The sequence below is a fragment of the Lynx rufus genome, unplaced genomic scaffold, assembly GCF_022079265.1.
Source record: "Lynx rufus isolate CCGP_SWC_20201006 ecotype Redwood Valley unplaced genomic scaffold, mLynRuf1.p SCAF_25, whole genome shotgun sequence".
NCBI classification, from domain to species: domain Eukaryota; kingdom Metazoa; phylum Chordata; class Mammalia; order Carnivora; family Felidae; genus Lynx; species Lynx rufus.
The window spans coordinates 8,364,806-8,436,894 of record NW_025814840.1 but is presented as its reverse complement, the minus strand read 5'-3'; the positions used below and the strand labels follow the sequence as shown (position 1 = coordinate 8,436,894).

General features: G+C 45.1%; 1 protein-coding gene across 1 annotated transcript; it reads right to left on the bottom strand.

Moving 5' to 3' along the window:
* Positions 1-42,039: 42,039 nt before the first annotated feature.
* On the bottom strand, positions 42,040-70,196 carry FAS (Fas cell surface death receptor). The gene is made up of 9 exons (XM_047088704.1): positions 70,088-70,196; positions 56,044-56,209; positions 51,312-51,449; positions 50,181-50,289; positions 47,462-47,520; positions 47,239-47,307; positions 45,743-45,804; positions 44,406-44,430; positions 42,040-43,696 (listed from the first exon to the last, which is right to left on the bottom strand). Exons 1-9 carry the CDS (start codon positions 70,115-70,117, stop codon positions 43,410-43,412), a joined length of 945 nt encoding a protein of 314 aa, XP_046944660.1. The 5' UTR covers positions 70,118-70,196; the 3' UTR covers positions 42,040-43,409.
* Between the last annotated feature and the right edge of the window lie 1,893 nt (positions 70,197-72,089).

The following is a 72,089-nucleotide window of genomic DNA, read 5'->3' as shown; positions in this document are numbered from 1 at the left end:
CCGGACCCCTCTTGGTAGCAAACGGAGAGGGAAACGTGGATGCCGCTAGGTGGCTCATCTCTTAGTGTTGCCTCTTTCTATGCGATTTTGTCTTCGTAGGTTGTGGCTGCTTGACGGCTATCAGGTGCCTTCAAGCAAACGGTTTCTACTGCTTCATCTCTTTTCTATCTGTCCTCAGTGAGAGTGTTGGTCAGCTGTAAGATCTTCTTTCATCCCTCATTTGCCTTTCTTTTGTAGCCATCCCCATTTTATTGACATACATTGAACTCTTTAGACCATCTGGAATTTCTTTTGTTGCAGGGGTAAGAGATAACATTCCCCTCCCCTCCAAGTATCTGAATTCCCCAGCACTCTTTCCTCTCTCTGTGCAACAGCTATAGTTACAACCCATAGGCGCTGTCATATATTCATTAGCTTTGTATTCTAGATATCCTGTGTCAGAAAGTAGAGGATTTCTTTTTCTATTTTGGGGTGATATGCTTTTTTCCCCCTAGCTTTGTTATTATGTTTTAGTTTTATTTTATTATGAGCATAGCATGCTTTCTGTCCTATTTCTACCTTCTGGAATTCATTGATGTCATTTATAGCTTAACGTATGGTCTATTATTGTCACGGTTCTATAAGCAATTGGAAAGAATGTGATTTATAGAGCGTATGTGAATGTGTGTGAGCGCATAATCTCTCTTATCAAATTATTCTGTTCTTCTCTTTGTCACATTTTGTGAACTTGACCGGTCTTACGCAGGGAAATTTTTAACATGCTTATACACACTTGCTCTGTGAGCTCTGATGTTACTATCTATCTACATGGTGGGTTGGGTACTTTTACCATTATATGTAGCACTTCTTTGTCTCTTTTTTTAAAGTGTTTATTTTTCAAAGAGAGAGAGAGACAGAGAGGCGTTGTGGAGAGAGAATCTCAAGCCGACTCTGAGCCAAGAGCCTTATGTGGGGCTTGAACTGACAGACCCTGAGATCGTGACCCAAACTGAAGTCGAACGCTGAACGAGCTGACCACCCAGGTGCCCCTCTTTGTCTCTTTGGATGCCCCTTTCTCCCCAGAAATCAACTGTTCTGACATGGAGACAATATTCCTCGCGATAGGTAAGTTTAGCTCACGTGTGTGGATTTCATACCATGGATATGCGAGGTCTTACTTTCATCCTAGTATTTTCTGATTTCTCCTTCTTGTTCTCCTTTTTAATCTTTGTCTATATGTGTCTGGGCTTTATTTGTCAAGGAAGGGAACAAAAAGCCAAACACAAACCAGTGAAATTATTACAAGGAACACACATACGATAGGGACTATTAAAAGGAGATTTTTGTAGCTGATGCTTCTTCTCCCCAAAACAGGGCCAGGAGGAGCTTTGGGGTTCCTCAGAAGTCAGTCTCTCCTCCTTGCCCCTCTGATGAACTGCTTCCTGCAAATATCCTGGGTCTGTGTGTTTCCTCTTCTAGTTATCTCTTCTCTGCTCTTCCGTGGGGCCAAAGAAGGCCAAGGAAGCCCCAGCTCTGGCCCTCGTGCCCACTTGCAAAGGATGTTGACCACACCTCCTAAGGGGGCCACCTCCTGGGAGTCCCTGCTCCGCCAGCTTCGGGTGTCCTTTCTCTGAGACATCCCAAAGCTTGGCTTATTCCCTACCTTTGGCAGAATTTCCACTTGGGTTTGGGTCAGAGAATTTTACAGTTTCCTTAAAGACCAAGTTTGTGATTCTGCATCCTACTGTCCTTGAGATATTTGCATCATATCACAGAGAAAAGAACTGATACATCTTCGATCTGACATAGTGAAGGCAGGAAAATAATAGCTAACATTTAAATAGGACTGAATGTGTAGGACAGCATAAAGCACTGTTTTAAGCATTTGAAAATAGATCAACTCAACATTTTTACTTTATAGATGAGGAAACAGAGGCACAGGGAAATTAAGTGGCTTGCACTAGGTCACAGTGTTAGAGGAGCCAAGGTTTGAATCGAGGCGTTTGGGTTCCAGAGGCCGTGGGACGTTTTGCTACAGAGTCTCTCACCCTGTCCACATCATACTCTGCTTTCCAGAAGCAGTGAGACAGATCCTGATTTTCTCCCATTTCAGCGATCCAGTAAAAGTCGGACAACTTTCCACTTGCTGGCCATCAATTTTTTGTTCTGGGTTGAGTGATGGAGCAATAATTTGAACTGTACAGTGGGGAAAAAAAAAACCAGACTTGAATTTGGTAACTCTGGTATCCCGTCCCAGCTCTGTTTCTCCCTAGATCTAAGCCCTGGACATGTTATTAAACTTTCTGATTCTTGGCTTCTTCATATAAGTGAAATCCAAATGCCACCGAGCTTCCCCATCCAAAGTCTGGTCTCTAGACAGAGAAACATGATAGGTTGTCTATAGTAAATTGACGACTCCCTCAAAGCAGTGCAAAGGACGACGTGGTTTGTAACCTGGACCAACACTTCTTAAAAACCCTTTCGTTGGGGGGCACCTGGGTGGCTCAGTAGGTTAAGTGTCTGACTCTTGGTTTCGGCTCAGGTTATGATCTCACAGTTCATGAGTTCGAGCCCCACGTCGGGCTCTGTGCTGACAGCACGGAGCCTGCTTGGGATTCTCTCCCTCTCTCTCTGACCCTTCCCTAGTCCCTCTCTCTCTTTCTTAAAATAAATAAATAAACTTAAAAAAATTTTGTAATCCCTTTTTTTTTTTTACATTCTTTTCCCTAAAAGTTTTCTGAATCGCTAAATTGCTCTGAAATCCCTATTCTTTCTCTCACTGTAAACTCTGGGCCCCAGATGTTCCCTCTAAACCTTTCCCTGCATTGCTTCTGCCTTCCCTCAATTCCTCTGTATCCTATTTAAATCTCTTCTTTTTGATGTTTCTCTTTCTGGAAGAATTCTCTTCCCTCCTCCTTTCAAATGCAAAAATACTTAACCCATTCTTTGACTGCTAGAATGCTTGGAAGTCGCTTAAAAATGCCTTGAAGTGTTTTCCTAAATGTTTTCTGAAGACCAGGTTATTTTGGAGTTGTAGCCAAAAAGTGTCTCTTTTTTTTGGTCACAGAATTCATCTAGCATTGGTAATTTTTTTTTCTCATTCAACAGATTGGAAAAACAAAAGGCATGCACTGACCTTCTGGTTGGACTTCAGGTGAGATGTGCTTAAGGCTAGAGCTCTTCCTCAGTATTTGATATTTCCAATATTTGTGTTTTAAAAATATACAGATAGGTGTTTATATTTGTTGGTTTAAATTCCGTCTTATTTCACTTTGGAAATACAAATCAAAACCATGATGAGATATCACTTCATACCTGTCAGAATGGCTAAAATCAACAACACAAGAAACAACTGATGTTGGTGAGGATGCGAGAAAGGGGAACCCTCGTGCACTGCTGGTGGGAATGCAAACTGGTGCAGCCACCGTGGAGAACAGTGTGGAGGTTCCTCAAAAAACTAAAAATAGAACTACTTGCCTAGTAGGTATTTACCCAAAGGATACAAAAATCCAGATTCAAAGGGGTACACCCACCCCAATGTTTATAGCAGCGTTATCTACAATAGCCAAAGAATAGAGAGAGCCCACATGTCCATTGACTGATGAATGGATAAAGATGTGGTATACACACGCACACACACACACACACACACACACACACACAATGGAATACTACTCAGTCATCAAAAAGAATGAAACCTAGCCTTTTAACATGGCAAATCAGATTTTACTTTCAATTAAGCATTGGTAATGGAGTATCTGGTAATCGCTGGAAATAATTCTGTGATTGAGTTTTGTACCCCTGCATATGGATCATTTCTTCTCCATAATGTGTCCTCAAATGCAGCTTTGTTTTCCAGATACCTTGACGCAGAATACAGTTTTTTCATCATCAGGTGAAAAAAAAGAACTTCCGACCTAGTACCCCATAGTCCTCTTAGAAAGCCAGGAGGAAGGGTGTGGTCTTAGCATGTCTCTTAGGAAGCAAAAGAAGGAGAAATATTAATGACCAGATACTGAGCTCTTCAGAGGAGGCAGACGGAAGGATGGGATGTCGTCTATAACTGAGTGTATTTTATCCCTGCCAAACAGAAAAATAGGATAATAATATTTATTTTACAGTGTTTTTTAAATGTTTATTTATTTCTGAGAGACACAGAGTGTGAGCAGGGGAGGGGCAGAGAGAGAGGGAGACACAGAATCCCAAGCAGCTCCAGGCTCTGAGCTGTCAGCCCACAGCCCCACTTGGAGTTTGAACTCACAAACCAAGATCATGACCTGAGCTGCAATCAGATGTTTAACCGGCCGAGCCACCCGGGCGTCCCTTTATCTTACACTATTGTTAAGATTCTCATGTGAGAACATTCATGACAGGCACCCGAAATACATCAGTGCATGATAGGGACTCATGGTGTCTCGGTTCCCGTTCTATAGGAGGAAGCCAGCTATACATTAAAAGCAGAACCAGAAACAGTGTTCAATGCCTCAAATGCTACTCGGTGTTTACTGAAGAAGTGTTAGATCTCGCTTCCATTTCAGTTTTTAAGGCCCCGATAATTAATATTAGAATTTTCCTTGAACATTGCATGAGACGCATGCGATGTTCATACTTCCATGCGTACTTTCTGAAGTATCTCCCAATCAGACTTGCCGGCTTTTTTTCACCAACTGCACCAGCAAATTAAAGCAGGCAGGTCTATAACAGACTTTTAGAATCATTTGTCAGAGGAATTGGCCTGTAATTTTTTATGCCAACAAGCACAGTTGACCAAATACGGATTTGAAGAAGGGGTAGGGCGCCAGAATTATTGAACGGTTTTCTTCTGTAACAGTAGCAATTGTTAATGAGCTTATGGGATGAGTCATCGAAATTTTCAGCAATTTTCAGTTGAATAGCAATGTCTGATGAGAATCAGATCAGTCTTTGTCAGCGTAAAGTTGAACAGCGCAAAGTTGTGGACTGGTGCTAAAGCTGCATTCTGTGACCACTGGAAAGAGTATTTCTTTGTGCAAATTATTTGTCTCTTCTGAGGCTTGGAATCGAAGTAGACGGTGGCACCTTATTCCTATGCACTGTCAACACAGAACCGATCCACCCAGACCATTGATTTTTCCTTCCTTACAAAACTGAGAAAAGGTGCTCTCTTATTTGTTTGTAATAGTCAAGCTTACTCCTCACAGCCCAGTGGAACAGGTATGATGGCCATATTTTTCTAGGGAACCTAGTTCCCTAGAAAATAATCAGACTAGAGCTAACCCAAAGAAATGCCACAATGCTCTTAAGACTCTGATTCATCTAGTCCCAAACATAGAGCAGATACTGAGAACAAGGAATACCCCCAGACTTCCCGATTTTTCCGAGGGTAATTATGTTTATGCTTTTAAACCTATTTATTTATTGTCATTCATTCTTCCTCATTTTATTTTACTCTGTTTTTAGTCTTTTATCCCTTGACTGTAGCCGATTCCTTCTGTATATTACCTGCTGTGACAAGCTGTCTTTTATTTGAGCCAGATGAGTAATAAATATTACACCACGTAAGAGGTGTCTAACTCTCCCCTCTGACAAGGGCTTGAGTGACTGTCCTAACTATATGGTTAGTTTTAACTGAATCGTCCTTATTCTTTCGTCCTTTTCGATGCACAGCTTCGGCCAGGACTAGTTCTGTGAAGTTCTGAGAAGTGTCCACACCGCCCTGGTTTAATATTGGAGGATTTCTTTCATGAAATAGATTCTTTCACATTATCCATTCCCGTTGTGACCTTTGTAAGCGAAGGTCATATCACTTTCAGGCTTTATCTTTGCGAAATAAAACCTTACTGTTGTTGCTGGCGTATTAGGCTACTGTTTTATTAATTAATTCCAGGCTTATTTCCTTATCTGTAAAATAGAAACACAAGTAATGCTTACCTTACATGTAATTGTGGCCACTACATTTCATTAAGTGGCTTCTGTAAGGCATTTACACGGTGGCCAACTTATAATCAGTACTTAACAATATCACCTAGTATTATGATGTCCCTTCATCGAATATATATAAGGGTTACTCCACGTGTCAGATGTGGTGCCGAGCCCTGTGTGTACAGAGATGAAGAAAAGAGTACAAACACCCTTGTGGAACTGATAGTCTAGACGTGCTGTCCCGTAGAATTTCTGCATCGAAGGAAATAGCGTATATCCGAACTGGCCAATACACTTTTGAATATGTGAACTGTGGCCAGCACGACTGAAGGAAGGAAGTTTTAACTTGATTTAATTTTACTTAATTTAACTTAAATAGCCTCGTGTGGCTCGCGGTTGGACCGTGCAAATCTACACCCGGGAGCCGGCTATGTAAACAATCTCAGTAGAGTAAGCTGAGTGCTGTATTAGAGGCAACTGCTATAAAATACAGAGGCAGAAGTGACTGCTTCTCCTTGGGAAAAACCAGGAAAAGTTTCACATAAGTGATGATATTTAAGTTGGAGGTTAAAGGACATATGGAGTTTTTTGTTTTGTTTTTTTTTTTTTTAGAAGAAAAGTGGAGGGAAGGGTGTTCTGGACCCAGGGGACTCCATGTATAAAGGCACAGAGCCTAGAAAGAGTCTGGCATACCCAGGACAACTTGAGTTAGGTTTATTGAGTCCCAAAGTACTTTCCTGCTCTGAAACAAGTGTGCAATTTTTCTGCCCACCCATCAGTGTAGCAGTCTGGCTGCATACGGTTCATTCCCAAACTCCGCATTTGCTATAATAATAAGTGAATAGTCAACAACCCTCCAACCTGCAACCTTGCTTGTCTCCTCCAAATCATTTATGGGTTAAATAAAGGTGACCTCAGGCATGATCTTTATGGGACTGCAGTTCTTTTTTTTAATTTTTAATTTTTAAATTTATTTTTGAGAGGGAGACAGAGAGAGAGAGAGAGAGAGAGAGAGAGAACATGAGCAGTGGAGGGGCAGAGACAGAGGGAGACACAGAATCCAAAGCAGGCTCCAGGGTCTGAGCTGTCAGCACAGAGCCCGACGCGGGCCTCGAAATTGTGAACCATGAGATCATGACCTGAGCTGACGACGGACACCTAACCAACTGAGCCACCCAGGCGCCCCTGTGGGACTCCAATTCTTATCCTTCTCTTTGCTTTTTGCCTCTAAGACATTTCCTTGCCTTTTTATAATGCGATTCCATCCTACCTTCTTTTGCTCAATTCTCCACATCCAAATTAATGCTATGACCCCTTCTGATGATGTGGCATCATTTTTGTCTCCTCCCCCCCGCCCCGCCCTGTATTCACTCCACACTTCTCCAATCATCGCAGCATGGAGGCTTCGGTGTGCGTCACCCAATGGCAATTTCCAGAGTATATGCTGGTTGTAGGAGACCCTCAGGTGTCATCCCTTCTCTTCAGCTCTGGCCTCAGTCAGTCTTTCAGGTCCCACGGTGGCATTGCCTAGGACTTTGGATTAATGACTGTGGGAAGAGACGCTCTCTGGCTTTGGATGTGAGCAAGGAAACACGTAGCCACGATTCTGTGGTAGTTCACTTGAGGAACAGAGGGGGGCACTGCTGAAACAATTTCAGGGAAATGGGATTGGGGCATTGATCAAAATGTGCCTAAAACCTGATGATCCACACACACTGAATTTCCCTTTGTCATAGGACAATTTTGAGTTGGATTTTCTTTTCTTTTTTTTTTTTCAACAATAGATCCTAACAGATATGACTGCTTAACTAGACTAACCTTTATTTCTTAATTGACTTCTGGATAAGTTCCCTGAGGATAGTCTTCTCTAACTGGTCAAGTGGTCTACTTCATCCTTGAAATGGGCAAGAAGTTCCCTGATTAAAAAGTTAGCGAGCCCATGGGGCGCCTGGGTGGCGCAGTCGGTTAAGCGTCCGACTTCAGCCAGGTCACGATCTCGCGGTCCGTGAGTTCGAGCCCCGTGTCAGGCTCTGGGCTGATGGCTCAGAGCCTGGAGCCTGTTTCCGATTCTGTGTCTCCCTCTCTCTCTGCCCCTCCCCCGTTCATGCTCTGTCTCTCTCTGTCCCAAAAATAAATAAACGTTGAAAAAAAAAATTAAAAAAAAAAAAAAAGGTTAGCGAGCCCAGATATTAAGCCACATCTCTTATTCCAATACCTATTTCTTGGTCCCATCTCAGAGTTAAGAGAATCTCAAAGAGATTCACCCAGATTCTCTGGGTGCAGAGATCCCAGAAGTCATGCTGATCAGCATGGCTGACTTGGTCCTTCATGACTCCTGAGTTGGTCTTGATCTAAGTCTGATAACTTCTCTTCCTTTGCCCACAGACTTCTCTAGAAGAAGAATCTGTCTACATATGATGCAGGAACTGAAGGACTACTGGAGAGTTACTTTAGGTAATAGAGCATACTCTCATGCCATACTAGGAAACAGTGGCAAATATTCATCTAATACACACCATGCACTGGTCACTGTTGTAAGCACTTGATGTAACTCATTTAGCTCACGTGTAATCTCCAAAACAATCCTCTCAGAAGGTACTGTGATTATCCACACCTTACCTACGAGGGCAGGGAAACACAGAGAGGCTAAATAACCCGGGCAAGGTCACACAGCTGGTAAGGAGTAGACCCGGGAGTCAGAGACTGTCAGCCTGGTTCCAGACTCTTGCCTTAAGAGGTACCTTAGTATAGTAAAAAGAATTCTTAAGGCAAGTGTTCAGTGATGAATTTTATGGAGCTACCGTTGGAAAAGTCCATACATTTGAGTTTTCTGATCCTCCTCGTGGCTGTGTGGCGATCCGTCCGTTCCATAGGCCTTGAACAACTTCTATTTACAAGGTTACTAGCACACATTAGATGTGTCAGGTGTGTAGAGGAAGGGTGTTACTTTGTGGATAGCTAACCAGCTCATTTATGGCTTCAATGCATCTGAGCCTTGGCCTCAAAAACTCTGCCGCTCACAGCTTTGCGGTGATCAAATGTGTTTGAACTTTGTGAAGAACATATAAGCAGCTCCTCCCTAGATGGGAGTTTGAGTCTTGACCCTAAAGTTTATTTCTCAGATTATATTTCTTCACGGCCAGGATCATCTATCATCTTTTATTACAAATAAATTTGTCTCAAAATGCATGTGTGATTTCCATATAATAACAGTGCATGCTCAGAAGAATGGCTCATATGGAAGAGATCGACACTACCAAGTGTCGAGGAGGATGTGGACCAAATAGAATTCTCATACACTGTAAGGGGGGTGGGGTGTAAATTTTTGGCACATCCCCTTTGGATAGCTTTCGGGTATCATCTACTAATGCTAAAGATATGCTTATTTTTTATAGTAAATATAATTTATTGTCACATTGATTTTCATACAACACCCAGTGCTCATCCCAACAGGTGCCCTCCTCGATGCCCATCACCCACTTTCCCTTCTCCCCCAACCCCCATCAACCCTGTTTGTTCTCAGTATTTAAGATATGTTCATTTTTAAATGTTTAAATATCACTCCTAGGTATATAACCAAGAGAGAAGCATACACATGCTCACCCAAAAACAAGCACTAGGATGCCCACTGATTGCAGCTTTATCTGTTAAAGCCAAAAACCAGAAGGAAGCCCCCCCCCCAGCCCATATACAAATAGCCATCAACACAGTAGGTAAATAGTGATATATCCACAAAATAAAATTCTACATTGATCTGCAGATATTTGTAAAAAATACGGATCAGTCTCAAAAACATAATGTTGAGCAAATGAAGCCAGACCATAAAAGAGTACCCACTCTATGAGTCATTTTACGTAACATGTAAAATTAACCAGCGCATTTCTCCGCTATCAGGTTACTCTTGGGAAGGCAGTGCTGGAGGTTTCTGAGATGCTGGTGTCATTCTGTTCAAACTTGGGTGCTGGTTGCATGGGTGTGATCAGTTTGTAAAATGCATTTGAGCTGTGCACTTGTGCGGTACGCACTTTTTGTAGGCGTACGTCAATCAAAGAGGTTTTAAAAATAAAGTACACAGAAGGCAGTTTTCCCTCTCAGTGAATAGTACAGGCTGTTGGGCTGTCAACCCAGTGAGTGGGTTTCATCTTCCTCCGAGAATTGACCCTTGATTCTAAGAAAAATTCCTGGCCAGATCCCATAGCCCTTTAACCAAGTGGAACCAAGCAGACCAACGCGACTATTTAAAATGTAATCAACGTATTTTTTCAGATTTCTAAAATGTTTGGATTAAAATAAATAAACAGGATTTTCAACCAGAAAGATGTCCTGTTTTGACCTTTGTATTAATTTTCTGAATAACCGGATTTGGAATTTCAAAAACTTTTATGGGTTCCTTTGGCGGAGGGGAAATGCATTTGAGTTCTCCTATGATGGTGTTTTTAGCAGCACAATTTGGAACCTGCATCTTTTCTGAAATAAATAATGTGTGCTTAGTTTAGTAAAATCCTAAAACACTCAGGCCTTTTTCAAACCAAGAGAAGAGTCGTATGTTGATAATTCAGACTGCCTGTTCTCTTGGAATTTTGTGAATAGCACAGAACTCTGTGATCAATGTTCAAGATGCCATTTCTCTTACAAATTCAAATTCAACCATCATCTATTGGAAGCTTCCTTTGCCCAAGGCGCCATTCTGGGTATTTCCCATTCCTCATTTCCTTAAACTTGTATTGCAACTAGGTGTGTGGATATCTGTCTCCATGATAGAGATGAAGAAGCTGAAGTTATTGACATTGACTCCAAATCTAGGACTTCTCCACCACACCGGTGACCCTCAGAGGTTGTCTTCTTCTGGTGACTGTCACTGAGGAAAAATCTAGGAGACACGGAGCCTTATGCTGTGCTCACGAAGACACTGTCCTATGCTCATGAATCAGTAGACGTTAGCTTGGAAGAAATGGACACGGTGAAAAGCTATGAGCTTGAGAAGGTTATGGGCAGGTGGGGAACATTTGCTAAGCATTTCCATTCTTTTCTAATGATGATGAAGCCTAGGCCAACAAAATCCAGTCGGTGTTGGTTTTTGCTTTTGTTTTTTTTTGAATCAGGCACGATTTTGACTACCTTAATACGGGGAAATTTAACAATCCTTTTTCATCCACACAAAATGTTGATAAGAAGGAATAAACTATGGGGACCTTTTGTTCTATGATCTTGACCTTGGAACCGCTAAAGAATGTGTTCATATTTCTTTGTCACAAACGCTGCTAGAACTAAAGAGAGAAGAAGCTGATGTCTGTAAACAAAGTTCAGAAAGACGCAGTTTGGTTCCAGGAAAGGATTCCTGTTGGCTTTGCACTCAATCTGGGTTGAACTGGCAACTTCAACATCTCTGGGAAGCCCCTCTGTAGCTTGGACGACCGATGTTGCATAAAAGGGTAATTGCTGTCACTTGAAAGAATTAATGTCTGGGTTCTTTGGGTAATATTGTGAGAGGAAAAGAATTTATTAAAGATTGGCCTGTACATGTAAGGAAAAAACTGGACCCCAGAGACAGCATCACCAAAAAGAGTAGAGACCTTGACCCTCGTCCCATTAGGGAAAGTAGGAAAAAAAACAAAAGGGCTATTGGGATGATACACATTTTATTCTTTGTGCCCGTCCCTTTAAAATAAAAAGGGGAAGAGTGAGACCCCCTGGGTATGTATTAAATCCTCCTCTGGGATCTCTCTTTAGCTCTTAGAACAGTCCCAGTGCTGTTCCCACTTCCAAATGCATGGATTCACTCTTATTTAACTGTTTGTGTCTAGTGAGCTTTTTCTCCGTCTTCTGTTTCTCTATCTTGAGTTTGAATTGAGCAAAGACAAGACTTTGGTTTGAAAGTTCAGCCTTCATGGGGGCGCCCAGATGGCTCAGTTAAGAGTCCGACTTCGGCTCAGGCCATGATGTCACAGTTTGAGGGTTTGAGCCCCGCGTCAGGCTCTGTGCTGACAACTCAGAGCCAGGAGCCTGCTTCATATTCTTTGTCTCCCTCTTTCTGTCCCTCCCCCTGTTCGTGCTCTGTCTCTCTCTCAAAAATAAATAAACATTAAAAAAAAAAAAAGAAGAGTCCCATTTTGGATCAGGTCATGATCTCATGGTTCGTGAGTTCGAGCCCTGCATCAGGCTGCCTGTTGTCAGTGGCAGACCCCACTTTGGATCCTCTGTCCCCCTCTCTTTCTGCCTCTCTCTCTCTCCCTCTCTCTTTCTCCCTCTCTCTCTCTCTCTCTCTCAAAAATACATAAACTTAAAACAAAAACAAAAAGAAAGTTCAGCCTTCAGAGGCCTCTACTTTCCTTCTAGACTCTATGACTAACCCCTGAATAAACACCATAAAAGCTGATGCCAAAAGTTTTCCCAGAGAGGGTTTATGGTTCTTGAGTGTTCAGTCTAGGCCTATCATTCAACCAAAAGCTTTCTTGGTTTATGGATTTGCTTACATTTGGAAATTAACTGAATAAGTTTGTATATTAATTAACTGAAATAAATTTGAAATTAACTGAATAAATCCAATCAAACCAAGTTAAACCAAATTCCATGTGGGGAGCCGCTGTCCAGTGAGTGCTCATCGGGTGAATGAATGAATTGGGCTTACCCTCCTAAACCTGCTTCTGTCTCTGAATCCAAGAAAAAGTACTTGACCTTGACTCTTCCTAGCTTGGCCCAAAGCTTGCAAGCATCCCCAGATCTGTAGTTATTTCCATCGTCAGTATCCTAGAATTTCCTTAGAGATAAATTTGATGAATATGCAAATAGATCATGGGGGGGGGGTTACAAACTAACGTTTCCTGGGCCAAATCCAGCCCCCAAACACTTTCGATTTGACTTTCATGGTCTTGTAAATTTTTTTTTTACACGAGAATTTATGCGTCAGGAGATTTTACCTAAACATATAGGTTCTATCTCTTCTAGTGCCAGGTTTATACTTCGCCACAGCATCACACGGGTGGAACAGAGTATCAGCTATCCATTGTAGTTAAGACACGAGCCCTATGCTTACTAGAGTAGACGTCTGCCCTAAGAGGTGCCGCCATTAAGGATTTTATTTGCACAGTTATCCTTCATATGTAGAGTAAATGCATCTCTCTCTGTTCCACGAATTTAGACTGACGGTTGCATAATTTTAGAAAAAAAATGAAAGCGAGCGTATGTTTTTCTTTTCATGGGAAACACATTTTTATAAACAGTTCATCATGTTTCATCCGCCTGGCCTCTCTGGACATTTCAATTTTCAACTCGTGCCCTGCTGTCTTTTTTTTTTTTTTTTTTTCCTGTGATGGACATTCTATGCTTTTAATTTCTGGGAGCTTTACAAAAGCCAGATGGAGAGAGAGGAAAGTAATGTCTGCAGAATAAATCTTCTTAATGGTTTTAGTTTTCCTTCCAGGGCTTATCTACATAGGGATTTCATCACCTCAGATGGTAAGTCATCAGAGTCCGATGGTGTGAAGGCAAAATCTGAAGAGATTAAGCCATAGAATAGACACGAAGCCCGTCCAGGGGATGGGGACCTGGGCTCGCGCAGGAGACTGAGTCCAGTGGCAGTGAGACAGGAAGCCGGGGACTGAAGCACCAAGGTAAGACCGCTACCATAAGGGGCTGAGTCAAGAAGTTACTGGAAGAGCCAGATCAGAGCTCAGGAAACTTCAAGAGGAAAAAGTATTTGCAATCTGTGTCCTGCCTATGTATCAAGACTTCGACACACACAGAAGCTTGAGGCCAAGTTGGGTTTTTGGCAACTAGGTTTACCTTTCATCTTTAAAAAAATATATGTATTTTAACTCACCCTTCCACCAAATGATATACAAATGGATCCTTCAGCCACTTCTCTTAAAATGTATATTTTACTAAAGTGTAACGCACGTACAAGTGTTTAGCTTATTGATTTATTTTTAGCAAGTGAACATACCATGTAACCAGCACCCAAATAGAAAACTAAAACATTACCCATATCTTCATGCCCTTTAACAGGCATTACCTTTGCGGGGATATATCTATAACAGATAGATTACTTTCTTGTTTTTTTTTAAAAAACTTCATAGATGTGGAATAATGGTTATACACTGGCCTCTTTTGTTCAGTATTACGTTTTTGAAAATCACCTACATCGTTGCACATAGCATTGTCTTCCTCATGTTGTATGAAAACACTGCCATGTATATATCCATTCTACTGTTGATGTATATTTGAGTTGGTTTCGGTGTGGGGCCATCGCAGATAATTCTGTCATGCACATTTTTGTACCTATTTTATGGTATGCATTTCTTCTGGGTGTGTTCTCACAAAAGAAATCTCTGGGTCATAGACAATGCTCCTGTTCAGTTTTACTAGATATTGCCAAACAGTATGCCCAAGTACTTACCCAACACCACGAGTGCAGGAGACTTCCGGTCGAGCCGCCATATCACCAACACATGAAGTGCTTGTCTTTTTCATTTTGTCATTCATGTAATTGGGAAACGGCATTCGAATTGTTTTTGATGAGCATTTCCCTAACAACTTACAAAGTTGAGCACCTTTTCTTGGGATGATTGGTCATCTGAATACCTCCTTTCGTAAAATGTCTTGTCTTTTCTTTTTTTTAAAAAAATAGGCTTACCTCCCAGTGCAGAGCCCAATGCAGGACTTGAACTCACGACCCTGAGATCAAGACCTGAGCCTAGATTAACAGTCAGATGCCTCATCGACTGAGCCACCCAGATGCCCCAAGAATGGATATTCTTCATGATAATGCAGTCTAATGTCTCTTTTCTACGATTAGTGCTTTTTAGTGGATTTCATTTAGCAAATCTTTGCCTACTTCGAAGTCGTAAAGACATTCTTCCATATTTTAACCTACAAGCTTTATTATGTTGCCATGCCATCTGTCCACCTAGAATCACTTTGGCAGTGAGAAGTAGGAGTGAAAATTCATCTTTGTTCATATGGACCTCCACTTGACCCAGCAGGTTTGTGAAGACGATCCTTTCCTTTTCCCCACGACACTGCAGTAATCAAGAGACCGTCTATGAACTGGTCTGTGTCTGGAAACTCCTTTCTGTTCCTTTGGTCTGTTTGTCTCTTCTTGTCCCAGTACCACACTGACACCGCTTAACTGCTCTATAGCAAATCTTTGTATCTAGTAATGTGAGACCTTTAGGTTTGTTTTTCTTTTACAGTATTATCTCAGCTATTCTCAGATCTTTGTATTTCACAAATGATAGAGGCATCTTATTAATTTCTACATGTACACATGCACACACACATAGCAGGCATATAGGCATGCTTGAAATGTATTTGGATTTGCATTAATTTATAGATCAATTTGAGGAGAAATGACTTTTTTTTGTGTTTATTGTTGAGAAAGAGAGACAGAGCATGAGCAGGAGAGGGGCAGAGAGAGAGGGAGACACAGAATACAAAGCAGGCTCCAGGCTCTGGGCTGTCAGCACAGAGCCCAACGCGGGGCTCGAACTCATGCACTGTGAGATCACGACCTGAGCTGAATGAAGTCAGACGTTTAACCTACTGAGCCACCCAGACGCCCCCAGGAGAAGTGAAATTTTTATAATTTACGATATTGAGTCTTTTTTTCCCCACTAACATGATTTTAGTACCTGTTTTATTAGGCTTTCAGCTTTCTCTCAAACTTGCTTTCATTTCTCAAAAAGGCCACATCCTTCCCAGGAGATTTAAAAAAAATTATCACTATTTTATTCACATACACTTTTTCTGATTGCATAAATAATAAGTATTTAATGTAGAAAAATCTTGTAGTTATAAAAAAGAGAAGAGAAAAATCAATCATTTGCTGATGGTCTTAACCATTTAAATATCATCCATATGTGCCATAAAAGATATTATATACATTCCTTTGTATCTTTCTTTGTCTCTTAACAATATTTCAAAGTTATTTTCTCATTTGAATAAATTTACACTTAAGTGTGATTTTTAAAGTAACTAAGCAGTATTATTTGAATGTATTGAAATGAAATAAACTATTTAACAAAGCCCCTGCTATTGATAATTCAGGATTTTTTCAGATTTTTAAAAATTCTCAGTCATATTGGAGCAAACATTCTTTTTTTTTAAATTCTTGTAAATGTTTTATTATCCATATTTGAGAGAGAGGGAGACAGAGCTTGAGCAGGGGAGGGGCAGAGAGAGAAGGAGACACAGAATCTGAAGCAGGCTCCAGGCTCTGAGCTGTCAGCACAGAGCCTGACTCGAGGCTTGAACCCACGAACCGCGAGATCATGACCTGAGCCAAAGTCTGACACTTAACCAACTGAGCCACCCAGGCACCCCTAGTGTAGTCTGTATTTTTAACAAACTCCTTCTGTGACTCTTATGCACTCAAATATTCCTATATGCTCAAATATTAGAAAACCCCTGCTTAAGAAGTTTCTTTAGAAATGTGTCCTCTGTCCTGCCGGAGTTCATAGACCTCTCCAAGAGGCCAGTGCATTTCCCAGTTCCCGGGAGGAGTCCCCGCACCCACTTCCTGCCAGTGTCCCCTCATCGCCTCTCAGGGGAGAGGATAAGTCATTCTCCTTATCTCACGATTGCAAGTGCAGTGGAGGCAGAGATCCCGTCCTTTTGTCCCAGAGGGTGACTCACGCAAGCCACCCGGGAGCTGCAGCCCACTTAGCAAACGGTGTGGTGTGATAATCCTCAGAAAAAGGTGCAAATGAGTTGTCGAGCTCAGTGCCGGAGGGGTGGTTGTGGGGGCGAGGGGGGGTCTATGGGAGACCCTACAGGTGAACAATACTATCCAGAAGTGTTGGGCACATGAAAAAACATGCACGAGGGAAATAGACGGGGTGCTGTGAAAGAAGAAATAAAAAATGAATTAGGTGTATTTTCCTTCAAAGGCAAAGAGAAAGATATCTTGGGGATCCACGCAGAGAAAATCCACTAGATCTGTGGGAAACTAAAAGGCAGGCCCGTGCCAGCGATGGGTCCTGAAATACACATTTTCTATTACATATGACTACACTTGACACATTATGTCAGAAAAGGCTTCTTTCAAAAGTGTGGCCTTAGTAAGATGGGCTTTGAAATATTAATAGAAGTGAATGAGGGTCTCAAGAATAGAGGGCATTTGCTCTGAATTAATACAGGAAGTTTAAAGTACAAACCAACCACTGATTATACATTAAAAATATCAATTCACTCAATCACACAATGTGTATTTATTGAAGATTTACAATATACACAACTTCTCAAATCACTGGGTGCTCTGTCTCCAAAATCATGACACACAAGCCCAGTTGGGTTTAAAAGATATGAAATTATAAACTGATTAGTGATAAGACCTAACCGCACTGTGGAGTTATGAAATAGACCGCTCAACTGTCTAAATCAAGAAATACGATAACAAACGATAAGGTAGTGGTTGCTTAGACAGTAAGAGCCAAAGAAATTAGAAGCAAAGTAAATTTGACCTCTCGGTGATTTAGAAAGTTCCAGAAAGAATAAACACCGGGGCAAATCAGTGTGTGTGTGTGTGTGTGTGCGCGCACGCACATTTTTACACACAATTGTATTTTTCCAGGAAAGACAGACCCAAGGCTATGTTTTAGTTTTTCTGTATTCTTTTCTAGTAAATTACTTCCTGAAACTTTAAGAGGAAACTTGCATGATATTTTCTCCCTCCTTTTAACAGTACAGATTTCTATTAATTTTTTTTTTTCTTGGAGCTTTGTATTGTAACTTTCTTTTTTCCTGAGGATGTACATCTTAACTTCCTACTTGATCCAAGATACAGTGCAAAATTCTTAGAGTGGAATTTTTTGTCTGTGGTTTTTATGGTGTTTTTTCCCCAGTCAAATATTTTAAATTTTTTTTTATTAAGATATCTGAAACACATATGGCAAGCTGCTGATATTTGTTACACTTGCGTAGTGAGTACATTAATGCTTTATTATTGTATTGTGTAGTGTTATGGTTTTGTTATATTCACCATATATATGATAATATATACATACACATATATAATATTACAGTGTTATATTTTATTTACATTTTTCAAAATAGAAACAAACTTTTTGCCCAGTTACAGTATTCCTAAATTCTTCGCATCAGCAACACTGCTCAACAGCTAGAGCCCAACATCCAGCATCAACAAATGAGGCGAATCCCAGAATAATTTAAATCCAATGCAACAAGAAGGAAGGTGAAACGATTGGCCTGGGTTGCCAGTTACCAAAAGGTCTTCATATAAAGGGAAAAGCAAAGCTCTAACTTCAGTTTAACAAAAACCAACTGGGGTGCAGGGAAAATGCACCACCTAGTAAACAAGAAGAAATAGTATAATTCCATATTTTCCCCCCTCTCTCTTCCCTACCTTCCTCGAAGTCTTCCAAAACACAAGGCTTAGCTCCTCAAAAAGGCTTTTATATCTCAAGTTCAGGAAAGCCTTTGGGAACTCAAGAAATGGGCCAAGTTGCTCTCTGCATACTAAGTTGGGAGCACGGCCTCTGTGGGCATCCGTCTCAAATCATAGCACGTAGATTCTCCTCCTCGTTGAGCCTCTGGACCTGTACTTCCAGTGGAAGTTTCCATTTTCAGAAGTTTTGTGTTAGGAAGACAGGGAAACATTTTTGTTTAATAACCTTTGTTTTTTTAGAGCAGATTTACAGAAAAATTGAGAAGATAATACAGTAAGTTCCCACCTACCTAGCACCCAGGTTCTCCTGTCATTAACATATACGTTAATCTATGTTACATATACGTAACATTTGTTACAATTAATGAAGCAATATTCACACATAATTATTAACTAAAGTCCATGTTTTATTCATACTTGTTTCATTTTCACCTACTGCCTTTGTCCTGCTCCAAGATCACGCTCGGAATACCACATCACATTTAGTCACATGTCTCCATTGGCTCCTCATGACTGTGGCAGTTGATAAGGATTTCCTTGTGTTTTGATGGCCTTGGCAGTTTTGAGGAAAACTAGTCAGGTGTTCCATAGGATGTCTCTCGTTTTGGACTTGTCTTATGCTGTCTCATGATTAGACCAGGGTTATGAGTTTGCGCAAGGAAGATCACATAGGCGAAGTGCCATTTTGATCACGTCACATCAGGGTACCATACTATCAACGTGCTTGATGACGTTGACGTTGACTTTGACCACCTGGCTGAGATAGTGTTTGTCCAGTGTCTCCACTGTAAAGTTACTTTTACCCACCCCCCCCCACCTCCCAACTTCCATACTCTGCTCTTTTGAAGGAAGTTAACACACACAGCTCACACTTAAGAAGTGGGGAATATCGGGGTGCCTGGCTGGCTCAGTCTGCAGAGCATGCAACTTTTGACCTCGGGGTTGTGAGTTTGAGTTCCATGTTGAGCATAGAGATTGCTTAAATAAAGAAATAAGTAAAGAAATACATATTTTTTATTAAAAAAACTTTTTTAATGTCTATTTTTGACAGAGAGAGAGAGAGAGAAAAAGAAGAATGAGCAGGGGAGGGGCAGCGAGGTGGGGACAGAGGATCGGAAGCAGACTCCAGGCTGACAGCAACAAGCCCGGTGTGGGGCTTGAACTCACAAACCATGAGATCATGACCTGAGCAGAAGTCAGCTGTTCAACCGAGCCACCCAGGCGTATCCCAATAAACATTTTTTTTCTAAAGTGAGGAGTATCTACAGCAATTATTTGGAATTTTTCTAAATAGAGGAGTTGTCTCTTCTCATTACTTTTATTCACCTATTTGTTGTATCAGTATGGACTGGTGGAGTCAATGCTTTACGCTTTGGGTTATAACCCAATACTCTGTTATTTTGTTGTTCAAATGCTTCCAGCTCTGGCCACTGGGAGCCCTTTATTGAATCCTGCTGGACATACATTTTGATGTAAGTATGACTACTTTATATGACATTTAGCACAATTAAAAATTTTTAATGTGTTCAGATTATAAATGTAATATATCCTGAGAGATAATTTCAATAATAATACAAAATACATAAAAAACTAAAATCACACAAATGCACCACTCAGAGTTGACATATTAGCATAATGCTTTATATTTTTTATATGTGTATCTAGAGATTATACTGATGGTTTAAATTTAACACATTCTTTGGTCTTCATAGGAATACAGCATGGAAAAGGCCTTGATAAAAAAGGGTATTTGTCTGGGAAAGTTTAATTCAGTCATGTGTTGATGTAACTTTGATTCCAGTTACTTGGAATCGCCATCCTTATTAATTTGAAATTTTCATGTCTGACCTCCAGATTACCAATGACAGTTTTGTCTTCATGGGGGAATTTTCAAGTTAAAAAAAAAAAACTACTTAAAGCTACTTGGGTCTTAAATTAATATTTACTAAAGTAAAAATTTAGAGACCTAGTTTTCTTTGAGCCTTTATATTATTTGCCAATCTTGTAAATCTACCAACTGAGTACATGTTATATAAAATATGAACTTATTTTTGGGAGAGGCTTTGATTAACGTGTGATACCTCAATTCAAACATATTAAGTTATTCACAAACTTAATAATATTAGATCATTAAAATAGTTTAAATGTATTTGTAATCACTGTGTTCAATTCTCGTGTCGAATAGTTCAAAGTTTGCAACCCCGACTATCAAGTTTTTCCCAAATACTGAAACAATTGTACACCTAATGAATTCACCGGTAAATATAGTTAATCCCAAATCACCTTAAACACTCAATACGGTTTATGTATTTTGGCAAATTATTTGATAGCATTCAACTTAAATGCATTACGGCAGCTAGAGGCCACAGAAGAAGGGCCCGAAGAAAGTGCAGGCTGACAATGCCAAGGCCATGAGTTTGTGTGCCGGGACCACCCAGCCCACCGTGTGAAGGTGTCAGCTGTAGGCTCAATAGGGAGATTCCAAGCTCATACTCATCACAAGGGGTTAGTTTTTAAACCCTGTTCTCTGGGTTCATGTCTTTCTTAATTTCTTTCAAATTTGTCATCTGATGTGGTTAGATGATACTCTGTGATTCCTACCAAGGTTGTCTTATTAACTGATTGGATTAAATGAATCTATTTAATGTCAGACTATATTAATGGCAACTTTAAGGTCATTTTAATGACAAATATGTGTCATCTCCTTTCAACTTTTTCAGATTATTTTTTCCTTTACTTCTGTATTCTGCGAGAATTTAATTTTCTTTCCCGTGAAGTGCATTTGATTATTTTTCATTGTAATTGGAATATCTTAAGTTAAATGTGCATTAGAAATTTCCCCTGCCCCATCTGCCCCCCCTCCCATTTTTTTCGTGTAAAATAGCCACTTTTCATTAATACCCACGAATGGATTACTTGTGTCGTTGGGTCACAAGAAGAACTGATTACCTCTTTTGTGTCATTAGAGCTGTATTTCTTCTGGGGCATTTACAACATCTGAGTTAAATTTGAAAGCATTCTGTGCCTAGACCCCCTTCAGACTCAGAACAGCAACCTAGATTTCTGCCCTTCTGCCCTGTGGATTGCAGACGGCAGCTCCCACGCTTGCGTGAGCCAATTCCTTAAAGCTCATTGCACACATCCTCGCCATCCTGTTTCCCTGGAGAGCCCTGATACATATTTTCTGATGATGAGGATATGAAGTGTGCCGTAGAAATGACTCCATATGACGTCTAAGATCAGGTGGATAAAAGGGGCGCTAGCGGTCAAGACCTAACCACCATGCTGGGAGGTTGCAAATGAAAAAGAGAAAACCTGCACGTTGGTGTCCCGGCCACAGCCCAGCTGAGATCCGGGTCACAACCAACCTCGAGCCCCAGACATACCAGCCAGTGATGACTAAAGTGTGCCAGCTCTCAGCTGCTGCCCTCTACTGGTTTATGCCTCGTTGCAGCAGGGAAAGGTACTCCCAACGTCCCCCCCACCTCCCAAGGCCTGCCCAAGTTGCAGATTTGTAAGCAAACTAAATACATCCTTTTCAGTCACTAATTTCGGGGTGGATTGTAGGCAGCAATGGGTGGCCGGGACACTTGGTAAAGGAAGGTATGGATCCGCTTAGACCGGGTTTTACCACAGTAACTATCAACCCCCCAAACCCCAGAGACGTACAACAGCAAATATTTATCTCAGGCGCATCACTTGTCCATTGTGGGTCCACTACAGTTCCATTCCAAATAATCTTTGTTCTGGACCCAGACTGGAAGGTCAGCCTTTAGCGGCAACCTGCTGATCTCCTAGTAAAGGGAGAAAAAAAAAAATGATGGGACCACTCACGGTATGGCTCTTAAAGCTTCTCCTCAGAAGAGGTACATGCTTCCATTCACATTGCACTAGACAAAGAAGTCATGTGGCCGAGGCCGACAATTCAAAGCGTATGGGAAATTGTAATTTGGATGGTGGGGTGGTGGGGGGTAGGGTTTAGGGTGGGTGGAGGGTGGGGAAGTGGGGTAGGGAGTGTGGAAGGAACGCATACCCCCCTCCCCCAAAAAGGAGGAGTATGGGCCGAGCAATCTTGTGATCTGCCGGAGGGAACATCCTTATCTGGGAGAAAGAACAGTAAAAGAGTCAGTGTGCTGGGGTTCTTGAATAAATGGCCAAGCAAGAACTCTTGAAGACGTCTTTGGTGCAAAAAAGTAATTTTATGAAAGCATGGGCACAGGACCCACGGGCACAAAGAGCTGCACTGGGCTTGTTGAGGAGCGACTGATTATACCCTTTTAAGTTAGTGGGGGTTAGGGATAGCACCAAGTCTCTAAGGAATTTGAAAGCCAGGCTTTCAGGACCTTGAGGGGCTAGCTGCTGGTAAGATAAGGTTACTTTTAGTCTGTAATGAAACAAGAACATTAAGGAAGTAAGGCAGCCATGAGTTGCTTGAGGAAGGTCACACCCTACATGTTTCAGGTGTCTACCAGCCGGCTGTGGGCTGTAAGGAGATTCCAGGTAAGCTACATTTCTGTCGCCTTTGTTTCCCTCATCAAGTGGTTTGCACTCTTTCTAAATCTAGTTTCAGAAAAGACGCTGCTCAATTATCAATAGCCCCCTGACAATGGCGCCCACTTCCCAGCTACAATGGGAGCCTGTCTCTGTGTTCTCACAACGCTTAGCATGTCCCTCCTCAATATTTATCATACAGTTTTGTACTTTACTCCTGGAGGAGGGGCGGATGGTCATAGAAGGGGTTTGACCTGAAGGCTCTTTCCGAAAGGCGGTGGGGAGTTTTCGAGGTTTGGTGAGCAGAGGAGGAAGCAATTTACCTTATTTTTTAGACCGACTGATCTTGGAGCAGTTTGGACAATGGGTTCGAGAAGAGTGACGCTGGAGGCCGGCAGACCAGCACTTCTGAGGATGTTTTCTGGAAGAGTGATGACTAAAGTCTGAAAAAGTTGATAGCGGGACCAAGAGCAAGGAAGTGGTTCAAAAATATCGACTCGCATTGGCCATCGGTGACAGATAGCATGTGGAAAGTGGGAGAAAAAAGGGAGGAAGCTTGAGTTCTGTAGCTTCCTCCGCAGGACAGAATCAACAGCTGGGATGCTTCTTTTCTTGTGTTACCATTTCCAGCGTTCCAGAGAGCCTGATCTAAAAAGAGGTTTCCAGGAACATTGGGGTTACGCTCAAAGAGGGAGTTTTCTGTTAAATTATCAATGCTTGTGTCAATGCTCTTAGCAATTTCTTACCCGAAATCTCCACGAAAAATCATCTCAGACCAAGAAAGGCAGTAACGGCAAGAGAATTTCTGCCTGAACTCTGCTGAAGTGTGTCTGGACAAGGAAGCAGGTGAGTCCACCTGCAATGATGCTTGTCTACCGATCCACGGCAAGTCGCGAAAACACACCCAGAGAGCCGCTCAGCAGGCATAGCTTTTCGGGTATTCTCCATTTGAGTGGCCAGGAAACACTCTCCGTGGAAGAAAGAGGAAGGAGACAGGATTTATCTGCCCAGATTCCTCTTGCCTGATGGTTCCCAGTGGTCAAATTTTTCCCCTCAAGGAGATAATATCCTTGTGCTTCTGGCGGTCATCCAACCCTCTCAGTGACCTTGGGACGCTAGCATGTGGGTGTTCTGTGCCAGAAATGGTGACCAGAACCAGAAAAAATTCCAAGCGTGCAGGTGGTCAGTCAAGGCTGAGTGAACACCTCAAAGCAAATTATGACGTGGCCTTGGGACTAGAATGGGGGGCACGAGTAGAGTTTAAGGAGCTGTCCTGACAGCTTGGGTTCCAAGAGGTGGGTGCAGAGAAAGGAGTCTGAAAGGATGCGTAAGACCTGTGCCCTGTGCATAAGCCGCGCTCCTTTCCTGGAGCATTGCTGCAAACTGGGCGCTTTCTTCACATCACGGAATCCTCACAGCCCGACACACATTTTACACGCGAGGCTACAAGTGTTGACCAAGGCCATGCTGCTGGGAATTCAGGCAGATTCGGAAGAAACTCACAGATCACAGCACGAAAGCAGCAGGCTTGGAGGAAGGTCTCCCCCAACTTGACCGTTGGCATCAGTTGAGTCTCTGTTTTGCTCTCACTACGGTCCCACAGCTGGGCATGGTATCTCCCTCATTGTAAGTACTCAGTACTGCTTAAATGAGTTTAGTAAATAAGACACGCCGTTACTAGGAAAACAATATTACATGTGCAATTCTTCCTTCTCAACTTTCCTCTTGTGGAATTATTTGAAATCATAGGACTCTGGGCACCTTTGAATGCTGAAAAACATAGTTTAAAAGGAAAAAAAAAGAGAGTCTCAATTATATACAACTTGATTTTTCATTGGTAGGAATACTCTTGTTACCTAAGTATGCTCTTTACGAAGAGTGCTCACTGAAAGCCAACTGGAACCTTCATTCCACCAGTTAGAAACAAATCATTTCAATTTTAACGATAAACCCGTTGGCTTTCTTATTGCAAATGTTAGACTCTCAGCATGTGACATTAACTTCCATGCGGCGATCAGTCACTAAGATGGTAAAAAAGCCTTTGGAGTATGGCACTCAGTAGGACATTAAATTCTAATAGCTTCGAAAACCCAGAATCTTGCAAATATTTCGGTTTTTCCATTTTTGACTACCGTAGTCAGGTTTTTGTTTTTATGATTACTTGGTGAAAATTGACTCTAGAAATATTTTTCAATAGCACAACATCTTGAATATATATGTCTGCCAATGTCATATATTCTGAGTCTAATATCAAGCAAGCAAAGGAAGATAAAGCATAAATTTGCTTTGCAGTTACATGGTGGGTTTTGTTTTTTGGGCAGAAATTGACAAGCTGATACTAACATTTATGTGGAAATGCAAAAGACCCCAAACAACCAAAGCAATCTTTATTTTTTGTTTAAAATTTTTTTCTAATGTTTATTTATTTATTTATTTTGAGAGAGAGAGAGAGAGAGAGAGTGCACAAGCAGAGGAGGGGCAGAGAGAAAGGGAGAGAGAGAATCCCAAGCAGGCTCCCAGCTGTCAGTGCAGAGCCCATGGCTGGCTTGATCCCATGAACTGTGAGACCATGACCTGAGCTGAAACCAAGAGTTGGATGCTTAACTGACTGAGCCATCCAGATGCCCCTATTTCTTTTGATTTTTTAAAAACTTTTAAAAGTCTTTTATTTTTTTGAGACAGAGAGAGAGTGGGGGAGGCGAAGAAGGAGAAGGAGAGAGAGAATCTTAAGTAGTCTCCACTCCCAGCGCAGAGCCCATAGGCCGGGCTCGATCTCACTACTGTGAAGTCGTGACCTGAGCCAAAATCAAGAGGCAGACGTTTAGCTGACTGAGCCACCCAGGCACCCTGCCAGCGTAATCTTCAAAAAAGAACAAAGTTGGGCATGTGTGTTTTCCTATTTCAAAATGTACTGTGATAAAGATAGTGTGGTACCGGCATAGGACAGACATGTAGATTGTGGACTAGAACGAAGTATTCATATAGACACCCTAGCATTTACCCTCAACTGATTTTTGACGAGTGCTCCGAGGCAACTCAAAGAAGAAAGAATCTTTTTCTCAACAGGTGGTGCTGGGATCACTGGGTCTCCCCAGGCAAATATATCAGGTTGGATTCCTATCTCACACCATATACCAAAATTAAGTCAAAATAGAACATAGGCCCGAATGCAAGTTATAAAAGTATTAAATTCTTGGACCAAAGCGCAAGTCTTCGTGACCTTGGGTTAAACAATGGGTTCTTTTTTTTTTTTTAATTTTTTTTTTAACGTTTTATTTATTTTTGAGACAGAGAGAGACAGAGCATGAACGGGGCAGGGGCAGAAAGAGAGGGAGACACAGAATCAGAAACAGGCTCCAGGCTCTGAGCCATCAGCCCAGAGCCCGACGCGGGGCTCAAACTCACGGACCACGAGATCGTGACCTGAGCTGAAGTCGGACGCTTTAACCGACTGAGCCACCCAGGCGCCCCAACAATGGGTTCTTAGATAAAATACCAAAAGCACAAATGACGAGAGAAAGAAACAAAGTGAATTGTATTAAAATTAGAAACTTTCTGGGCACCTGGTGGCTCAGTCGGTTGAGTATCCAACTTCAGCTCAGGTCATGATCTTGTGGTTCGTGAGTTCGAGCCCCGAGTTGGGACTCTGTGCGGACAGCTCGGAGCCTGGAGACTGCTTCCGATTCTGTGTCTCCGTCTCTCTCTCTCTCCCTCATAAATAAATAATAAACAAAAAGACAATAAAAAAACCTTTCATGCTGCACATGATGCCATTAAGAAAGTGAAACGAGAGCCCACAGGATAGGACACATAGCAGAGCATGTACCTGATAAATGACTTGCAGCCAGAGGGCGTACAGAGCTCTTACAATTTGATGTCTTTTTAATAGATGAGCCAATGAAAAACGGTAATGGACTTGCAGAGAAGTCTCTCCAAAGAAGCTGTACAGATAGCAATATGCTCACAAAAACATTTTCAACATCCTTAGTCAGTAGGGAATTGCAAATCAGAACAACAGTGAGACACCACACTCCCTGAGGCTGGCTCTAATCAAAAAGACAGTTACAAGTGTCAGGGATAACGTGGGGGAGCTGGGATCGCGTTCGTTGCGGCTGGATGTGTAAAGTGGTGCCGTCCCTCTGTAGACAACTTCGACAGTGTATCAAAACGTGAACCGTAATCCAGCAATTCTACTGAGCCCTAGGTCTACACCCACGAGAAGTGGGAGTTTGCCCGCCGCAAACTCGTACACGGGTGTCCGCAGCATGGAGCGTGAACGACCCACGTGTTCATCAACCGATAACGAAAGTGACGTATCCGTACTGTGGAGTCGCATGGGTCCCCAGCAAGGAGTGAGGGGCTGATACAGAGTACGAGCTAGTACAGCAGAGTGAAAATAATACGCTAGCTGGAAAAAGCCCGTCCCAAGAGGCAACACAGTGCGTGATTGCCCTGATGTGCAAGGCCCAAGATACAGACAGAAAGCCACGAGCGGTTCCCTCGGGCTGAGGGTGAGGAGATACTCACTGCTAATGGGTATGGGTTTTGGGGGAGGTGATAAAACGTGCTACGTTTAGATTACGGTAATAGCTGCACCGTTCTGTGAATATACTGAAAAAATTGAACTATATGCTTTAAATGGATGAATCGTACCGGGGCATGGGGGTGAGGATGGAATATGTAATTTCTCTGAGCCTCATTTTCATTATTGGCAGAGTCCTTAGTTCACAGGTTTTTGTGGGAATGAGACGATGTGTGTCAACCGCCCGGATGAGGGAGGACCTCACACTCGGGAAGTGCAAAGCAATATTTACTCTCCATGAGGTAAGTTTTAACCCATTTCCAACAGGGATTTTAGAGTAAACTCATGAACCGAATGGACTGTTTCCTTGACAAATGTACATGCAAGTTCAAGCTCATACATGGTATTTAATTTTTGAGGATTCAGAGCCCCTTGAAGAGCATCTACAGGTCCTCCAGGTAAGTGTGTTTCAAAGGGGCATCACCAGAATCCATTACTGGAGAAATAAGTTAGGAATTCAGATTAAAAAAAATTTTTTTTAATGTTTATTTAGTTTTGAGACAGAGAGAGAGAGACAGAGCATGAGTGGGGAGAGAGAGAGAGGGAGACACAGAATCCGAAGCAGGCTCCAGGCTCTGAGCCGTCAGCACAGAGCCCGACGCGGGGCCCGAACTCACGAACTGCAAGATCATGGACGGAGCTGAATCAGACGCTCCACTCACTGAGCATCCCCAGGCGCCCCAGGAATTCAGATTTTTGCACTGAGCCTCCACATTACACATTCTGGGCACGAGTACCGTCCTCGAAAGGTTAAACTTACCCCACCAGATGATCTGGGTGTGCTCACCGTCGCCAAGGTCAAATTAAATGACCAAGTCAAAATGCCCTGCCTGACGTCCTGGGCTATTTGCAGGAACAAGAGAACACAGACCACGTGCCCTCAGCCTGTGACTCCAGCTGCTTGGCCTGTCTTTCCGGCTGGAGAGCAAGCTTCCATGCGGTAGCAACTCTGCCCAGTATCCTCCTTTGTACATCTGCACAGTAGAGAGTCTCTGACCAGCGGGATGCCTCATAAAAGCACCCTGCCTGGAAGTACGGGAAAGCTCGCCTCATGTGATGGCTTCAATTAGCGTCTAGCAGACGCTGTCTGTTTTTTGAATTGCTAATGGATATTTTGCAATCCACTTCTCAGAAAAATGAAACTGGAGATTTCCTAAGTTCCTCTGTGAATATCAAAGAGTTCCATATTAAACTACAAAATCAGCACAGTTCAGTCCAGGGATGGATTTGACTCGATTCCACTTGACCAGGACCCTCAACAAATGTGTGTGTACCTTATTTGCCCAGGAAATGTCTTTAACGTATAACTTTTGAGGGTATATACATCCGTGTTCTAAGATCTCAAGGAAAAAGAATAATCCCACGTAATTCCAATGCCCTCTGCCTGGAGATCATCGTCTTGAAGTTTTCATGAATATCTCTGCTCATATCTAGAGAGAGAGGCATTTAGATCCGGAAGGACGCAGGTGTGATGCCGTTTTCTTGAGAAGCTCTTTCCTGATCTTCTATCCTGACACCCTTCTACATTAAGTTCCTCTGTTACGCCAATTCCTAGCACCTGCGTTTTTTCTTGGTATCCCTTATCAGAGAATACATTATTTGGTTAATCACTGTAGTTGTTTCCTGCTGTATATTTCCACCCTGAGATAAACCCGAGTGTCCATCTTATTTATTACTGTATCCCTAGAATGTAACCGAATTCCAAGGATATCGTTGGGTACCTACTCAATACGTAGCTGTCCCGTCCACAGGCTCTAATATTAAGGGTCTGTATGGGCTTGTGCTTCGAAAGCCAGTTAGTTGCCTCCTCAGTCATGGGGTAAAGGGTAATCATGAAAGAATCCCGTGGAAACAAAGAACGCCACTTTAGCCCTCACTGGGAACCATCGCGCTTTGTAAACTTGAAACAGAGTGAAGAGTTCACGCACGTGCGCATGCGTACACACACACACACACACACACACACACAGTTGAAAAGCCATAGGAGGCCGAGAAGGTACCTGGCTGAACTGAGCCCGGTCCGGTCACCTGTATTGTCAGTCGAGAACCTTCTCCAGGTAGGGGCAAGCACTGCTCACCTACTGCTAGATCTCCTGCCAGAGCCTTGTTGGCTCTCAGTGAAAGTTCACTAGGCTTCCAGTGAGTGCGTGACTAAGCATTCCTACCGAGGGCATTGCTCATTACTTAGGAATCTGTCTAGGGTAAAAAACTCAGTGTGAGTTTTCGGCAGAAAGACGCATGAATGTTTACATACTTTGTCTTCTTGGAACCTTCTTCTTTCAAAGGGGGTAACGGTAGCGGCCACGAAGTCTGAGAATAACATGCATCGATGAATAAAATTAAAATGGGTACTTGCATGGCCCAAGGATAATACTCCGTAAGAGGGAAGAATGAGAATCAGACCTCTGTACGTCTGAGATCCTCTGTCCCATCCCATTTCCCCCACAGGAGACCATCTCCGTAAACTTCCCTTTGCAAACACTTGCTCTCAGAGCCAGGAGGGAGGAAATTGAGGTAGGGGTATGAGATGATGTAGCTAAGCCATTACTGTTGTCTTCTGAATTCTGGATCTTTATCCAAAGGAAACTAGCCCTAGGATACAGAAATCTGTCAGCATTACATATGTTTCCCTTTCCTTATGTCACCCTCTGATACTGAAGAGACCAGTAAGCCTTTTCTTCCTCTGACTATGCAGCGATTAAAATCTATGGCCTCGGGGCACCTGGGTGGCTCACTCGGTTTCGCATCTGACTCTTGATTTCAGCTCAGGTCATGATCTCACGGCGTGTAAGATCAAGCCCTGCCTCGGACTCTGTGCTGACATTGTAAAGTCTGCTTGGAATTCTCTCTCTCTCTCTCTCTCTCTCTCTCTCTCTTTCTCTCTCTCTGTCCCTCCCCCACTAATGCCGTCTCTGTCTCTCTCAAAATAAATAAATAAAACTTAAAAAACAAGACAATAAAACGTACAGCATCACTTGAATTCTTCTTGTGCTAAGCAGTGCGCTTTCACGAGAGAAGCCAGGCGTATTAGATCATATGAGTTATCCGGGCTAGTCAAACCCTCAGAGACAGAAAGCAGAGTGGTGGTTTCCAGAGGCTGGAGGAAGGGGGCAGTGAGCAGCAGGACCCGGGTGGCGCTGGGTGTTCTCGGGCGTGGTGAGATGTTTTGGAACTAGAATGAGGTGGTGGTTGCACAACACTGCGAGTACATCAAATGCCACCGAACTGCACACTTCAACACAGGTCGTCGTATGCGATGTGAATTTCACCTCAATTAAAAACAAAAAGGTGGCGAGGGGGCGGTGGGAAGGAAGGAAGGGACTTTCCAAATTCCAAGCTGTTAAGAAAATCCTTTCTCAGTGAAAAGATGAGTAAGGTGTGATGCGTGGGAAACGCTCAGCATCGCAGGAGTGGAGAAAATACCCCAGGACAGAGGAAAACCTTCACAAGACAGCCTTGGCGGGATGGGTGTGGACCGCGCCCCACTGAGGCCCCTTCCTGCACGGATTCAGGGTTCTGCCGATCCGGCAAACGGTCTCCGCGGGCCCCCCTAAGGGCAATCGAGTCCACGGATTCTTTCTGGAGCGTCTCCCTGGGCCAGGCTCTCAGCTCGCCAACGGCAGTCTCAGCCTTTTAGTGAAAGGACTGGAAACGTGCCTGACTCAGACGTCGTAGTCGTTCGGCAGCTATTTGCTGGAAAACCAAATCCTGTAGTTGTGGCCGAATGCTGTCTTCTCTCCACCGGTGCGACGTTTGGACACAGTCCAAGTGAGGCAAGGCTCTGTAGCCGGTTCTGAACCTGTGCTAACAGCCCTGTCTGCTCGTACCTAAGACGATAGGAAAACAGCCACCCCCGGGGGCCGTGGTTAGACAATCCGAGCTATTCCTCCCGGGCCACGGCCGAGGGGCCACACTGCATCCCTCTCCACTACGTTCCCACTTTGTTTGTTTTTTAATGATTGTTTATTTTTTGAGAGAGAGAGGGAGAACAAACAGGGAAGGGGCAGAGAGAGAGGAGGGGGGACAGGGGATCCAAAGCAGGCTCCGTCCTGACAGCAGAGAGACCGACGTGGGGCTCAGTCCCCTGAACTGTGAGATCATGACCTGAATCGAAGGCAGATGCTTAACCGACTGAGCCACCCGGGCACCCCTATATTCCCGCTTCGAATCAGACCTTCCCTGCGGGGCAACAGCCCAGTAGGGGTGCACCCTCTGGGGAGGGGGTGGGGGCTGGGTCTTTGCTCGGGAATTGTGAACACCTTGCTGGTACCAGTCAAGGAATCCTGGGGGTCATCCAGAGCCACGGTGATGGACAACTCCCGGGAGTCATGGAATTTCATTGCTAACCTTGGAGCTGTGTCTGCAGGGTGAATGAAGCCATGATTCGGTCATTACCGGAAGGCACTGGGTCATTTATCTGGAAGCGGAAATGAGCCTTTGGGGCTCCAAAGGCAAAACTCAAGACAACTCTGTTGAGTTTGCCAAGTCCTGTCACCGAAATATACCGATAAATGGAGTAAAACCTCTGGGAATGCTCCACAGGCCGTCCCAGGTCTAGCCACCACCACAGAAATATTTCAAATACTGGCTATGAACCACCAAAGAATGAACAAAATACAGATGCCTGCCCTCGCTAGTTAATCTATGAGCAGTGGAGATTTTGTGGAACTTTTATTTAAAATAGAAAATCACAGGGGCACCTGGTGGCTCAATCGGTTAAGCGTCTGACTCTCGATTTCGGCTCAGGTCATGATCTCACGGTTCATGAGTTCAAGCCCCACATCGGGCTCTGCCCTGACAGCGTGGAGCCTGCTTGGGATTCTCGTTCTCTGTCCCTCTCTCTCTGCTCCTCCCCTGCACTCGCACGCGTGAACACGCACACACACGTGCTCTCTCTCAAAATGAAGAAACTTAAAAAAATAAAATAATAAATAAAATAGAAAATCACAAATGCTGTTACAAGGCAAGCGAAGAATAACTTCCGTGCCTGAGTCTCTCTCCTGTCACTGGTATGTATTTGCAAAGGGCAGTTCCTTACATTGTGGTCCCCGGGCCTCCCAATGATCAAAGGTGCTTGGTAACATACAGGTTCCCACGCGCAACACTGGACTTACTGAAACATCTCTAGGAGCGGAGCCTGCAAATATTCATGTAAACTTTTTCTCAGGTGATTCTTAAATTTTTTAAAAAAATATATTTATTGATTTTGCTTGGAGGAGCAGAGAGAGGGAGACACAGACTCCAAAGCAGCCTCCAGGCTCTAAGCTGTCCGCATCAAGCCGGACTTGGGGCTCGAACTCATGAACCGTGAGATCATGTTCTGAGCTGAAGTTGGACGCTCAACTGACTGAGCCACCCAGGAGCCCCTCCTCAGACGATTCTTATGCACATTAATGGTTGAAATGTATTTTCTTCTTGTTCTTCATAATTATAAGAAGGACAGGTGAGATGTGTCTTCATTTTATAGATAAGGAAACAAACTCAAAAGATGTTAAATCCAAGGCGGTAACAGTTTGTGTTAGAAGAATTTGTGGCAGGGCTAAACTTTGAACCTGAATTCGCCTGATTGCAGATCTCATCCTTGACTTGACCCATGCTGTGCTACTCCTCTCCTGGAGAAAAAGAAAAGAATCAAACGACGACCATCGGGGTATTATTTCCACAGAGATAACAAAATCTTCTACAGGCGCAGAGACGAAGTGAGTACAGGGGAAACAGTGCCATCTTGTGGCCGCCCGGAAGCAAAGTGAACGAGGGAACAGTATTTTTTTTTATTGAACGAGGGACCCTTTCCTCTCTCCCCGTGTAGCACCTTTCACTGATGCATTTGTGTGCAGCCATCCTCACTCTCCACGGACGCGCCTGGAGGACCAGCTGACTGGTCTGACCTTTGGTTTTTGGAACTGAGAACTTCTCGTAGCTGAAGTTAATTTATCACCTAGGGCAACGTCTTTCATGCCCGGTAACAACCAACAGATCCAAGGGACCCTGGTGACAAAGTTTATGGAGCCAAAATATCCTAGATCTCTAGAGGCTTAGTCGTTTCACTTTTTAAAATTTTATCGAAAAGATTTTGGGGGCGCCTGAGTGGCAACGACACAGAGCCCAGGGTAGTGGGCGGAGCCCATGGCCCCCAGTGGTTCTGTGATCCCCGTTCTACAGATGAAGGCCAGGGAACTCATCCAAAGTCACACAGTCAGAGTCGGAAGGTCCTCAAGAAATTGCCAGGCTGGTGTCAAGCAAAATTGCCATCTTTCACCATCTGGCTAGGACTGTGAGTGGGTCTGACCTCTCCCCACCTTGAACTTGGGGTTTGGGTAAACAGGGTTTAAGCAGCAACTTTGAGAGAGCTGGCACCCCACCAAGCAACCTCACAAAGTTACGGCTTGGAAGGTACGATCCGAAGGTGGGAAGGATCGGGTTGCGGCAGCAGGATGAGCCCGACTTTATGTCCCGTCTGTCCGTCAGTCGGTCAGTGAACGCTTTCGGTCCATCTGCCAGCCCATCAGTGAACGCTTCCCGCACTTCTAGTCTGTGCCAGGCACCGTGCGAGGCTCAGGCCTGAGAACGCCGTTCCCTCGAGGAGCCTGCAGTCTAAATGCAAACAGTAGTGAGAGCGTGGCACCACCAAATGCTCAACCACGACTTTGACACACGCCGTTAGGAAAAAAGGAAGGGGGCCAGCATGGCCCGGTGGGTGAGGTCAGGAAAGCGGCCCATGACCTGAAATCCGAAAGGAGGAGGAGGATGTAAAAGGCTCCCGTGGCAGCAGTGAGCAGGAGTGGGGGCGGAGGGAACGAAGAGACTGGTGTGGAGCCCTGGGGGCGGGGGGTGGGGGTGGCGCGAGGGGCCCCTGTGGCCCTACTGTGCGGCCACTTGGAAGTCTGCCATTGGAGGCAGGACTGGCACGTGTGAAGATTTCCAGAACTGAGCCCTGAGCGGCGCTTGAGACTTTGCACGGACGCCTGGGGCGGCTTGAGCAGAGTTTTTGTTATCTTGGGGACAAATGGTGGCCTGTCTCCTTGGCCAGGTAACACTGCCGTTTGGGGGGTTGTCCGGGTAGCTCCGTGGACGCATCTGCCCGATGGAAGTCCGCCTGGGTGATTTCTACGGGAGTTTGCAGGGATCGCTGTGCTGGAGCTGAAGGGGGCAGAGGAGTCCTCATCTCTAAGTATTTTTTTATTTTTTAAATGTTTATTTTTGAGAGAAAGAGGGCAGAGCGTCAACCCGAAGAAACGCACGTCCAGGCGGCCACAAGATCGTTTAATAGGACGCGGACGCATGTAGCTACACGTTTACTGCTAGGAACCAAAGCCTTGTGTGAGATCTTGAATTTCTGGGGAGGGTGGGAGGGTAAGGAAGGGTGTACCTATCTGTTCTGTCCCTGGTCCCCTGCCCTCATTTCTGAACTGCGGGAGATGAGCCCTTTCAGGCTGTAGTGACTCCATCTCGGGCCAGTGTTTACTTGTTGGCTGATGTTGCTGTACTGGGTACACGCTGGCCCTTTCCCCTCTCTCTTTACCCTGGGAAAATGCAGTGAATACATAAAAAAGTATTGGTACTAAAAAAATTAAAATAAAATAAAATAAAATAAAATAAAAGCAGAGCCATTGGAAGGAGTTGCCAGGTAAGGTACCTTTAATCCTTCCCCATTACCTATGATGTGAGTGATACGTTGTTCCTTGACATCCCCTCACCAGGGTGAGGAAATTCCTTTCTACTTCCAGTTTCGTAGAAATTTCGTCTTCAACAGATGTTCAATTACGTCACTGCTTTTCACAAATAAGCAGATAGCCTGGCTCCCAGTAAGCACTCGGTAAAACTCATTTCCTTCCTCTATAGCTACGTTTTCTTTATTTTCCTCCTTCTAGTAACTTCCTCGTTGGCTGGTTGGCCAGCATTGAGTGCAATGGAAAGAACCTCCTTCTGCTTGAGGCAGCTCCGGACCCTGCATCTTTGAACTTGGCTGAGGCTTGCATTGAAGGGTTGAGAGTTGGGGAGACCCAAACCTTAGCAGGGTGGACTGAAATGTGCCTCCTCGGAGATGACCATTTCTAGCACCCAGCTGCTCTCCTTTAGTCTTTGTCCCACGGGTGTCCTACTCCTCAGACACCTGGAGGCACTCTGTTCACCTCTGGGCCTGCTGCCTTAGCAGTGCCCAAGTTCTGGGTCACTGTCTCCTTGTGCTTCCCCACCACGTCTTCAGTTCAAGGTTAGGTAAGTGAGACTCAAAGGACTAAATGCCCGTAGTGGCGACATGACTGTGACATTCCTAGGCTTGTATTTTAGCAAAATGAATGATAACACTTGGGTTTTAATAAAGCATGCTGCCTCAGGGGTAGAATACCGTGTACCCCAAGCGTATGTTATACTTTTAAAATATATTAAAAAGATTGTTTATATTTATTAATATGGAAAAGCATCCACGGCCTACTGTTGAGAGAAAACCAGCTTAGAAGCATCTACGGTAGGTAGATCACTTTTATTTAACTCTGTGTGTGCGTAGATTCATCAGAGTGGTTATCCCTGGTCAGTGAGATTACATTGACGCGCACTTTCTTCCTTCAATTTTCCTGTATTACTTGAACTTCCTAAGTGACTATGTTGACCTCAAAATTAGGGGAAGAAAAACAATGAATGCATTTACTGACATGCACTTCAGAATCGTAATTACAAGAAAAAAAAACCCCACAAGGAGTCATTTGCTCTCCCTTGTTACTTGAGGGATGAATTCGAGGTTGATTGGCTCACTAATTTAGGTGGTGGTTTGAACAACAAACTTTTCGTAGATGCTTGCATGTGGGAGATTAGTCAGACACAACTCCGCCCTTCCCGCTTTTATGGTGATAAGCTTTGCATTCATTTTGACGAGAGTGATAATTGCTTTTTTTAAGTTTTTTTAAAAGTTTATTTATTTTGAGAGAGTGAGCGAGAGCAGGGGGCGAGGCAGAGTGAGAAGGAGAGAGAGAATCCCAAGCAGGCTGTGAGTGCAGAGCCCAACTCGGGGCTCAGACTCATGAACCGCAAGGTCATAACCTGAGCCGAAATCAAGAGTCAGATGCTTGGGGCGCCTGGGCGGCTCAGTCGGCTAAGTGCCCAACTTCCACTCAGGTCACGATCTCACGGCTCACGGGTTGGAATCCTGCGTCGGGCTCTGTGCTGACAGCTCGGAGCCTGACGCCTGCTTCGGATTCTGTGTCTCCCTCTCTGCCCCACCCCTGCTCACACTCTGTCTCTCTTCCTCTCAAAAATAAATAATAAACGTTAAAAAAATATCGGCTGCTTGACTGACTGAGCCACCCGGGTGCCCCGATGAGAGTGACAATTGTAAAAATGGATTCCGTATTTGAGTGACCCAGATGCTGTTCTAGATCCTTTGCACCATCATCTCTAATCCTCTCTACAAAAGTGAAGGCGGCATATGAGCTCTGATACGCAGATGGGGCCCAAGCCCTGAGAATGTCAGAGTCAGAAAAGCGTCTTCAGCCTGAGCCCCCAGGGAGGGCTTCACTGGACACGTGGTCTTCACCAAAGCCTCGAAAGAAGGTGGCATTTGACCTTCCAAGGTGGAAGAGAGACATCCACATCCAACGCGGTCCGAGAGGAGGTACCTAGGAGGGGTAGTCATTGGGTCAGTTGCTGGACCACTGAGTTTGTTAGCTTTGATGCGGAGACTTTCAGATGTCATCAGCCGGGCTGGGAGCAGACGCAGGGGGACCTGGGCGCCAGGTTTTGGGGACAGATCTAAGTCCCTGCCATGCAGAGTGGGTCTGTACTCTCAGGGCAGTGGGCAGCAGGCGAAGGAAAAGAAATGCTTGCTTCTCCCGCTGGAGTGCCGTTCGCTGGGTGGCCGGGATGGTGGCTAGGAGGCTCTGCTTGTCTGTCACACTTGCGACATCAATCAGCACGGAAAGGAGGTGGGAGGGGTAAGATTTCCTGCCTGTGACCTGCGACCACCGCACTTGTCACATGCTTTGCCTGCCTCCTAGTGGCCACTTCAGGGCATTCTCCTGCAGACTCCTGTATCTTCTCTTTCTAAAGCGGTGGCCGCAAGAATCCTGTGGCGTGACGGCCGATGCATAGCCCAACGTCCCTAGCTTTTTGTGTGGTCTCCTCAGGCATCCGCTTCAAGGATCACGTGTCAACACTGCACACGTGCTAGCGTTGGGCTTGGCCTTGGAACCCTGGAGGTGACAGGAGGGCTGTGTTGACACCATTCCGGGAACCCGGTGGAATAGCCCATCTAACCTCAGAGCAGCGCTGCGTGGCAGGTACTATTCTTCCAGTACCTGAAGGAAACCAAGGCCTAGAGAGGGTAACTGACGTGTCCAAGGTGGCCGGGTCCCAAGAGAGGAATGACAGAGTCCAAAGCACTGTCTTCAGAGCCAGCCCTCTTAACCCCTTCCTTGTGGCTCCTCTCCTGCCCCTTACAGACACATGCATATTCCCAAGTCAGATGATCAGAGCGCCTGCTGGGCGGGCAGGGGAGGTCCGGAAGGCGTCATGCGATGACTTCAGGAGACTCGAGGCTTCTGGGAGCTGGTGGCAGCCCCTTGGGGGAGCTCGTGCCTTCCCTGGACCTTTGAGGAAGGGTGGAACTTGGCGAGATGTGTCTTGGAGGCTGGGGCAGAGGTAGGGTGCAGGCAGTCAAGGGCGGCGTTTTGACTCTGTGCTGCGGTGAGAAGCAAGGGCGCTGAGGAGGCCGGGGCCGAAGAGGCTGGAACAACACAGGGAGGGAAGCGTCTCGAAGGGCCTTGGACACAGGTGATGATTTCATAAGATCATTTGTTTAAGACAAAAGGTCAGCCTCCTTGTCGAGCGAGGATCTTCCTCCAGAAAGGCGGTCACAAACCCACGAACCAACACGAATGGCTAGACTCACATTTATTCCTTTGTTAGCTCATTCAGTGAAAAAAAGTCGATCGCACGGATACCTGCTCTGCGTCAATCCCGATTTCTGCCCTCAGGTGCCTGGTGGTCCAGCGACGGAGAGACAAGCAGCCACCTGAAGGGCATTAGAGGGGCACCTGGGTGGCTCAGTCTGTTAGGCGTCTGACTCTTCATTTTGGACTCTGGTCATGATCTCACGGTCGTGAGTTTGAGCCCCACCTTGGGCTGGGGTTTAGGGATTCTCTCTGCCTCTCTCTCTCTCTCCCTCTCTGCCTCTCCCCTGCTCACACACTCTCTCAGAATAAATAAATAAACTTAAAAAAATAAAAAATAGGGGCGCTTGGGTAGCTCAGTTGAACATCCGACTCTTATTTCGGCTCAGGTCATGATCTCACCGTTCATGAGTTCGAGCCTCACGTTGGGCTGTGCACACATTGGGCATAGCCTGCCTGGGATCCTCTCTCTCTCTCTCTCTCTCTGCCCCTCTCCTGCTCTCTCTGTCTCTGTCTCTCAAAATGAATAAATACACTTTAAAAATTAAAAAAAAGGAGGGGGCATTGCATGGGAACACCTGACAGCTGCATGGGTTAGAGAGCATCACGGTGGGGTTCCACAGCCGGTGGCACTCAAGCTGTGACCTGAGGGTTAAATTGTATGCAGCTGGACAAAAGGGGGGGGGAAGGAGCAAGAAGGCAAAAAACCCGGGGCCAGAGCAGCACAGCAGCTCTGAGGAACAAAAGTGGACTGGCCTGGCCAGGGCTTTACACCAGAGAGGGAAACGGGTCAAGAAAGGGAGCTAGAGAGGTGCACATGCCCACGACGGGCAGGACCCGTAACCCGAGTGTAGACTGTTCAAGAAGCAACGGGAGCCATGGAGGATTTTCTACAGGGAAGCAGCGGTGTCCGATTTGCCATCGAGGCGGCCGCGGTGGCTGCTGCTTGGACCGTGGGTCCGAGGGCCGAGAGAGAAAGCAAGACCCGTCCGGACGCCGCGGCAGGAATGCAAGAGACAAGGGTGGTCAGGGAGAGGGGGGGCTCAGATGCTCAGTGCCTGGGCTGGATCCCAGGGCGGGAAGTCCCCCCACCCCCCCAGGACCTGGTGCCACCCGCAGGACCTTGTGCCAGGCGGGCCGTGGGGTGGAGGAAAAGACAAGACCGTTGACTGCAAGCGTCTGTCTCTCGAGGGGGCTGACGTTACCGGCTGGATTTGTCCCTTTTCAATAAAATAAATACGAGTGATCACCGCTCGTCCCCAGAAGTCGATCCCTCCCTTTAAACTTCCCAGGGGAAGGAAGGAAGACAGAGATTGGCCTTAGCTTTACTGGTGGGAAACGTCTCCAGCCTGAAGCTGAGCTTGGCGACTAGAAACGAAAGGTAGGACTTTCAAGCTGGCAGCAAAATCTCCAAAAGGAGGTGTAACCAAGTGTGGTCACCTGGTTTCAGTTTATGAGCCCATTTCTTCTACTTAAAAAATGCAAAGTCGTCGGTATCTGAGCAAAGTAACTCCTCCCCCTAAGGGTCATATCGAGTGATGTCTTTGAGCCTCCAGAAACTTAGGCCAATCAGTTTCTGTTCTGCCTCAGCATCTGAGCTGGGGGTTCCCTACTGTCTTTCAAGGTACAGAACCAGACATTGTGGTATACTTCACATACACTTCATCTGATCCTCATAAAACTCAAAACCGTTGGAACAGTTTTTCCATTTTATAGATGGCGAAATTAAGGCTCAAAGAGATTAAGTCATTTGTTTCTACCGTTTCGGAGAAACTCAACATTGAATTTAACCCCAGATCTGTATGACTCTAGATTCGTCACTATAATAATCCTCAGGTCTACACAAAACCCCCACAGCCTCTGTTCTACTCTCCTGATTCCTGTGAAAGGGCCGATGTAACTGAAATCAACTTGACATTCATAACTTAAGAATGTCAAACAGGGGCGCCTGGGTGACTCACACAGCTAGCAAGGAGTAGACCTGGGAGTCAGATCCTGGCAGCCTGGTTCCAGACTCTAGCCTTAAGAAGTACCTTAATATAGGGGCGCTGGGTGGCCCAGTCGGTTGAGCATCTGACTCTTGACTTTGGCTCAGGCCATGATCTCATGGTTCGTGAGTTCAAGCCCCACATCGGGCTCTGTGCTGACAGTGCAGAGCCTGCTTGGGATTCTGTCTCTACTTTTCTCTCTGCCTCTCTCTCTCTCTCTCAAAAGTAAATAAATAAACTTTAAAAATATATTTAAAATGCTGTAGCACAAAATATTCTTTCTTCTCATCTAGTGACAAAATTGAGGCCTTATTATCAATACGGCATTGTAAGTTTACCTCTTGAGGGCCGCTCCTTCCCCATCTCAATAAACAGCAATGATGCATAAAGCATTTAAAAAGGAAAGTAAAAAGGCAAAGCCAGGCTAAAGAATGAGATAAAGCCTTCCCTGCAAGATGGTGACCGGGGCACAAATGAAACCTCGCTGGGTCAGTGCCTGGAAGAAAAGCCTCTCCCGTGTGGGAGAGAGTATGTGTGTCCCTCTTGAGGGAGAATATGGGACCAGGCTCCCTTCATAAACCCAGGAACTGAGGGAGAGCTTCCCCAATTCATGAAAGAGCTAAAATGAAGTTATTGCCAAACACTGTCCGGGATGGGGGCTTAACCGCCATGACCTTGGAAGCCTTGCCAAGCCGCCCCCAGATGCATGGCTGAATCTGCCAGAGCCCCAATGTCACCAGGGGGTGTGATTCCCAAAAGAGCTCTATAAAATCTTGGCTCAGCACTGGGGACTCCGAAAGGCCTGGTAAAAGAGCCTCAAGCGTCCGACTTTAGCTCAGGTCATGATCTCATGGTTCGTGAGTTCAAGCCCCATGTTGGGCTCTGAAAAATAAGTAAACATTAAAAAAAATTATAAACAGGGGCACCTGGGTGGCTCAGTCGGTTAAGCATCCGACTTCCGTTCAGGTCATGATCTCACACTCCGTGAGTTCAAGTCCCGCGTCGGGCTCTGTGCTGACAGCTCGGAGCCTGGAGCCCGCTTCAGATTCTGTGTCTCCCTCTCTCTGACCCTCCCCTGTTCATGCTCTGTCTCTTGCTGTCTCAAAAATAAATAAACATTAAAAAAAGAGAGAGAATTATAAAAAAATAATAATAAATAAGATACAAACCAGGTTTGGAAGGTTTTAGTATGAAAAATGAATGTGGAATGTAAACTATCTCATCAGAACTTTTTATATAGATTACAGCTTGAAATAAGAATATTTTGGGAAAAATGGGGTTAAGTAAGATATATTATCAAAATTAAATTAAAAAAGAGAGATAATCCAGTGGTCACAAAGTAGCCAGAATGGAAAGTATGCAGGGTAGAACATTTTTCTTTTTTTTGATGTTTATTTATTTGGGGGGGGGCAGAGAGAGAGAGGGAGACCCAGAACCCGAAGCAGACTCCAGGCTCTGGGCTGTCAGCGCAGAGCTCGACGTGGGGCTCCAACTCACAAACCGTGAGATCGTGACCTGAGCTGAAGTCGGACGCTTAACTGACTGAGCCACCCAGGCATCCCTGAAATATTTACTTTCTTATCCACATTTCAGAGCCTCACATCCAATCCTCTTGTAATAACAATTATGTACTATTTGGGACAGGTCCTCTGGGTGGTTAACTACTAGGAGGACTTTAAAAAAAGGAAGTACTTTCTGAGAGATCCAAGAGAGAATTAGAGATTCATACACAGGCTACCTTTAGCAGTAGTCAGAGCACAGGAAAACCCAAACAGAAAGCAAGCCCTTAACCAAAAAAGAGACAACCAGAACTTCCCAAGACAGGATTTTAATGAAACATTTTATGTTTCCAAACATAAGAAAAAAAGATCTTTTGCCAATGGAAGCTCTTTAGGTGGTTGTAACTATCTGCTTCGGTTTATCACTATCTTCGATTTACATCTACCTACATATAAATAGCGTTTATTAAAATTCATGTTTAACACAAACTTTCAGAAGTGTTTACAGGTAAAAGGAAGGAGCAGCGGGGAGGGGGGCTTCGCTGTCTCGGAAGCTGCAGGGAGTAACAAAAGCCTTCCTAAAACCTGAGGATGATTTCACCCTTTTTCCGTGTCTGAGCTGCGTCTGTAGGTTTGTCGCCAGAGAGGACACGTGCAGCCTTACTGAGCATTTTTCGAGGAACAGGACAAGATAGGAATCTACGTTATCATCTTCGGTGGTAGACGTGGGTCCTTGCAAGACCACGACGCCACCTTCTGTAACAGCAGTTAGTCTCTCCAAAGCAGGCCAGAAGTTTCTATGGGCAGATAGATCATTAAGTGTCTCTTAGGCCGCACTTCTGGGTTGGAGAGCGTGTTGGCCAACAAGGCCAATCAGGCAGAGAATGGACAGGCAACAAAGCTCCAGTAGTCCTTCCTTGAAAACATTTCGACACCTGAGAAGTGAGTGAGTTATCCCGATCCAGAAAAATGGCGTAGGGACGAATAAGAAATATCCAAGCGTTATAATCCAGTCTGCATTTTCGGTGTGAATTCAACACGGAAATACCTCACAAGGAAATGCCAGTAACCCGTACAAAGATATTTGAGATAGAAACATTCAGAGCACATGCAAACTTTCCTCGGATATTCTTCTCGGAGTGGAAAGTTTACAAAAACAATAGGATCTCTAGAGTCAGTACGGACGAAAAGGTACAGGCGAAGTGGTCTTTTCAGTGATTGTGACATCGCAACAAACTCATAGCTTCTATTGATTTATGGAGGGGAATCAACCTAGGGATAGACATTTGCATTCACATGCACGGATGCTATTCACACCCACACCCTCTGACTCGAGTTTAGACCCGAGAGTGTGTTCCCAATCTTTTCTCCTCTGCACACACACTTGTACACAAGTCATGCTACTATATTTACTTTGAACCGGCTCTGTCTTCCCAACGTCCTTCACGTCAGAATCATGAGACCCTCCAAACCCGTAAATATATTAGCTCTAGAACCTAACGAATGAAAAAGTAAACACGCCCTGTAAACACACGAACGGTGTGGATGGTCAACAGCGATTAAGAACTCATTCCGATGCTCATTTTGCTCTCTATGGATTAGTAGATACTCAGAACTGAGTTGTTTTTCACATTCAGCCAGACTTTGTCTTTTATTTTCGTGTTTGCAGTTTCCATTCTCAAGTTAGCTCGCACTGTCCTTCTGGACCATATCTTCAATTTTCTCGGCAAGAGCGCAGAGATTGGCTTTCCTGAGACCTTTCACCAGAGCGTAATATGCGCCCTTCCTCCCGTGGAGCTGGTACCAATTCCGGAGCAGTTGGACTTTCTGTTCAGCTGTGTCTTGGAGGTTGTCGTTCTTGATCTCATCTATTTTGGCTTCGTTGATACCATTCTTGCGGACAAATTCTCTGACTTGAGTTATTTTCATTTGTTCGGCAATGCTACTGATGTATTTACTCAAGTCGATGTCTGCAAAATAGAGGACAGTCTCTAAACATTGGTTTCTCTAAATGAAATGCTCATAGAAAACCATATTTACTTCTCCAATAGTATTAAAGATACTCGTTAAGTCCTAGAGATCGAGAGAGCTGGTCGGAGGGGGTGGGCAGGAAGCAAAACCCAACCCCTCCCGTGACCCCAGTAATGCGCTCGATGACCCGGGCAAGTCACATAACATCTCGGTACAGATTCTTTTCTCAGCTATAAACTAAGAGCGTTGGGAGAGATCACCTCTGACGTTCCCTATGGACTGGATGATCAATGACCCACAAAGTTCAATGGTAGGCAAGACTCTATGATCTTCTCTCTGACTCACAGGCCAAGGAGCAGGACTGAACAGAATCATGAATATTATTACAGAACCAGGAATACACCACTAATAACAGAGTCTGCAATTCAGCTGATTTGGCCCCTAGGTCAACTTAAGCAGGCGTTCTATAAAAACCAGTTTATGGAGGAAAATTCTCTTAAGCCTCAGAATAGACTGTCTTCTTGCTACCCAATTTCAGTTTTCACCGTGAGTATTAGTTATACATTCAAACACACTGTCGGATAAACACTTGACGGTGAGCAGGAAGGACTGTTTAACGAGGAGTAAGACCTCGCGATATGTCACTGAAATTGGCCCGTAAACGCCTAAGGAAGCCATCTCCATGAAACGAAAAGACAGAAGCCTTACCTGTGAAATTCATCGGCATACTCTCCTGAGGAGACAAGAAAAAGGGAGGGAAGGAGCAAGATAAATAAAAATACATTTGTATATAATATTCTACATGTAACTAATTCTTCCTTAATACAAAGGAGGCGCAGTCAGTAGCTTGATGTACAAAATTAGCTAGACTACATGATTGAGAAGGATTCTCCCACCATCCAAAGTTTTATGCTGCCCGAAACTAAGGAATATTAGCTTCTTTTTTAGGCAGGCAAGGAATCTAAGGATTCATGGAATGTGCTGAGATGATTTTTTCATATAGACTCGTAAGAATAAACATGACAAACATAATTATTCTACAATTTTCTTTACAGTTACTATTCTTCTTTTTGACCTGAGAAAATGGTTTAAGTTGAAATTACTTAATAAATCCCGACTTTCACCGAGCCCTGACCCCAAATGGAAATCATCATTCATCAAGTGAACTGTTTTCTCTCCCCACTGTTATCTTTTGCTATCTGAAATGCTTTGATCCACATTGATAAAAGATATGGTGAGGGGTGCCTGGGTGGCGCAGTCGGTTAAGCGTCCGACTTCAGCCAGGTCACGATCTCGCGGTCCGTGAGTTCGAGCCCCGCGTCAGGCTCTGGGCTGATGGCTCAAAGCCTGGAGCCTGTTTCCGATTCTGTGTCTCCCTCTCTCTCTGCCCCTCCCCCGTTCATGCTCTGTCTCTCTCTGTCCCAAAAATAAAAATAAAACGTTAAAAAAAAAAAAAAGATATGGTGAGAGAGAAGGTAACAAGTGGCTGGAGCGAGCTGAGTTGTGCCTTTGCGACAGGCTTTCAGAGTTTTCTGTGTGCCCGGGGCTCGGACAATGAGTCCCTGCTCTCGTAAAGAATGTCTGTCCGCCGTGCGTCTGCAGGGATAACACCAACGCAGAACACAGAAGCTTGGCCACGTTCTCTCTCCAACTCACGCTGAGCACACTCTCATACTTACGTTATTTGTGTCGAGGCTTCTTATAAACTGGGCACCATATCTTAGTTCAGTTCTTTTTTAAACTTTATTATTTTGAGAGAGAGAGAGAGAGAGAGAGAAAATCCCAAGCAGGCTCCACACTCAGTGCGGCACCTGACGCAGGGCTCGATCCCACCAACCATGAGATCATGACCCGAGCTGAAATCCAGAGCCGGATGCTCAACCGATTGAGCCACGCAGGTGCCCCTTAGTTCATTTTTGATGCCCCTCTAGCCCACGCACACGCACACACCATAGGTGTTTGTTTAAAAAAAAAGAACAAATAAAAAGCTGAATGACTACTTTCTCTGTTTTCTTAAGGAAGCCGATGCACGTTTCAACACCTACAGTAATTGAGACTGTAGATTCCCGGCGGCCATTCTTCGTATTCCTGTACTTTTTCAACACACCTGAAAGATAAAGAGATTTCTATCAGACTCGGTTCTCAGGCTTGCAGGAAGCCTGTGCGAACACACTCTCCCACGAAGAGAAGCGTGAGAAGGAGGGAGCAATTCCCTGAAACTTAACGTGACCAATACCCAAGAGGCAGCATTGTCCCGTTTCTGGAAATCCCAGCCCCCTCGGTCGAATGTTCTAGAGGTATGTCACATTTCACGCGAGTCATCCGTTCATCACACCCTGGCCTAGCCTGAGGCTGGCTTCTCACTTATCGTGGGGCCCCGCCGCCCCCTTTCACCAGCTTGGAGTTGGGTGCGTGTCAATTGCAGAACACAGAAGCCAGAGGATGTGGAAAGTTGGCATCAGCTTGCCACGGGGTGACATTTCACGCCTGGCAGTTCAAGTACATACTCACACAAATAGCTAAGTAGACACACTCAGTGTGCTGTGCCTTCAAGTCAGTAGGAGATGCAAGAAAGGAGTGGGTACATCTCCAAGCACAGTTGGTGTCTATTTGGTCTCCGAAGGCAAAGCACCCTTTTCATCTTCACCTGAACCGGAGACAGTGATTTGTTCCAATGGGGAAGGAAAATCCGGATGCTTTAGAGTTCTCAAAACCTGACACCGTTCTGTGCCTTTATGAGCGATTTTCCTGCAGTAATTACGAACATACCCAATTGGGGCTTATGTGTTGACTTTCTCGGTAGCCCTGGCATAAACTACACTGCCAAAGTATTTTAAATTAAGGGGGAGAAATAAAAAATTAAAAGAAAAACCCATGGAGTTTGAAAAAGGAGAGGAGGCACAGAGAGGATGAATTTATTAAGTGTTCCCTGCAGGCTTGCCCAGGAAGAACCTTCTTGTTCTCTTTTTTTTTTTTTTAATTTTTTCAATGTTTATTTATTATTGAGAGACAGAGAGAGACAGAGTGCGTGCAGGGGAGGGGCAGAGAGAGAGGGAGACACAGAATCCAAAACAGGCTCCAGGCTCTGAGCCGTCAGCACACAGCCCGACGCGGGGCTCGAACTCACGGACCGCGAGATCGTGACCTGAGCCGAAGTTGGACGTTTAACTGACTGAGCCACCCGGGCGCCCCACTTCTTGTTCTCTTAATGCATGGGACCGTCTCAGTGAGCAGTAAAGGATGACTTCTCGTCCTTGGCCAACTCAGCTGGGGCCTGGATGAAAACATCTTTGTTCACAGGGAGGATGGGAATATCCATTCGGGACTCCAGAACAATTGTTTAAAAACAGTAGCTGAGGGATGGCCGTACCCCTCGTTCTTATCAGGTCTCAGGGGGGTGCATCTAGTGGCAAGAATTTAACAACACAACAAGGCTGCCTACCTGGCAGTTTTCTTATGGGTAGGAGACAGATGGGAATTCTTGTGAATTACTACCTCCCAAGTTATTTCATCCTGCAGTTTGAACACAGTAAGAACTTACAGCAACATACTAGTGCGGACGGTGGAATCAGGAGCAGGGCGCAAAGCCACAGAAGTTTGGAGCTGGGTCCTGTAGGGAGAAACATGGAGCGCTGAACGTGAAACCAAGTCATCTGTGAGATTAAACAGAGTACTCCCAAAGAATCAGAAGGGATTGGCTTTTCGTCAGATTCTCCAGGGGGGACGAGAGAAAGGAGAATACAGTCATAAAAAGAAATAGTCACCTTGTTTACATTTGGTGTTGCTGGTTGGTGTGCAATTCTCAAGGATTCCATGTTCACACCTAAAAATGAAAGAACACAGAGGAAATTCAAAATGCCTGGTGGACTGGCTCCTTGATCATCTGCAACGACACACTATGCACGCAGGGCTATTTTATTTATCTTTGCATCTCTGGCAAACATATTCCCTCAAATGTTGCTAGATTAGCTTCTAACGCTGGCACAAATTCATCACATGATTTGTATGTTTGGGTGAGAAATATCCTACAGAGGGACTATGTTTTAAAAGACAAAGAGTTGAGAGGCACCTGGGTGGCTCAGTCGGTTAAACAACCGACTTCGACTCAGGTCATGATCTCACAGTTCGTAAGTCCTTGATCTCGGGGTCGCAGGTTTGAGCCCCACAGTGAGCGAAGGGATTACTTAAAAAAAAATCCTTACGCTGCCAAGAATTACAGAAAGGTAATAAAACATTGACAATTAGGAAAAAGGATGAAATGGACAAAGATCTTAAAACTGGTAGGAAACAACTTGAAATCATAAACTGCCAAAAAACTATTTCAAAACAGTCCCACTGAATTATAAAAAGACCCGAGGACAAGCACTACCCAGGATACTGCTTAGAAATCCCACCCAGCTGGCCAGTAGAGATGTCAGGGCATCCAGCGGTGATGAGGACACTCGAGAGGAAAATCCTTGGGGTTTTCTTCAGACAGCCGAACCCTGACAGTCAGATTGTCCGATTGCCTGAATGAGATGGGTTCAGCCGATGCCCTAAGTAAGCGAGCTAGGATAAGTTGCTTATCCACCATGAGCCTGTTTCCCCATCAATAACAAAGAGATAACATCTGCATCCAACAGTTATGGTGAGAAGAAAATGGAATGGAGATTATGAGGTATTTAGAACTATTATTACAGCTGACCCTCGAGGATATGGGGCTAGGGGCACTGACCGCCAGCCCCCCCAGTGCACAGCTGAAAATCCGCATACAGCTTGTGACTCCCCTAAAACTTAACTACTAAACAGCCTACTGTTAACCAACAGCTTTACTGATAACATAAACAGTGGATTAACATATTTTGTATACTGGGGCCCCCAGGTGGCTCAGTGCGTTAAGCATCCGACTCTTGGTTTCTGCTCAGGTCATGATCTCATAGTTGTGAGATAGAGCCCCACATGGGGCTCTGTCATAACAGTGCAGAGCCTGCTTGGGATTCTCTCTCCCTCTCTCTCTCTGCCTTCTCACACTCTTATCTCTTTCTCTCAAATAAATAAACTTAAAAATACATATTTTGTATACTGTATGCATTCTATACTGTATTTTTTCTTTTTTGAGAGAGAGAGAGAGAGTGCAAATGAGCGAGGGGCAGAGAGAGACAATCCCAGGAGGGGCAGAGAGACAAAGAGAGAGAGGGAGAGAGAGAGAGAAGCGGGGCTCACCCAAAGAGGGGCTGGAGCTTACCTGATGTGGGACTCAAACTCACGAACCGTGAGATCATAACCTGAGTCGAAGTCAGATACTTAATGACTGAGCCACCCAGGCAACCCCTATACTGAATTCTTACAATAAAGTGAGCTAGAGAAAAGAAAATGACACTTAAAAATCATAAGGAAGAGAATATACATTTACAATGCTGCACTAGACTTCTTGAAAGAAACTCACACATAAGTGAACCCACACTATTATTCTTCTTATTTTCTTACATTAGTCCCTACCTATCCTGTCGCCATGAGGCACTCTCAGACATGTGGGACTAGAAGTAAGGGCTAGGTTGACTGCCCGTAATTTAGAATTTTCTAGTAAGTAAGAGACATAAGGCATCATGTCCCTACTTGTCAAGCCAACGTTCCCAAGGTGAAATACAAGTTTAAGGCCAGGCACATGAACATAATGCTAAACGTTTCTGTTTGCACAAAACAATAACTTACAAAGCAAAAGCTAATATACAACACATATTACCCACCCTGACGTCACAGCAGTGAGGCTGACAGGAGAAGTGAGTATTATCTGCGTCCTCTGAGTGAGGGAACTGGGGGTCAGGGAGGCTAGCTGACTCTGCTCAAAATCCCCCAATTAATCAGAAGAAAAGTGAGATGCACCATCAGGTTTTCTACCGTTGGGTCAAAACTAAGATCTGTAGCATGAAAGACAACACCTTTTGTCATCTGGCCCTGGCTCCTTCTCACCACACCCCGGCCAGCTACTCTGCTCTCTGGAGTGTCCGCCTGTCTCTCGGCAGATGTTGTTCCCTGCTCGAGATGTCCTATCCATCTGTGTACTCCAGGGAATGTTCTCTTTCCTCTTTCAAGACTCTGGCCACGTGTCATATCTTCACACCCCGCCCCCCACCTCCCCAGGCCGAGGGGAAAGGTTCTCCCGTAGAACTCATAACACCCTGGGCGCAAGTCTCTTCTGCTGTTCGACACATGGGGTTGGCCCCATAACCATTGTTTTTCTTGACTCTCTCGGCCTCTCTCCTGAGACGTTTGATGCCAGGAACATGGCTTGCTCAGAACATTTGTTAGCTTACACAGCTCGCACACAGCACATAGGAGATGTTCAATCAACGTTCGGACACTGGATGTTTGAATGAACGAAGAGGCAGAGCAAGACTAGAACCCAAATTCTTGACTCCCAGCCAGTGTTGTTTCCCCCCTAGGAAGACATGGTCTGTCAAGGTAGATCTCTAGCATTTTGATCAAAGAAAGATGAAAACTTACATCATGCACGGGTTACAGTGTTCACACAGAGAGACGTTACAAAAAAAGTTTGATTTACATCTGCACTTGGTATTCTGGGTCCGGGTACAGGTCTTTTCCACTTCTAAGCCTAGAAAGCCAATTTTCAGACTATTAATTAGAGCAGCTGGTTATAAGTGGACCCTGCAGATGGTGAGCAGGGGCCACAAGAAGTTTTGAGATCTACCGCTTAAATCGGCACATCTTCCGTAACACAGAGAGTATTTACATGGCAAACAGGTAACCCCAGGTGGAAATAGTCGAAATCATTTTAGCAGAGTTTTAAGTGGGCAGACAATCCAGCAACTAATGCCACCTCACTTTGGCTTAAATAGTTTCCCTGTTCTTCTGGAGCCCGGCTGCTCAGGGCCTGGGTTGTAGACCAGCAGCAAGCAGCATCACTTGGAAGCCTGTGAGAAATGCAGAATATCAGGCCCTGCTCCAGACCCAGTCAGTCAGACCAAGGCCAAAGCCCTCACTCAGAGATCCTTATTTAATTGCTCTGAGGTGGACCTAACAGTTGACATTTTTCATAGCTCCCTGGGTGACCCTAATGTACAGCCACAGTTGAGAAACATTGCTTTAGAGCCTGCGTGGGGCCAAGGAAAGCTTCATGTCCAGAGATTTCTTGATATCAAATGAAACTGGGAGTATTTGTTACATTTGAATCTAGGTTCTCACAATAGATTGGGACAGTCGTAAAAATTCAGGTCCCCCATTGGAATTATCAGGACAAAATCGATCCTCAAAGAAGGGGGAGCATCCCACGCACCTCTGGATTCCTCTGTCCTTGTATCAGAAGGCTTCTGAGCTCTTGAGGGCCACGACAAGAGCATAAATCAAGGTGGCGAAAAAATGTATGCAATTTTGATCGGAACCTGTTCGCCAGGTTCGTATTTAGTTATTCTGGGAGAATTGCCTGGATTTGACCCGCAAATGTGTAGACAGGTGATTAGCCTGGTACCTGGTCCCGCTTCACCCCGACCAGCTCCATGCTGCCCTTTTCTGTGGGCGCACATAGTACGAGAGTAGGCCCCAATTTCAAATTGGATTATGCATGGTTCTACGTGGAGCCCCATGATTGGTCTTTTGAGTGCTTTTAAAGACGCCTACCATGCTCCCCATCACAAATTCTACATCTTCTGCATCTGGGAGAAAAATGGCTCCTGTCTGTGTAGTCCTTCCCTTCTTCACAGGATATACAGGATGGTCTACCCCCATCTTCTTCACAGTCGGCAGCTTTTCGTGTGCCTGCCCAAGAGAGAGATGGAACGAGTGTTTGAACACAAGGTGGTCACGCAACAGCATGGGAGACATGCAGGTATGACAACAAAATGGGGGTCAGGGTTGTTAGGCTAACGAAGTACAAATACAACGGGGGAGAAGGTTATTGTGAAAATCACGTCAACAGACAGGACGGCTCCCAAGACTAAACCTAAAAGAGCGACTGAAGGAATATGCCTACAGACGTAGGATGATTAACAATAGGATTATAAATTTTAATTTTTTTATTGTTTATTTTTGAGAGAGAGAGAGACAGAGTACGAGCTGCAGAGGGGCAGAGAGAGAGAGGGAGACACAGAATCCGAAGCAGGCTCCAGGCTCCGAGCTGTCAGCACAGAGCCTGACACGGGGCTCGAACTCACAAACCATGCGTCAGACGCTCAACCGACTGAGCCTCCCAGGCACCCCAGGAGTATATCTTTTTTAAAAGCTTACGATGACCAAATGCACTTGAAGAAATGCCTCTAGCAACTTTTTTTGCAAGGAGGTCAGAGGTTGGTATTCATTCAATTTCTTTCTGTTCCTTTGCCATTAAGGGATAGAGTACGTTTGGATGGGAAGGCGTGAACGTATTTATAACATTTATCATCAGGTTTGTTTGTTTTTTATCTCAGTACACACAATCGTGAATAATATTCACATTTCCTTTACAAATAAAGTGAGTCACTGTATCGGTGTTAGTAAGCTTTATACAACCATGCTTTCTCCTGAAAATTCATTTATTTAACAAGTGTTTATTCAATGCCTGTTGTGTGCCAGGAACTTTCTAGGAGTCAGAGATGCTGCAGGAAACAAGACAAAGCCTAGATCTTCAGGGGCTCCGTGTTTCCAGGGAAGAAGCAGAAACTGCACAAGTAAGTATATGATGTCAGGTGATGGTAAGTGTTCTGGGGAAAACACGGGGGTAAGTGCTATGTTGGGCAAGAGCTAGAGAAGGAAAATCTAAGAGGAAGCAGGGCTCGTGACCCCAATTATTCATGGTATTAAAAGAATTAAAAAAATTAAAAGAATAAACAGAGTCTGTCTGCCACACACATGTGCACAGCAACAATAATTTAAGCTATTTTTCCTGGATACGTAACTTTCTTAGTAACACGATAGCATTCTTTCTGATAAAACAAAATACTACATACGCAAATTATGCAATTTAAACATGGATGATATGATCATAAACTAAGACAATAGTGTGCCGATAGAAAAAAATAAACCAATTGTGAAAACCCAGAACCAACTTCAAATTCAAATACAGTGCTGTATAACATCACAGGGATGCTTAAGAAAACTGAGCCAAAGTTCAATTTTCCTCGCTTGCCAGTGGTAGTGTTATACTGGTTTATTTCTAAACGAATCGGCCTCCCTAGCGGGTTACCTTGCACAACATGCCCAGCCCAAGGTCTAGGGCATGACAGGCATACAAGAAACCCAGAGTTTTCTCTCCTCCGATGTATACAACCTAAATTTATCAAAGTATCAAAAGTGAGCGGTTGTTTTCTTGCAAATCAGATTTTAAAATACATGTGTTTCTGAATGTGATAGTATACCTGCTCACCGTAGAGACTTTGGAAAAGTTAAGGAAGTCTAAAAAGCACCTATATGTCAACCACTCCGAGAGATTCACTATCATTTTGGTGTGTTCTTAACGCATATGCACGCACACGTACATGCGAGTCTATGTGCATGCGGTGTGTGTGTGTGTGTGTGTGTGTGTGATGTATTCAGTGTACCACAGAATCCTTCTTATCGGATATGGTGAAGGGATGGCTTTTTGATCAGTCAATCAAAAGTCAGTTCACGTAGAGAATCATTGAAAAAAATACTGTAAATATTTCAAATTATGAAACATAACTATATAATGACTTCCCAGTCTGATGGCACAGAAAAAGTTGTTATAATTCCAGATTCTTCCTCATGTAAGTGACATCCAAAATGCCTCCTTTCTTGTTTTTCTTCCCTTTCCTCCCTCCCTCCCTTTTTTCTTTTCTTCCTCTTTTTGATGGAAATAAAACCTTCAAGGTACCAGTAATTTGTACGAAAAGCTTTCAAGGACTTTGTGATTGTTCCATTGACTTTGATCTCATCTCGTTCATCAACAATTCTTTCAGCGACTCGCCTTTACTGAAATCCTGCAAACATGGAAATGGGTTTTCATAGGAATAAAATCTGCCTTTTCTCCGTATTCATATAGCATGGGTTTATATAATAGTTGATTAAATTACACATGAATATCACAGCACCCATGAGCATAAAAAGAGTTGGAAGCAATGTGAATAGCGATAAGCCTACAATTCAACAGGAGGGAGAAGGAAGGGCAGCGGATCAGTGTGCATTCGTCACCGCCCAGGATTCTTAGGGATGCAGCAGAGACAGTCGGGGAATCCAACCGACAGATCAGTGAGAAATCCCCTCAGGGAATTTACACCTTGAGGCTCATGCCAGAAATCTATGAGAAAACATGATATATTTGCTCGAGACATTCTAACTTTTGAATACTCCCAGATTTACTTCACTGATCCCACATCACAGGGTACCACAATGAAATGCCATGCATACAATATTTTCCTTTACATTTGACTACTTTTTAATTTTTTTTGATGTTTATTTATTTTTGAGAGAGAGAGAGAGAGAGAGAGCACAAGCAGGGGAGGGGCAGAGAGAGAGACACGCACACAGAATCTGAAGCAGGCTCCAGGCTCTGAGCTGTCAACACAGAGCCCAATGCGGGGCTTGAACTCACCAACCGCGGATCATGACCTGAGCCGAAGTCGACGCTCAACTGACTGAGCCACCCAGGTGCCCCTATGTCTGATGATTTTTAAAGACCTTTTCCCCATAAATTTATTACTGTAACAGTAGGCATGAACATTTTCAAGTTTTTGTTCCGTGTGTCCAAATTTCTTTCTTAAAAAGTTAGTAATAATTTACATTCCAGTCGTGGTTTCTGAGAGTTCTTATCTCACAAGCCAGCTCAGCGGGGCTGAAAGCACTTCTTCAGAGAAAATAAAACAAAGCAAATCAAACAAAAAAAGCAAACACAAAAGTTCTTGACAGTCTGATACGCAGAGCCTCTTATCCATGTTTGAATTTGCAACTTACGCTTTAAAGACATAAGGATCTCAACCCAGAGGCCCCACGGGTGATGTTTAACAAGGTATAAAAAAGCTAGGAAGCCATTCTTTATTCCCATTTGGAGAAGACGAAATAAATGTAAAGAGGATTAAGTCTAAGTGGGTGGGATTCTAAGGGAGATTTTCCATGAAGGTTATTAAAAACTGGACAGGAGCCCAAGGGAGGCTGGTAGCATCTTTAGGCACAGGACCTAAGCCTGTTCAGCTGCTGGAGTTCTGGAAGCCTGCAGACCCACTACGAAACCTACCACGCTCGGTCCTTATTGGCTGTGTTAATCTACGGCAGTCCAGGTGCTCCTCCCCCTACCCTCCTGCCTCCCTTCACCGTGCAGCTGAGAGGGGTTCATGGCGGCAGGAACTAGCCCTCAACTCTACTCCATGTTGAAAACCAGGCTTGCCCCACAACTGCGTTTTTGCTAAGCTTCGAATTTGCTCGTGTTCGAAGGATTTCCGATCTGAAATTGGTTTGCGTTTCAAAACCCTGGTGTTCTGGGGCGCCTGGGTGGCGCAGTCGGTTAAGCGTCCGACTTCAGCCAGGTCACGATATCGCAGTCCGTGAGTTCGAGCCCCACGTCGGGCTCTGGGCTGATGGCTCAGAGCCTGGAGCCTGTTTCCGATTCTGTGTCTCCCTCTCTCTCTGCCCCTCCCCCGTTCATGCTCTGTCTCTCTCTGTCTCAAAAATAAATAAACGTTGAAAAAAAAATTTTTTTTAAAAAAAACCCTGGTGTTCTAAAATTGTTGGCCTTTGTCCACTGCTTTTCTCGCTCACCGAGTCGCAGCTGCAAAAATGCAAATGTATTTTGCAGGCTCCAGAGACCTTCCAACCAAAGGGAATTGCTAGACACATCTCTGAAGGGTGGAGGGTCCCTTGCTTTCGGAGCCCCACAATTACTATGATATACTATGATATATTTTAGTCAGGCCCATTGTGATGAGTTTTTTTTAAGTGTGTTTTTATTTATTTTGAGAGAGAGATAGAGAGCAAGCAGGGGAGGGGCAGAGAGGGAGAGGGAAAGACAGAATCCCAAGCAGGCTTCACGCCGTCAGCACAGAGGGCAGATGCGGGGCTCGAACTCAAACTATGAGATCATGACCTGAGCCGAAGTCAAACTGACTGAACCACCCAGGCGCCCCTGTGATAACCTTTAACATCCACACATGAGTCTTCTTTTGCTCCTGAAAAACAGAGCTGAAGAAATGTTCTCCCTCCAGCGGCACCTGTCATTTATAAATGGTATTTATTTGTACCCGCACCCAACAAGCAGGATACAGTTGAACTACATTAGCGTCCGGAAAGTAATTTCCCAGTTGTTTCTCTTTCCAGCAATGCTGATAGAGGAGAACCAAGCACCGCGAACATTTTTTCTCCATTATTACTCCGTGCTACGCCTCACCCTGACTTTCCAGCTAACGGCTGGATGTTTTGGGTCACGTACCAGGAGGGCATGGCAGACAGCAGAACTTGCTCCCACGATGCAGACCTTCCTTGCATCCAGGCTCCCCTTCGGTAGCGTTCTTACTCAATTTCAACACCTTGGAGTTGGCATCGGTGACCTGAGCATTGTCGCCTCTGAACAGTGATCCGGCAACAGAGGTAAGTATCTGAAAAAGGAAAGCATGAGCAAACACTGACTTGTCAACCAGGCAACGTGGTAAACAGGGGTGACCTGCCCCGAATGGTTACATTTGGTGTCGTACAGGCAAAATCCACGTGGGGCTGCCTCCTTCTGCTGACTCACCTCCGGAAAAGGAGCACACTGGTTGTGTGACAATCCAAACTACTCTATTAATGGCATCGGGGATGATAGGAGCCAGGATTCTGGGCTCAAGTGAACCCTGGCCCCCCAGTTACCGGCCCCATCACTGTGGGTAAAGTCCCTCAAATGCTCCCAGTCTCCATTGCGTTATCTATAGAGTGGAAATGATGTCCTTTTCATGAGTTTGTTGTGATAATTAAACGGAATACGCCCTTAAAACTCTTCACGCGATTTCTGGCACATAAGAAATAGGGGCCCAGTAAATTGTATTGCTACTGTTTTCTTAATTACCATTATGGTTATTGTCACACAGCTCTAGTGAGGGACGTCGTGACGTACGAAAACCAGTAAATTTCAAAATGACTGATTGCGGTGTGAATCCCGGCTTTTCTACCAACAGGGTGGCTTCAGGCAATTTATAAAACCACCCTGACCCTCAATTTCCTGACTCGTAGGTGACGACAGCACTTTGTGTCTTGGAGAGTTATTAGGAGGATAAGAAGTGATAGCTTCTCCCAAACCTGGCATTTAGTTTATAACAAGTTCTATTTCTTCTCTTTTTATACCTAACCACAGAACAAACAGTTTTGATGAAGTCTTGTCTGGTTGTCCAACCATACAATGAATCCGATGGGATTTTCTTCACCTTTGTTCAGAAAAAAAAAATGAACTTCTTTTAGTGGAGAACCAGTCTTTAATCTATTTTCAGTTCCCTTCTTCTGGAGATAAAAGTCCATCGGTTTAAGTGATATCGGTGTCAAATTTATCTTAGTCGGTTACACACCAGACTTCCTTGGAAAAACGAGCCCCCCAAAATGTACGGAAGCATTTGGACATAATCTCTGGTTGGTTCCTTTCTCTGACTGCCTAAGTATTTTTGGTGTCTCTAACCATAAATATAAATAATTCCTTCTTTTAGGTGGAATATGTGAATTCTATTGCTAAGCATCCAAAAAATTTAAACTCTGAATTCCGAAGACTTTTTTTTAAGGTCATTTTTCACCGTTTTCATGGCACATATTATTTTTTCTACTTTACGGCATAGTAATAATACCGGCACCTTCTGAGTCAACAGAACTAAGTGTTCTTCACGTATAAGCCCCTGCACACAAGTTCCTACGTCTTCCCTTCTAGCCCCTCCCCCCATGTCACCAAAGCCTGTGTCCCCTTCAGGTCACAGGATACCACGGGACCTTACAGGAGATGAGGTGGCCCTCTTTTCCTCCTGGGACGGTTGTGCTTAAAAATGCATTTCTAAAATTCGGTCTTCTTCCAAGAGGGCGAATGGCACCAAAATATCAAGAAAATATCTCACTTGACCGGGGTCTCTCGCCAGCAAAAGGTAGGACTTGTCTGAGTCTCCAAATGCCTTTCACGGTGGCGTTCTTTCCCTGCACCCAAGAGACAGGGGCACTTACTACAGGCTATAGCCTACACATATGCTTTCTATGTGAACACTTCTGCGTAAAGAACTGGTATCCAGATCAGAGGAATAATGCCTAAATACGCTGGCTTCACTGCCTCTTCAATCCCACAGACGTTCCTTGAGCACCTACTATACGCCAGGTTCCAAGAATACAAAGTAACATTGATTGTAATAGACAATGAGTATTAAGTGTCCAAAAACAGATTTGCAGGCAGGTTGTTTGTGGTGCATTAATAATTTGGGGATGTTTTACACTTTATATTGGCATGCCTCTTACTTTTTAATTTTTTTTAAGTTTATTTATTCTGTGAGAGACAGAGAGTGAGCAGGGGAGGCAAAGAGAGAGGGAGAGAGAATCCCAAGCAGTCTCCACACTGTCGGCGCTGAACCTGATGCAGGGCTTGAACTCAACGAACTCTGAGATTGTGACCTGAGCCGAAATCAAGAGTTGACGCTTAACCAACTGAGCCACCCAGGCGCCCCGGGATGCCTCTTGGTTTTTTAAAAGACTTTTGAATCTATGAGCTTTTTCTTTTTTTTTTTTTTTTTTTTTTTAATTTTTTTTTTCAACGTTTATTTATTTTTGGGACAGAGAGAGACAGAGCATGAACGGGGGAGGGGCAGAGAGAGAGGGAGACACAGAATCGGAAACAGGCTCCAGGCTCTGAGCCATCAGCCCAGAGCCCGACGCGGGGCTCGAACTCACGGACCGCGAGATCGTGACCTGGCTGAAGTCGGACGCTTAACCGACTGCGCCACCCAGGCGCCCCTCTATGAGCTTTTTCTAAGCCAAAATGTGCAACTTGGAACAAAAGATCTTTATTAGCATCCAACTCTCTTTTCCGGGTGACTGTTGCCCACTTCTTACTTTATCTGTGGGTTATCCTGTCATCCGGTTAATATCAGTCCCTCTTCTAGATCAGAGAATCAAAAGCTAATGCATAGTAACTGAATTGGGCGTCCTGGGAAAAATAACGTGACGGTAAGCATAGCAAAGTGTTGACTGCTGAGATGGGAAGGGCTTTCCAATGAAAATTTTCCAAATTTTTAGGATCCTTATTCCAAAACCGTCTGGCTGTTCTATATGACGGTCAGGGATTAAACATAGTAGCCATCCCAGGCGTCGCCAGCACCTACAAAGTCTCGAGCCAGTGTAAAAATCTCCCCACTGCCGGAAGTTACCAGGGAGTGCTGTTTGCAACCGGTAACGCAAGACTGGATGTAAGCACCCCAAATTCCTTCCCGTCGTCAGGCACCTCCACGGCTGTGAAGACGGAGGTCACAGTGAGTAACACTCGCTCTCCTCTTTCAACTCAGGTTTCCCACCAGAAACTGAAGAAAATGGTACATATTTAAACTCTGAAGAGACTGATGGGGACTGAGTCAGCCCAAATTGACAAGTGAAAAGTGCTGAGAGCTGATACCCAATCCTGTGTGCGTGGGGGTCTCCTAGGCCCAGGGGGCCCCATCCTCCTTGGTATTCTAATTCCATCCAGTATTGCTGAGACAGCGTTACGAGCGGGTCCACGAGTCATTCTTGGTTTAGGCGATAAGTGCTCACACCTTACACTCACGGGTTGTGATACGAATGCAATTTCTGGAGAACCGTGCGTCTAGTCGACTTTCTAGAGCTGTCTAAAACCAATGTACTTTCTAACTCACGTTGTTTTTGTTTCACAGTTTTTTTTTAAGTTTATTTATCTATTTTGAGAGAAAGAGACAGCGCACGAGCAGCGGAGGGGCAGAGAGAGACAGAGAGAGGGAGAGAGAGAATCCCAAGCAGGCTCCGTGCTGCCAGCACAGAGCCCAACGTGGGGCTCGAACCCATGAAACTGTGAGATCATGACCTGGGCCCAAACCAAGAGTCAGACGCTCAACCGACTGAGCCGCCCAGATGCCCCAGTTTTGAAATTTTTCATTGGAAATCAAAATCCACTGTCCCAAATCCATCAAGACATTGAGACATGTAAAACCCAGGGTAGAACATGGAAAGACACGACTATCACTGGCCACGAGCACAGACATCAGGCCCAACCTCATTTCATGTCTGATCGCATCTGCTTCACAGAGTTGAGCTCAAGTGAGCCTCGGAGACTCAAGTTAAATAAGAAAAAGAAAGCTGATCTAAAGGGCAAGCAGTGACTGGTACAAAATGTGATGTAGGCAGTGCCCCGTGCTCCATACAGCTTGTATTTCCTTTTTGATGGTTGCATTAACTCAAGTTTGCAGTATGCAAAGATTTAACCCAAACTGTCCGGGCAGGAACTGAGGCATTTGGACTGTGACAAGGCAGGAAACCCACAAAGAACTAAATGATCTGAATGCTCAAAAAAAAAAAAAAATGTTTGCAGAAAAGCTGAAAAGGCCCGAAAATGGGTTAAATTAAAGGTCTGAAATGTGAAGAAACTAAGTCAGATGATAACCAAATGGGAAACAATGAAAAAGAAAAAGAGTTTTATGTCTCCATCATCCTAAAGATGAGACAGTCAGAGAACCTCAGTTGTGTATTCTGCTGGGAATATTCTCTAATCCATTAATCCATTAATTAACTGAGCAAATACTTTGTTGGGTACCTACTATGTGCCAGACAGGTGCCTGGAACAGAGCAGTGAACACGTAAAGACTCTATTCTCATACAGATTATATGTAAGTGAGCTGTGTTAGTCAGGGTTCTCCAGAGAAATAGGACTCCGAGAGAGAGAGGGTGTGTGTGTGTTTGTGTGTGGGAGAGAGAGAGAGAGAGAGAGAGAGAGAGGCTTGGCAAGTCCAAAATCTGATGGGAAGTCAGGAAGAGCTGACTCCAGTTCAAGTCTGGAGGCAGAATTTCTTCTTCCTCGAGGTCTGCAGTCTCTGTGCTGTTAAGGCCTTCAACTGATTGGATGAGGCCCACCCACATGGGGGAAGAAAATCTCCTTTACTCAAAGTTTACCACTTTGTTTTTTTTTTTTTAATTCTGTTAATGTTCATTTATTTTGAGAGAGAGAGAAAGAGAGACAGAGCATGAGCGGGGCGGGGGGAGCAGAGAGAGAGGGAGACACAGAATCCGAAGCAGGCTCCAGGCTCTGAGCTGTCAGCACAGGCCCAACACAGGGCTCAAGCTCACAGACCATGAGATCATGACCTCATGACCTGAGCTGAGTCAGATGCTTAACTGAGTGAGCCACCCGGGCACCCCAAAGTCTACCACTTTAAATGCTAATCTTGTTAAACAGTGGCAACAACAAAAAACAAACACAACACCACAAATACACTGTCATCAAAACACCCAGAATAACATGTGAGCAGATATCTGAGCTCTGTGGTCCAGTCACGTTGGCACATACAATTCAGCATCCCATGCAAGGATACGACGTGAATACCCACAGAGAAATACATACTATGCCAGGGAGGGGTAAGTGCTATGTAAAGCAATAAAGAAAGCTTAGGGGGTGTGGAGACTTTGAGGGGCGGGGCGGTGCTCTTTGAGAAAGCGTGGTCTGGGAAGGCCACCAAATAAGATGTTTGCGCAGTGAGTGGGTGGAAATGTGGGGAAGAGCCAACGGGTGGCTTTCTGGGCAGGTGGCACTCAGACCTGTCAAAGTAGGGAAGAGCCTAGGGTCCTCAGCGAAATCATCACTAACAACTAGCTGTTAAAAAATAAGTGAAGATCACGTCTCCCGAGCCACACGAGTCATTAGCACTTTGACTAGCAAGCCACAGCGGGATTCTATGGCCACCATAACCGTAGACACAGCAACCTCATGGACCCCTGGAATGTCAGAGCAGAGAGGGGCCACAAACACCTGTTCAGCTGCAAGACAGACTTTAAAAAGTGGATCTCCGGGAGTCGTTCCTTATCTACAGGATTTTAACATTAAACAAAATTTTTTTAATGTTTATTTACGTGTGTGTGTGTGTGAGAGAGAGAGAGAGGGAGAGAGAGAGAGACAGTGTGTGAGTCGGGAAGGGGCAGAGAGAGAGGAGGACACAGAATCCAAAGCAGGCTCCAGGACCTGAGCCCAATGTGGGGCTTGAACCCACCAAACTCGAGATCGTGACCTGAGCTGAAGTTGGACGTTTAACCGACTGAGCCACCCGGGCACCCCTGGATTTTAGTATTTTCTGCAAATCAGAATATTTGTTTCTCTCTCTCCTGAATTATCCATGAAAATGTGAAGTGGGAGCTCTGGTCCCTCGGAAGGCCGTTTTCCCCGCTCCGGTGTGACATTTGCCTGGCCCAGTACAAAGTTCAACAATATGTATCTCCTCGTGGTAGTTACAACAAACCTTTGCATGAGGAATTCTCACTGTCTTTTATTTATATTTTATTTCATTTTATTTTATTTTACTTTATTTTATTTTACTTTATTTTACTTTACTATTTTATTTTATTTTACTTTATTTTATTTTACTTTACTATTTTATTTTATTTTATTTTATTATGTTTCTCTATTTATTGAGAGAGGGGGTCAGGGGAGGGCAGAGAGAAAGGAAGAGAGAATCCCAAGCAGGCTCCAAGCTGTCAGCGTGGAGTCGGACGTGGGGCTCGATCCTACAAACTGTGAAATCATGACGTGAGTGGAAACCAAGAGTTGGACGCTTAACTGACTGAGCCCCCAGGCGCCCCCTGCTGTCGTATTTTATAGTGCCCAGAACACACGAAATGACTTGTCCAATAATCTACGATTGGGAAGGGCCAAGGGAAAACCCAGCACTCCTGACCTAAACCTGGGCTCTGTTTTAGGTTTGTAAAATGGTTTCCTAACTACTTCTACTCCACTTAGGCACACAGACAACTCAGTGTGTTTTCAGACGCTTGTTGACAAGAAACAAAGAATCTGCAAAGGAAATGCATATTGAGGGTGGAAAGAGGGGGTCTGGCAGGAACTCTCTGAGAACCAGAGTCAGTCCCAAGTCTGAGAAAACTGAGGCAGGAAGTTTTCTTCCTGGCTGGGGTTCTGGCTGGCACAAGAGGCGAAACTCCACATCCTGGTCTGCAACTTGGGAAGAAGTGGGGTTTACGTCTCCTTTCCTCCGACATGGGTGCTGAGTTTCTGAGCACTGGCACGATGCTCACTGGGTCTGTGGTCTCCTGCAGGGGTGGGGGTCTGCAATGCACAAATAGGAACCCCAAGTCTCTCCCTCCCCACTAGAATCTTTGCACTGGCTCCCTTTGAGACTCAGAAACAGGGCTACATGAGAGTCTATTCCTTGTAGCAGGTGACGAGACACTGAGAGAGTAACTGGACATTCATTAGTCCCCAGCATCAGTGATGGATCACCCTTCACAGCCCACCACGTCCCTCAATACAAGAACTGAGGTGGGGACGGCCAGACCCGGAAATCGATCAGGGCCCCGCACCACGCACCACACCGCAGTGTGGCAAGCTGTCCACACGCTCCCCGGACTTGCAAACACTCAAGGTCTAACACGGTAGTTTCAGAGAGAGTGACGTCTCAGTGACTGAATTAAGCAAGCTGCTGGAAGACACTGGGACTGCCCTTTGGATTACTCCAGAGAAATCAATTGCCCTTGAGAGAGGAAATAGGATCTGAAATGGAAGTGGAAAAAAAAAAACAAAACACACAACTTTTTTTTTTTTCTATTCTTAGTGAAGTTGAAAGCAAACGGGAAAATAATGTTTGTGAGGTGGTGAAAAATGGCTGCCCTTCGAATGGCAAGAATGAGTAACAGGTGCATCGAAACAGTGTGAACTTTTTCAGGACTTCGCCCTGTCCCCTGCTGCTGAGGACATAAATGGAGCAAGAAATGATTCTGTTTCCTTGCTTGCTTTTTTTGATGTTTAGTTACTTAAAACAAAGGAGGAGAAAGACGTCTTCGGCCATGGCCAGTCCACCGTGGCCAGTCCACCATTTCCAATGATGAAAGGCATTTCTAATGTATTTGGGTAAAAAAAAAAAATCAGGCAACAGTAATGTCCTTTTGCAATAGGTACATTACTGAAACATGGAGAGGCAGAGAAATAAAATAAATTTTTCTGCATGAAAGAGATAAGTGAAGATTCCACTCCTTCTTACTCTTTCAAAAGGTGTAATCTCTTTTCTTTCTTAAGGCCAGCTTCTGAAAAGACCAAGAGAGAGAGAAAGAGTTGAGGCAGTTGGGGGGGCGGGGGGGGGGGCGGTAAGGGACTGGCAAGATCTCTGAGTGATCAAGCAATGAACAAAATACAGTGAGGGAATCTAGAAAATTTTACCTGGGATTAGATTTTGACTAGAGTTAGAAAAACAGTTTTCAAAACTGTGATGGAGATCAGAATCATGTAGTGATGCATTAAAAAAATAATAATAATAACGTGCGGGTCCTGCCACGGACCTAAAGAATCAGTCTCTGAGGACGAGGCCCTCCCTATGGCCACCTTCAGCAAGTTCTCAGTCCCGTGGATGTTCACCACGGCTGTCCTCCTAGAGGAAGATCTGAGGGGAGCCAGCCATGACGTTTACAAGTGACAAGTTGAGAGCTTTACAGACCAACAGCCTGTGTTCTGCCCTTGCAAACCAGAAGTTGACTTCTCCCCGAGAAACAATCACCCTTCCAAAAATAGGCCCGAAGGAAGGGAAGTCACCTTTGATGGAGGAAACACATAATGGGAGGGCTACAAAATTCTAAACAAGAGCCTGGAGTCCTTAAACGCCCAGGGGGCCAAGGAGGGAGCACAAGAGTACGTAACAGGCAATGGGGAGGAGAGTAGGGCATGCGGGCCTAGGTCTCCCACTTTTCAAGAGAAACCCAAATCCTCCACCATTTAGGTAGCAACTAATATTAAAAATATGTTCCAGGGGCGCCTGGGTGGCGCAGTCGGTTAAGCGTCCGACTTCAGCCAGGTCACGATCTCGCGGTCTGTGAGTTCGAGCCCCGCGTCAGGCTCTGGGCTGATGGCTCGGAGCCTGGAGCCTGTTTCCGATTCTGTGTCTCCCTCTCTCTCTGCCCCTCCCCCGTTCATGCTCTGTCTCTCTCTGTCCCCAAAAAAATAAATAAACGTTGAAAAAAAAATTAAAAAAAAAATATGTTCCTACAGGGACGCCTGGGTGGCTCAATCAGTTAAGCCTCCCACTCTTGATTTCGGCTCAGGTTATGATCCCAGCGTCGTGGGATCGAACCCTGAAACAGGCTCCATGCTGAGTGTGGAACCTTCTTAAGATTCCTTCTTCCTCTCTCTCTCTCTCTGCCCCTCCCATGCACCCTCTCTCTGTGTCAAAAGAAAATACATACTAACATACATATATACTGTGTATGTCAATCCCATGTGGACAAAAAAAGAAAAACAACAAAAAACCAGTCTGGGACAGTGGCCTAAATCTACTAAGACATCCATATGAAAAAACAGTCTACTTTGATCAAGGATTCCTTGTGAGGATGGCAAAAAACCAAAGCTCAATCATCAGCACGGGGCAAGAGCATAATCCACACGCTCTGAGTACATATTCTCTCTCTCTCTGTCTGTCTGTCTTTGTCTCTCTCTTCCAAGATCTCTGCCTTCAGAAATCAAAAGCGTCCATGTTTCCCACACCTTGTATTTTTACAGCCTCGCAGAGCACAGAGGTGAATACATCTGGAATCTTGCACGACTTGACCAGGGGACAGCCTGTCATTAATGACTCCGTGGCCAAGTTTATTCCAATGTTGCAAGTTTATCCCAGCTCACAGTTTAACAAAACCCACAGGAGGCGCGCTTGCCTTGCTGGGCTCAGCGTGTCTGCCCATTGACCTGTAGTCTGATTTGCTCATTTATAAGGCTGGTCTTGCTCCAAATGCCCAAGTCCATGCTAAATTCACTATCATCCTCACACCTGGTGGAACTCGGGCCAGTTGTCCAACATAGATGGCTGTTTCTAAACGCCCACAGACGGCTGCGGTGGTGCAAAGATCGTACTTTGCACAGAGGTTCATTCCAGAACAAGAAGGGAACAGATCAAAGGCAAGAAGGAGCTCATTCCTTCGGGGGAAGGTGGGGTTACCGATGCTACCAGATCAGTTTCTTCCTAATTAGAGCTTTACGGTTTCCATCTCACTTCAAAGGAAAGAAAAGGGCGCAAGTGCATTGAGTTTTGTTCCTGTTCAGGACTGAGCTGAAGACACTTAGCTGGTGTTAGGAAGCTAAAGGCATTTTGTTTTTCTTTTTCAAAGCAAGGGCCTTCCGGAAATGAAAAGGACTTTTGAGGTAGTTAAATGCCATTTCCCCACATTTGGGAAAAGATACACACAGACAGCAAAAGGAATATAGTACTATATACACTAAGGTCCTGACAGTGATTTACAAATAATTTTTTTGGTGATAAGACGTATAGAGATCGATCCCAGTACAATTAGAAATGTTTTCTTTATAATAAGAGATTATTACAAGGTAATAAATAAAATAGTAAGTGATGAGCATTATAGAAATCCAAGTGCACTGAATAAATGCCCTCTCTGTAAACACATCCAATACAAATTAAAAGATAAAAACTGTGTACCCAAGAAGGGACAGAAAGCAGACTATAAACACCACTGAGGAAACATGTAATTATGTGCAAGTGTAGCTGAAACCAAGAGGCCATAAATAAAATAAAAACTGCTTGTATTTGGTGGTGAAAAAATGGGGCACCTGGGTGGCTCGGTCGGTTAAGCGGCCGACTCCGGCTCAGGTCATGATCTCGCGGTCCGTGAGTTCAAGCCCCGCGTCGGGCTCTGTGCTGACAGCTCGGAGCCTGGAGCCTGTTTCAGATTCTGTGTCTCCCTCTCTCTCTGCCCCTCCCCTGTTCGTGCTCTGTCTCTCTCTGTCTCAAAAATAAATAAATGTTAAAGAAAAAAAAATAAAAAAAAATGTGGCTTTATTTTCTCAAGAATTACTTTTTGTTTCACATCATATAGTCAATTTCTCTCTCTCTACTGACTTAAAAGGAAGAAAGAGATTCACTGTCCTAAATTTGGTTTCGCCTTGCTTTTCATCTTATGGGTCAACTTTTTAAATATGCCCTTTTATGATTTTTCATCCTAAGGCAACGGTCTTTAGTACCTATTACAAAACATGTGCTCACGAGGGACTTTTGGGACCAAGATGATTTGCCAAAAGGCACTTCATTCACTAGGGGTTTTCAACTGGGGGATTTCCTTATTCAGGTTTTTAGACATCCCTTCAGTGTTGTTTATTTTCTCTAACTGCTAGTTGTAATAACTGGAGTCATCTGGCTTCGCTAGCCTTCTGAGAGATTTTTTCAAAATCCTGACAGTTCTATTCTAAGAGCTATTTAGAAATAAATTACTTGTCTAGTGTCCCAAAGAGACTTACATCCAAATCCTGGGTCCTCTTTGCTTCTCACTCTTTTTACCTTTCCCCCTCTAAACTTAGGGCAAGAACTAAAATTTCGTTTTCTAAAGTTTTAAACTCTGATTTGCCACTAGGGGTGGTAACTGTGTGTCAGAGAGGGAGGAGGGGACACTTGTTGATCTAACTGGAGCTAAGACTGGGGCCCTGATGGGCTCCGTGTAGCAATTTCATTTCTGCCTCCCAATCTTGCCATCGTTTAGAAGTCTGTGTTTTTACAACCCGGTGGTTATTGTTTTAAATTACATTTCGTAATTTCATTTCTTTCTAAAAATGTTTGAGTCCATTGTGAGAGAAGTAAAACCCATTAAAAAACACATTGTGTCAAAAAAATAAAACAGGGATGCCTGGCGGTTCAGTGCATTAAGCGTCTGACTCTTGATTTGGGCTCAGGTCATGATCTCACAGTTGGTGAGATCGAGCCCTGCAGTGGGCTCTACGCTGGCCGTGGGAGCCTGCTTGGGATTCCCTCTCTCTCTGTCTCTCTCTCTCTCTCTGCCTCTCCCTTTACCCCTCTCCCCTGCTCACATACTCTCTCTCTCTAAAATAAAAAAATAAGAAAATTTAAAAATTAAAAAAAAAACACACACTACAACTCATTTCATGTTTCTTAGGTTGGTTTAAAGGAAAATGACTAAATTATAAATTAAGCAATCGTTCTTAATTCTTCCACCAAAAATCTTCCATATGATCGCTTATAAATACACTGGTTTCTTTTCAAATGCCCTCTCCTTTCTCTTGGCCATAATTTTAAGACAACTGCTCTAAGAAATGTAGAAAAAACTGTGTACCTAGTACTTGCCTGACCACAGACCTCAACAGTACAAGATAAAACCTACCAGAGGCACGTGCTAAAAAAAAAGAAAAAAGAAAAAGAAAAAAAAAGAACAGAAAAGAAAAGAAAAGAAAAGAAGAAAGGAAGGAAACAAGCAAGATGTCCCCACAGCTCTTTCTCAGACACATTTCTACACGAGGTCTGACTCTTTTACTGTCTCCTTTAGACACTCGTGAATTGTCTGGGGATTTCAAACTTATTTCTTGTAGGTGCCACAGAACAGCAGCGAGAAGCTGGAGGAGAGAAGGCTCCAAGAAGGGAGAGAGAGACGTGCGGAGGTAAGAGGTGGGCGCATCCCTGGACCACGGGCAGCAACAGAGACTTGAAGACTGGAAAACACCGAGGGGAAGAATACATGAGGCAAGCCCATTGCCAAGGTTAAACATCTGCTTCTGGGTTCCACTCCTCCCGCCATTTTCTCATTCTTGTTACTAGTAAGTCAGCACTGCTACCTGCAAAGGCACAAAAGCCAGCATTTGCTGGAAACACAGGAGGTGACACGACAGACAGCGTGGAAACATCTTGAAGAATACAGGTGTGCTCTTGGGCGAGCAGTGGGCACGAGGCGGGATTCTGTGTAATTAAATTTAAGAGCCACGTTGGAGGGGCGAAACAGAACGCACACCACAAAATAGAGACGGCGATTGCCTACGTGATGGGGTTGTGCCAGATTTTTTTCTTTATTGGTCTGCACTTACAAATTTTATTGAATAAACCTGAAACTTCTTAATCTGCTAGGCCATATATTATATGTAACTATAATAAACAAATATGTAACATTACAGATATCATCATAATAGGTATACACACACATTATTTGTGTGTGCATTCTTTCAGAAAAGCAAAAACTTCTGGAAAAGATGCAATAGTATACAAGTTAAAAAACGAAGCCCTTCTGGGTTTGGATAACTTTGCTACACTCACTAGTGCTGCTGTCCCAAGAACTGGGAGAGATTTTGCAAAAGCAACCGGCCCTGCGATAAAGCAGTGGTTAAGGATAGGAAGAAGAGAGTGTAGTCTGATTTGTACAGATCAATTTTGAATCTTACACCTTCTCTAAGAGAGCTCCTAAAGGAAGCCAAATATTGCGCATTACTTCCGAAAGGCCCAGTGAGTTGTTGTTGTTGGTTTCTCCCTCCCCCCCCCCCCATATCATAAGATGGTTCCAGACATCCCTGCCCCTTCCCTTTCAACTTTTGGTGTGGTCTGTGGTCTGGAAACCAGGTCTCAGCAACAAGTTACCTGGGCTTTGGACCTAGGTCTAAATCCAGGCCCAGCTCTGCCCCTTACACGCGCTGTGCGATCTCGGGTGCATTTACGTGAGCTTTCTGGCCTCCATGTCGCCATCTGTGAAATGGAGCTGAAGGCATCTTCCGCGGCCCGCACCCGCGGTGAGCTTGGACTGGGGTGGCATTTATAAGCGGCCCCATCACGGCGCTGGGAGCTTGGGTGGGTCCCGATAGGACGAGAATCCGTGGACTCCCGTGGAGCTCAAATGACCCAAGTCCCTTCGACGGGCCACCAGGCTGGCACTTCTGAGCTTGGGGACTCTCCCTGCTGCCCGGGATTCGAGGCCAAGGTCGGGCGCCCGGGTGAGGGCGCGCTGGGATCAGGTCCCACCTCCCGCCCCGGGGGGCAGAGACAGAAGCGGCAGGGGCGCCAGCGCAGCCAGGTTTCGAGAAGAAAAGGAAGGACAAAAAGAAACGAGACGAAAGAGAACACAAACCTGAGACGGTGACTTACAGTCTCAAGGAGAGGGATTCCCGGAAGGGAAATAAAACCAGTTTCTTTTTCTGTCCCCTGATAAGAAAGTCACAAGCCTCCAGAGGCGCATTCAGCCCCAAAATCACTTTCCCGAGCCAGAAACGGCTCGGGAAACCCCAGCCCGAGGCCCCCCACCGCCCGGAGGCCGCTCTCTGCCCCAAATCCCGGAGCGGCCGCGGAGCGCGCGGGGTCGGTCCCCGGGGTCGGTCCCCGGGCCCGGCGCGCACAGCCCCCCGCCCCGGAGCCGGACGCGCAGCACCGATCCCGAACACCCCCCACCCCCCGCCCCACCTTGTCCCCCATCCCCGGGGAGGGGGCGGCTCTCAGATCCCGGAGAGCCCCCCCCCACCCCGCAACGCGCCGCCCCCGCCGTGCGCCCCAGGGCCGCGGACTCACCAGCCAACGGACGGCCCAGGGCCCCTTCATGGCTGCGGAGCGCCCCGCCGGCCCGCCAGAGCCTCCTCGAGCGCCAGCGCCGCCGCCCCGGGGCCCGGGAGGAGTGACCGCCGCCTGGCCCCTCCCCGGGCCCCGCCAGCCCGCGAAGGAGCTCCCCGCCCGGCCCGCCCCGACCGCGCTCCCCGCGCCCCGGAAGTCTCCCAGCACCTGCGCGCGCCCCGCCGCGGCTCCCCGAGACCGTCCCGGGGCCGGGGCGCAGGGGGAAGCCCGGCCGGGGAGCGCCCGGGGCAGGGGGAGACGGGGGGAGGCGCCGCGCGGGGCGCAGGGAGCGGTCAGGCTCGGGTGCACAGACGGGCATTCCCCGCGCGGAGGCGTTTCCGCGAGCGGCCGGCGGGCGGGGTTTCAGGTGAGGACCCCGGGGGCCGGCTGGCCGTCCTGCTGCGACCCGGAGCCTCGGCCGATGGCTGGGAACGTCCGACGAAGACCCGGCCTCCCTCCGCTCGCGGGCGGTGGCTGCGATCGAGGCTCCCGAGAGCCCCTGACTGCGGTACCCGGTGACAGCTGTCCCGCAAAGGGTTCAGATGTTGTGCCCTGGGGATTCGCCTTTATCGCTCAAGGAGAGGACAAAGCTAACGGGTTAGGACACATCACGCAGCTCCAGCAGCATTTCGTGTTCACGAGGACTTCCCCTCCTTGTTACTCATCATTTCCTGGCCAATTCTCTCTCTCTCTCTGTCTCTTTAAAATTGCAGTTCTTTAGTGATGGCGTTAACACAGTTCAAAGTCTTTACTGTTTTGGAGAAATTGATCTGTCTGGTCAGAGAGTATTTTGCAAGAATTTTACAGAAGGGAAGTTTGTATGACGTCGTTGGGAGTGTGACTCTGAAAGCGGTTCCCAGGCGGGGCTCCAGTGAAGTACTCAGCATTTCTTCCCACCCTTCGTGGAGTTCTGAGCCTCGGTCTCCCCCGCCCCCGCCCCCCTTTCTGCTTCCTTCCCCTTGGCCGGCTTCGTCTTTGTAGACATTTTCTTCTGGAAGACTATTCAGGCCCCCAAAGCCTGGGGCAGGTGGCCCTCCTGGATGCCTTCGCTCACTTTGTGGTTCAGCCTGCACTTAAGGCCCTGACTTGTAGGTGTTGGTTTGATTCTGCCTCACCTTCCAGAAGGTTGTCAGCGAGCCCTGTGAAGACTGGCTGGCCAGCGCCCTTCAAGTGCCACTGTTCCCCCCCAGAACAGACACAAAAGAAGTAAATGGGCGTGGGGGGTATCACACGGGGACTGTGCGTATTATCTTTGCGACTTTTCTGTACATCTGAAACCATTCTTTAAAAAAAAGTTCATTGAAATAAAAAAACAAAACAAAACCATAAGAAGAAGGAAGGAATGAGGCAAGAGGAAGGAGAGAGAGAGAGGCCATGACAACATCAACATCTCCTGAGTGTGACTGATGAGCCAGCAACTTTCACAAATGGTTCCTACTGACGTGGTACTTACTATTTTAGGCCAGCAAGGTGGGTGATTATTAAGCTAACTTGACACATAAAGAACTGTAGCCAAAAACGGTTAAGCAACATTGGCAAAGTTGGTTAATCAATAGCAGAGCCAAGAATTAGCTTAGATATTTTTGCTCCTGGGCCCTGCTCCTGCTGTCCCGCACTCCCCCAGTTACCCTCAGGTTCCGTGAGATGGTAATAGGTGTTTTGTGGGGGAGACGGGTGTTTCGTGAGGGGCCAAACGATTTTAGAATGTTCTAGATTTAAAAAATGTAAACAGGTCTTTTAATCCGAGACTTCTCGGAGCCTTTCATAGGCTAATATGCATTGTGACTGTCTACAAGGGGGTATGATATACACTGTGGCCCACGCTTGTGTGTCTTCTTTATGGGATCCTTTCAAGACCACGTATGGAGTGAACACCTCATGAATACGTTGGCGTCCTAGGGAAAACAGTTTGGACATTTCTACAAGTTATTTTTATTTTTAACAACACGTTCCTAAGGGCCTC

Coding starts and splice junctions, on each gene's coding strand:
- FAS (XM_047088704.1), bottom strand. CDS start 70,117: ATGAAGGGGCCCTGGGCCGTCCGTTGGCTG. Junction 47,308..47,461: donor CAACACCAAATGTAAACAAG/GTGACTATTTCT, acceptor TTCTCCCTACAG/GACCCAGCTCCAAACTTCTG. Junction 45,805..47,238: donor GTCCGCACTAGTATGTTGCT/GTAAGTTCTTAC, acceptor TTTATCTTTCAG/GTGTGTTGAAAAAGTACAGG.